We start from the raw sequence: 60,948 nt of genomic DNA on the forward strand, positions 1-60,948 counted from the left end.
TGAATAACGTTTTCAAAGTCTCCCATTCACTTTATCCGGCCAGCGGGGTTGGGGATGGTTTTGCCTCTTCTTATTTTTAAATCTCCGCCCCCCTGACGTCCACCGTCAGCCCGACGCCCGTGCGCTAATGCTTCATTGCCGTGCATTTTCTCCAGCAACGCTCGGTCGATCGGTTGCGCCTGCACTTCGACGCTTTTCGCCGTGGCCGTTGCACTTTTCCTTTTGCATTGTGCTAGGTCGGCAGAGGTCGTTGCCTTTGCGATAGTGCACAAATATTTCCCCACTCCCCATTACATCTGGCGCTCTTTTGCTTGCTCCCTTTCCCTCAAACCGACCCCGTATGGGGTTGCTGTGAGCAATTGCATCTGTTGAATGCTCCCGCTGCATCAGCTGCTCTTATTGCGCGTTTCTGCAAGGCGCAGGGGGGATGTTGGCCGTGTGCATGTGGTCACCTATGCGGGGTAAAAGCCAAGAAAGGGACACCATCTGCCCTCTCTGGGTTGGAGTCGAGGGAACCAAAACAGAAGAGGGACCGTTAGCGTTAGGCGCAAACAAACGAAAACCATAAAAGCGGGAGCAACGAGCGAAACGAAAGTGGGAGGGGAAAGATTAAGATGCAGTGGGCAGGGAGGAGGAAAAATTGAAGAAAGAAAATGCAAGAAAGATCCTAGCGCGGAAGGGCAAACGGGAGACGGAATCGTGCCTTCGCTGATCTTCCCCGGTGAATGTGTTTTACGGAAAGTTCGCCCGACCAGAACTCGCCCATTCAGCTGCCCTCACGTGCTGCTGCTCCGTTTGAGTGGGCGAATCTCCGTGCGAGCTGGTGTGAGTTTGAGTGTGGGACGCTGGAGAAGAAATCTGGAGAAAAGTGCACCATCTTGCAGGAATGCAGTTCGAGGGTTGTTTTTTCTTCTTCGCCCGGCTAAAGTGATCACGATAGGGCTTCGGTTGGCGCCATGACCGTGGCCAAGGCAATGCTCGTTTGATGTATTTCTTTCGCGAGCTATGCTGTCACATGCTGGATGAATTTCGAGGGACATACATCAGATTCGCGTTGCATGTTTGAATTTCCATTTTTTATCCACTGTGATACAGAGACGAAAAATATGTCGCAACTGATGCATTTTCCGAGAGCTGATAATACGCTTCGGAATGCGAATTATTTATTTTTTAATTCAAACGCACACCATACGCCAACGAAATGGACATACTTCTTATGCCATACATACTCCTCGTTTCAGCAGCTCCACGCTTCCGAATCCGTTTCATCCATGCTTCCAACTGACAAACGAGCAATCTGTTTTCCATCCTTTCAAATATCGTACATTAATTGCTTGCCACTTTCCCTCCAAAGTCCTTCGCCGGCCGAAGAAAACGCACACCCCAACACGGCTCCCACTGCCATTTCCGTTCCATGGATGACCATAAATCTGTCAAGCAACACCCCCGCACATGTCCGTAGGAAGCTGGCTAAAACGGGCACGACATGCTTTGAACGCTAGATCGCCTCGCACTCGGAGAGGGCTGGCCTAGATTTGGCAAACACCATTTTGATGCTGACGATGTTTGATCCAATGGTAAAATGCGAAACTTATCGCCGGCGGTTTTTAACACTTTCTTGATGTCAATGTCCAATGTGGGAACGGTACCGTACGACAGGTGAAATAATACTTTTTGCTTTTAGATCAGAAATTCCTTAAAAATGGTTGTCCGAAGTTTTGGGATCACTTTTAGCTGCTGGGTGGTCGAGAGGTTTTTTTCTTAAACTAGAACCTACATGGTACTGTCATAAAGTTTATAACAAATACCGAAAATTAAACGGAAAAGATCAACAGCTCGCTTGTGCTTTATCACTTTTCTTAAAGATTTGTTGCCGTAAAGATTTGCTCCTCTGACGTCTTCGTGGCCTTTGCAATTATACAAATTATGTTTGTCTTTCAAGCGAACCAATGTCTGCTCTTGCTCGCCATTTGTTGATCATCAATTTTTCGGTTGCTAAAATATGACAACCGTGCGTATACCATTTACTCGGCACTGATTAAATTGTACAGCTTTTAGCTAGCAAGATTTCATTCATTTGCCCTTGAGTGCCCAGTTTAATGGGGGTTCAATTTTGCTTCTTGAAGAAGGAACACATTCTTTAAAAAGAATGAAAACAACAGCAAAAAATGTAGAAAATACGTGAACCAACGAAAGCGGGAAGAAAGTAAGAACGTAACGATGAGAACGTTATACACTAACATTGCGCGAAGGCGTGCATAAAAACTTACCACCAACGAGTTATGCAATCCGCAGCAACTCGTTGTCGATGTTTTACGGGTTTTTGCTCGGTTGCATTCTTTCCCGCAGCACTTCATCACCATCATCATGAGCGTGTGGCGATTCGCCATTCCATTCCTTTTTTTTGCAGTTTTCTCTTCATTTTTTCTCTTTTCCTTTCCACGGCGGTTCGTTCCCTACGGCTGATGAACTGTTGCTGTGAACGCAAAGGGGTTTATCGGTCGACGAGATATCAGTTTCCCTCGACTGTGGCTGCTAGCGGTAACTGGGGGAGGGAACTAACAGAGTTTGAGTTAAATGGCAGACAATATTTATACTTTTAGACTCTCATTTTACTGTCTGGTTTGCGAAGGTTGCATATAATTTATGGTTTTTCTCCACTATTTCAAGTTAATGTGTTTATATAGTTTTTACTTAAAAGTTTTCGCAAAATATTTTTTATTTACATTTTTTGGTGTCTCGATCATCTAGTTTTGAAACCGATGAGTTACATACTTTCCATCAATGCCAATTCCTTCTCCCAGGAATACAACACCACCGTTGAAGGTTGTTGACATTCCTCAGCCCAAGAGGGATGCTCTCTAACTCGGTCCGATTTCTCACTCTTGATGTCATTTGAACGAGTTTTCTCCCATGATAAATGAAGGGGCCAGGCACTTTTGCTTACACTTGTCGGATGCGCGATGCCTTGTCCACAGATAACAACACAACATCTTGCAGCGAATAAAACTGCATACATGCAAAGTGTGTTTTTCTACGACGATGGTACACCGTGTTTGTTTACACAACGTTTTCTTAGCGTGTGCTCACGTTCTTAGATTACCTACCAGAGACGTGCGAATAGAAACGGGATCGGTGATCAATCGTTTGTTTGCTGTTTGGCGGATGTTTGACTTTTGCTTATGTTTTGGAGATTACATGCAAAGTCGGTTCGCAATCTTTGATTGATTTTCGGTGTTGATTGGGACGCCACTTTTTCTGATGGAGACGCATGGTATTTTATAATTTGGTACATTTTTCCCGCAGCTTCGACAACGACAACGTTTATCACAAAAGTGAAACATGTAATAACAGTGCTCTCGTTCTTTTCTTTTTCATTTGCAGGTGAGTCACGATCGAAGTAGCGCTTACCAGAAAAGATGGTCGCGTGAGTTGTGTCTTCCGCATAACATTCTAATGTATTCGATTCTTGTGTGCCATAATTGCACGTCCGTATGGAAAGGCAAATAATTTTATTCCACCGCTAGCAAGCATAAGCGTATTTTTTTCCTCGCAAAGTAAGAAAATCAAGTAATGAATTTTGGCAATTACGAATGAAAGGAATGAATCTTCAATTACTCGTGGGAAGTAGCATTATTGCACACTTCGTTTTGCGCGCAGTTCTGCCACGATAAATTGCACTTCCCAGAACCGGTTTTGCCGAGCATCTTGCGTCTGTTGGTTTTCTCTCGGCTCATCTTTCTTCACCGTTGGCTGCAGCCGGCGTCCCGCTGTTTCACTTTCGGTCTTGAAGCGCATCATGCTATTGCCATTTTTTTATCACGTTTCCTCTTTTCCTTCTTTGCCGCAAGTTCGACGGCATTCTTCATTTTCTTTTCCTCGCTGCAATGCAGCAGAGGAGAAAAATTATGCAAGCGTACAGTTACCCAACGTGCATTGTTGCCGATGGAGCATACGGGGGAAAGTGTGCACCAGCCGGGTGCAACGAACGGTGGGTGCATCGGACGAGCCCTCCCGGATCGGATGGCAGCGACCAAAACGGGGCGAAACCAACCCGAGCGCCCGAGCCACCGGTTATGGATCATTTTTCTCTTCACGCTTCATCCATTTCACGGATGATCGGCTCGGCACGGTCGTTTGTGCCGCCGAGACTAATGCGTGACTTCCACTGACCTCGGACAATACGTACTGCCGTGGCCTTATCTAATCGCTGCAATCGCACAGTGCTTGACTTTTTCGTGCGGCTTTCCTTCTGCTGGCCAAGAAACTGCAACATTGTAACAATTTTTTGCTGGCCTTTGCTGTGGCCTTTTATACGCAGCACTAATAAATGATGCGTTTGGAAGAAAGGAACCAAAATCTGTGTACAGATAGAGGCTGCGGAAACATTGGAATGTAAATCAAAGTCGTTTATCAATTATTATGTTCAACGATGTGGCCAGTGATGGTTTTCCCGCATGTCAAACATGCAATTAATTGAAAATATCGCGAAATTTTCTCGTTAATGCATTGCAATTATGAACGAGTCTTTTTTTCAAAACTACAGAATTTTATTTGGAAGAATAAAAAGCATCGTTCAAGACCTCTTATGACAAACATGTTTTAACAATCGTTTTATGTTGCATTTTCTCTGTGATTTTTAATGATGCTTCATCGGCAACAATCGATGAGCACGGTGAATGACCGAATTACATCAATTATTAGCAAAAAAAAAACAAAAAAAAAAATAATCCCCTCCAGTGCATTTCCTGTCCGTGGGAACGATCATTCGAGTGCAGCGATAATAACAACATAAACGCTATCGATACTGACGCACTTGAGCAGCATTTCGGTGGCCATTGACCAGCGGAGTATGCTGCAAAAGTGGAGGGCTGGACAAATTGAACAAAATGAGGAAAAAACAGAAACGGATCGAGAGGAGGTAGGTTTTTTTTCGATTGCTCCGTTAGCTTTTTACCCGTGCATTCGCATTTGCAGCGTGTCAAAGACCGCAACCGCGCCGGCAACGACCGGAGAAAGGTAAAAAGGAAAACAGCATAAAAACGGGCAGAAAAGACGAGGAAAGAGGTAGAAAAAAAAAAATACAACAACTTGTTCCACGCCTCACGCTTCGCGTTTGAGAAATAAAACCGCGAAAGTGAACAAAAATAAAAACAAACCCCTTGCCAGCCGCGCATCTGCAAATCTCCCCACGTTTGGTGTGGAGAGTGCTTTTTTTTGCTTTCTTTCTATTTGATCGTGCTCATATCAGAAGGTAGAAATAAAAAAAAAAGGAATGGCGATCGAAAGAAGAGCGCCCGAAAGGTTGCCGGGAGTTTTGAAATATGTGCGATCGGTTTCGATAAATGCAGCATCTTGATGAGTGCATAAATAAAACACGGATGCAAACAATACAAAACCACACTCATACGTGGTAATTGACGATTCAGAAATGAAGCAAAGTAATGATTGGAACACAGGGAAACCTAATGACGAGCGAGGCACTTGGAGAAAGGTTATACAATAATTTCAAGTTTATTTTGTTCATTAAGTTTTTGTTTTCTCATCTGTACGATCACTGCAACATGTCATTGCAAACGCCGCACAAGCCGTCACGATGGTAGTCGACATTATTGGTGCGCCACCGTTGTTTGCCACCATAGTTTCGCACCTACTTCTAGCCTGTTGAGCGGAGCATAAACCGAGCGATGCAAACGCCTGATCAGCATGCTGAGTAGTTGCGAGAAATGGCGAATGGACGTGAGAAGAAAGTGACGAGATGGAGTGGAACATTCACCTAAAAGTGAAAAGTAAACTAGCGAATTTGTTGCAGAATTTCGCTTTCAATTGCTTGATTTTATTTCGGACTAGTTCATCTATGGTTATTTGATGATCGATAATGTATTTTGATAAATCTGTGGGTCTGGTTATCTTAATGAATAATAGTTTTGAGCTAGATCTGAAAGACATTAGCAGTGAAATAGTAGTTTTTAAAGAGATGTAAAAGATCTTTAAGATTAGTTATTAAGTATATTAATCCGCTGATCGCGAATTATTTTATTAGCTGCAAATGGAGCTTCTAGGGGAAGTAATATTTTTGATAACAAAACACACTAACTTTTTGCTATCTTCCTTTTGGATAAGTTTTGCCTTAAAAGAGTTCTGTATTGTGAAATGGAATATTTCAGCGCGTACGATAAACGTTTCTTGACGTACGATTGCTTTATCTCCGCCGGAACGCACCGGACGCGCGTTTTCGCCGATTTCGGAATCAGCAAAGTATCAAAACCACGCTTTCGGGTTCAAATTACACACTCGAAGCGTAAATACAAACAGCGTTTATCGCACGAACTGTCACCGGGGCGAAGCATGGCCAGCATGGGGGCTCTGGTGCGTGAGCGAGAAAATCACTGCGTTCCTCTTTTCCACTAATCGCACCTGTGGCGGAATGGTGCTTCCCTTCTGCCCTATCAACGGAGTAGGACCGACACACGGCACCAACCGGAACGCACGTCGGAACTGTCAAACTGACGGCAACAAGTGCACCAGAAACGGCCGGTACGTGACTTTTCGGGCTTTGCGATACGGATTCGCACGACCGACAGCCATGCTGAAAGTTGACGAAACAAGTTTTGCGTCCCAAAGTGTTACGCCTGCGAAAAACAACCGCGGATGGGTTGAGTATATTTTCCCGCGCGAGTATTTTGAGGTTTGGTGTGCGATAACTGCTGGCTGCTGTTTTGGAAGCGCATCCAAAGAGTGCTCTCCTTTCCACTCAACATTGGAGTCGGTGCCGGCACACGCACCAAAACAATCGGCATCGGTGCAGGGTTTATTATTTATTTAACCATCACTCCATCGCCGTGGGTTTTCATTTTCCTGACGGACACGCTTAACACTTTCCCTCGCCAACCCAGCGGAGCACGTGTGACCGTCCATTCGGGCCGTAAATGCGCCTTCGTTCGCCTATTCAAAATAGCAACCCGTTGCCCGTGCACGTGAGGAATGTATTTCCCGCGTTCCGTTGTGGTGCGAAACAGAGCAAGCATTGGCTGAAATAAAAATGTCATTTTTCGCACTTGAACCGAACGGGGAGCCACTTATAACACGGTGAAAGAAGCCCGCGATGAACCGATTAGTCGCCACACGGTTTCGTATGCTGTCATAAAACTCGACTTTCCTTTGGAAAGGAAACAGCAAAATGCACCCTGGCCAGAGGTCTGACTGTTCCCTTCTCCTAATGGTGCCCCCTGGGTGGGAGCATGGCGCGAGGGACGATGCGTGCACCATGTGCTGGCCGGTGCACATGTTTCGTCGTCCAAGGTGAAATGTCTATGCCACGGCTAGCGGGTGATAAATGGGATTAGGAGCGTACCCCTCTTGGGCGCGTTTTTACACCTGACCGGTGCACCTGAGAAAAACGTGAGCCCGCGTCGCCGGACTTGGGGAACGGAATTAGCAAAAACCAAACATAACAATCCCTTTTGAGGTGCATCGAAATCACGCGCTCTGTTGAACAAACAAGCGGGTTCATTCGCTCTTCTCGCGGGTGAGCGAGATGAACCGCGCGCGTGGAGCCTGAGTGAGATGAATCTCGAGCTCATCTCAATCGAGCGTGAGTCGCGGTGAGCTTCACCTTCGCGAGGCGCGTAGTGAGATTCGCACGGCTCAATGTAAACAAGTTCCGCCAACCTCCGCGCGCTGGTCGTCGGTGGAAGGGAAGATGGCGGCATCTATCAAGTTCAACGGCGAAGGCAACGCGTGACAGAGAGCGCTTGGATCCGTCGTGCTTTTCGCACGCGCGAGAGTCAAGATCGAGCGCGAATCGTCCCGCGAGGTTATGCATCTCACGGTGTAGGTTTTCCTCTCGACGCGACGTCTAGCTCGCGGGTTTTGTGCTCACATTTCACATCGCACATCGCGCATCCAAGGGCTAGACATTTGCATGCGATGCGATGGCCGCTCCGCCGTCTCCGTCTTTTCTCTCCCTCCTTCCCTTATCGACGCTTTTCTTACTTGCTCTGTTGCTCACTCCTAAGCAACCTCGGCGCGGTATTTACTTGCGGTGACGGTAGGGCTGCCGTATTTATGCGGGAGCATCTTCGACCGCCCCCCCGCGAGGGAGAAATTCACAGTGAGACACCATCCGCCTCCATCGGGGTAGTGTCGCTCACCCACAACGATGTTGGGATAGGTCCGGGTTCGGGTTCGAGGCGTTCGATGTGTTCGCATCCGCGATTCTCCCGAGAATTCCCGCACACAACCACCGTTAAGCTGGCTGTATGGCTCTCTTAACCATCTCGTGACGGTGCGCGGTTGCCTTGGCAGCGGGACCTATGCCAACAACCGGGAATGACAGATCCCCCCCCATCGCCGATCCTCCTCCCGGCCTTTCACTTTCCTCCCCTTTTCCACACTCGGCGTACAAACTAGAAATAGATCAGACAGCGCGAGCCGCGGTTTCTCACACCACCGCAATGCTGGGACGATTCGGGATAGGCCGGGAGAGCAAAGTCGAGTCCCAGAGCCTGCAGTAGATGCCGCCGCCTATTCGAAGAAGTTTTGTTTTATTTTACTGCTTCCCTCTGGCGAGCGCGATGCAAACGTGCCAGGAGATTCCGAACTCGTCATCGGTGTTTTATTTGCCGCACCGTTCCCGAGCCGGGCAATTAGATGACAAGACTTCCATTCGCGTACCGGGAACGGGTTCGCACGGATATGGGTGTGCGTTTTGGCTTATGATTAATTCATCAAATATGGAAAATGGTGATTTGCATGATGGAAATTATGTCATAACAGGGGCTGTGTGTTGCTTTTCCTGTTGACCAATACATATCTATGTGCATTTTAAATATTCAATTGTAATTAGAACTGTAAAACTGGTGATTTTATTTTCGTCCCTTCAATTATTTTCATAATTCAAAGAAGACGAGATTGACTGTGCGCAAATGTCCTTAACGTTACTAAAATGATAACAGATAACAGATTAATGAGATTTGCTACCGAAAAAGAAAGAAAAAAGAAGGAAAGCCATAGTAATCCATGATGTGAACATCATTTTGATTTAAGATCGAGGATCGCTTGAATACGTCTTGGATGGTCATCTCGTTCAGGCACGCCATTTTTAATTCCGCTCTATGACCATTTCTTTAACTGAATACTCTCAGCTGTAAACAAAACAAAAGATAGAACTGGTAAAATATCAAAAAAAAAAAAACTAGCGTTTAACTTACGATACCTCAAAAAACGAAAAGTATTCATATATTGCTTGTAAATGTTGCATACGTAAGTAAAAGATCTTACGATGAACTTTGATCGAGACAGTCAAACCAACGAACTTGGCTTGTGCCGCACCGTCGTCGCGCCGTGGAATTGAACGTACGTTCAGCAATGGACATAATTGGAAAGAATAAACACTCAATGTAAATATAGTAATAATCAGCGTGAGGCACGAAAGGGCTAAACAATTTCAAGGCGATGGCATGAACTTCCACGAGCTGGTCAAATCAGCGATCGCACGCGCACCGCTCGGGACCCGGGGGGATGTGAAGAAGTCCTTGTGACTGTACTTTCTCATCCCCTCACCCGACCGGCGATCGGAAAGGACATAGGACGTACGTGTATGGCGCATCCGACTGTAGGTGTACCTTCATCGAGCGGGGAGGGCCCGGGAGGGGTGCTTTGTAATCGGCTGTCTGTCATAAATCATAAAGTGTCATTCGTGCTGCATGTGTGTGGTCAAGCTGTCGGTGGAGATTGTCTTTTGCTAAAAGGGTGGTGCTGAGCGGGCTTATAAGGAAACATGGGGTTTTTTTCCTCATTTAAGATGTGCAAATGCAGTAGTTTTTGCAGCTTTGTCGAACATACTTCATTATTGTCATTCCTGATTTTCTCAGAAATCAAATCAGCTAGATCGGTTATTCTAATACTAGCACTACAAGCTCGAGTCGAGTCACACACTGGGTGTGAAAATAAATGCTCCGGTCCGACATTGAACCTTCCTCACGAGTAATCTAATCGTCGCCCGGCTGTACTTCCTATATGGACTTTCTACAACTTCACTCCGCAAACACTCATAGTGCGCACGGTGCGGTGCAGTAGTCGCCAAGGGGTTGTCTGGTTTTTTTTTTCAACCAGCTCCATCTCCCTCTGTCCTACGCACTTTTAGAGCATGCAACACACACACATATGCGTGCCAGTTTTGTTAGATCCACTTAAACCCTGCGAAAAGCACATTAGTAATGTCCACCAGCAGTGGCGGTGGTAGTTGTACGGCCATGTCTAAGCCATGGTGTGAGTGTGACGATTAGAGTATCCTTGGACAAATGATTGTTTACGCGATGTGGTGCGAGCACCGACACCGCGAGGAGGTAGTTTAGCGTGCGGTAGAAGAGGCAGAGAATAATGAAAAGAAGAACAAAAAACGTACGTTGCAGTGTGACCGAGCTAGGTCTTAGACGTCTCCGTACCTCTATGGTGGACTCTTGTGCCACTATTTACTTCCTGGATCTGCCATCGCCATTTTCGAGCACGGCGCAGTGTGCAGTCAACAAGCGTCGGAGAGCCGAGTCGGGCGAAGCAATTGGCGATTGGTGGTGGTGATCGATGACGATCGGGGTGGCCCCGGGTGGGAAGGGAAGGACCGACGGCAAGGGAGATCGCCTTACACCGTGCGGTACATTCGCTTGCTTGCTCGCGCGCCATTACCTTGCTTAGAAGCGTGCGTTGCGTTTGTGCTTAGATGGGCGGCCATTTTGAACCGCCAGAACGGACAGCGTATCGTTCGAAAAAGCAGCCGAAAACTGCTGCCGAAAAAGGCTCGCACAGAACACGACGCGCCCGGTGGACGATTTTTTGTTCGACTCTGAAAGCAACAAGACTTGCGTGTGTGTACGAGTATTGTTGTTTTATTTACTAGATGCCTAATGGTAGTAACATCGTTTATGATGTTGACGCCGATCTTCCGATCCGACGCTGGTTGCCATTGACCGGATCGCGTGCCTTGCATTGGCTCGATCAGGGCCAGATACATTGCCAAGGGCAATGGGTAAAGCCTCCGCACCATCCCCGATGTGGTTTCGTGGAGACGAAAGGTTCACCGAGGCATGTCGGCGTTCGATTAGATGACGTTCTTCTCGAACGTGTGCCGCGACGTGGGAAGTCTCGTTCGAATCCTTTTTTTCGCAGTCCAACTGCTCGCGTTTGTGTTTTGTTTTGGTGCGATCTTTTTCTACGCCGAATCCACCGAATGCGATCCGAGCAGGCGAGAAAAATTTGTCACATCATTGACACCACCACCGGGCGGGTTTTTGCGGGGCGGAAAATTTAATCGCACCGTTGAGTAGTAGTCGCACCGCTTGCCTGCTTGTGTGCGTGCGCGTGGTCGTCGTCGTCGGGTGTGAAGGTTCAAGGAAGCTGACCGTCGCCTTGAAAGGGCCCACACCGCTCGCCACTTGAACGGAACCGGAAGCGTGTGCGCGTCGACGGCGCAGCGGCTGCAGCTGACTGCACTTGGGTCGGAAGTTTATTCGATCTCGTCATGGCCGGCTGCGGTTGTTGCGTTCGCTGTGTGTTCACGCATTTGCTACACTAGAGGATGCTGTGCCATTTTGATGACCACTGTTCTAAGCTTCAATTGGTCTTTACGCTGTCCGATAGTACCTTCCTGTTTTGTCAGAACTTTATATCAGGATCAGATAATAGGATATCTGTTTCTTGCACATGTACTAAAAATAAATTAATGTAAAACAGCCATCGTTCCGGATGATAATATTACGTTGCGTTTAAGGAAAGGCTTGTTTCATACAGATAAGCTTGAAAGCTGAAAAAGCATAAAATATGTAGCTTAAAATTTCAAATTTGGAAGTAAATATCAAATTTATATATAAACCTCTATCCAATGAAACGATAAATGCAAAATCTTAAAAAATAATAAACGACTAAAGAAATAGTTTTGTAAATAAGTATCTTTTTGCTACGTTTTAGCAACTATACATGAAGAGCTACTAATACTAGAATTATCGTTAAGTATGCCGTAAATATAGGCTTGAAACAACTTACCATTTAATTAGCGTATGATAAAATCTAGAAGCGAGGTTAGAGCCGAGTGGTTATGTACTGTATTGACTATCCACGTACGCAAAGTACGCTAACAAAGTAAAAGAACATAGATAAAATCTAGTTTAATAATTTTTTATAATTATATTTTTCATTATCTAGTTTAATAATAATTATGAATCTGACGTTTTTTAGAAGAAAATATGTACAGAACGTTAGCACTATAAAGAGTGTTCCTATTATACTAAATACAAATTTCATGTGAAAACGATCAAAATTCAATTCAACTTAGATCAAAGAGAAAGGAAGCATTTGCTAAGAAATTTCATTGGAAAGTTAAGATCCTGCTTTGACATGCAATTTGTGTTAAATTATTCTGGCATTAATTGAAGTAGAACGTATTTACTTTCTAAATGGAACCCTGTTATGGTAGCTCTTCTTGGAAGAATTAAATTTATACAATCATTACTTTCACTAAGACGCTAACAATCGATTCAGTTATGAAATCACTTTCACGCGTTCTAGGAGTAACACACCTAGAACAGATTGTTGAGAAATCCTGTCACTTTGAAACGATCCACTGTGACTAACGCTACGGCAAACACTTTGTCGTCGCTCGTCGTCAACATGGTTAGAGCCAATTATGCTAATGGTCGCCAGAACAAAGCCCTTCCCTCAACCAGCGCAGACCGGTCGGGATGGTCTCTGGTTTGCACAAAAAAAAAAAAACAAAGATGTGCCCAAGTCGTACCGCCTGATTTATTTTCTTCCTTTGGCTGGCAAAAGCAATCTTCCCTCAGGGCCGGTGGCCGATCGACACTTTCTGCGAGTGCTGGCGGTCGGAACGCTCAGCATGGCCGTACGGTTCCTGATCGTTCGCCGGGTCGGTCATCGCCGTCGGAGTCAATGGTGGATCGCGTCATCCTGCGACAAGGACAACCCGCGGACACAAGGGGAGAAGCACGTGGTGAAAGGGTTGGCGAATGCATACGCACATTGCTCGCGAAAAGAAACACACGACCACATACCGGGCCGATGGCGTAACGCATCTAGAATAGAAAACTAGAAACTAACGAGCGGCGTGACAAATCTGCGTTTCGCGCGAATGTAATGCGAACGCAAAGGAAACCCGGGCCCGATCACCGTCCGGATGCAGTTGGGCGTCTGGTCTTGGTGTCGTACAAAAATAAACTACAACACGGAGACGAATGCAGTCGGTGCAAATTGTCGCTGACTCAAATTAAAACATTGTTCTTCGTTCAAAACTTGACGATTTGTGTAGCATGTTCTAGCGGTTCTACAAATCAGACACGCAAGCGAAATCATCACGGTACAATCTGGTAAATGAATCAAAAGCTTAAAATGCCATGAGTTGCGGTAGAGAAGATCTCTGAACGATCGCTAGTCAAACAAGTGTGTGAGTCACAGCATCACTAGCTTATGATCTTTTTCCTTATGAAAAATTCCTTGTTGTGTCAAAGGTGGCGGGTGCGATATTTCACGTGATCACTTGCAAAACGCACCAGTACACTGTAGGTGATCATTTCTCGATCGTATACTGGACCTGCAAAGTAGCAGGAAATAGCATGCACGGTCGCTTCTCATGGTATGAACAGGATATTGGTGGAAAGTACGCCGGTCGTTTGGGGATCCCCATGGACAATAAATTAAGTTGATTCTAATCGTGATACCCGGCAAAGGTTAGAATGCTGTGCTTGTCCGAGTCACTCAAATCGATGCAAATATTAAATAACTACCTGGCACAGTTTTAGCCGGAGTAGTAAAAACGGTGAAACCGAATGCAGAAGGCCAAACCAAACAAACCAAACATCTTACACGGAAAGAACATTCCAAAACCAGTTTTGAGTGTGGGGTTGAAGCCGGAGATTGTCATGTGTTTTTTTTTATGGGCCCTTGTAAAATGATTGACATCCGCTCGCTAGCAGCGACACACCCAGGAAGCCCGCTTTTGGAGTCGGTCACCATAAACTTCACGCCATCGCTTTAGGGAAAGTGACTACGGAGGAGTTGATGCGGAACTGGTGACGGAGTCATGCGGCTACTGTAATCGGTTATCAGTCGTCTTGGCTAACGGTAATACTGAGCTTTGATGACGACCGCTCCAGCTCTTCCGTGTATCACTGTTCAAACATCCTTGAGCCCAACCACCCTGCGTAAAAAACACCACTTCCAATTAACACCGTAAAACCCACGAACAATGCATTAGAACGCCCCATCAGCCATCGAAAACCCATTACACCGCGTGAAGGATCTGGATCGGGCAGTTAAAGGATTTGTTAAATGAAATGATTGGCGAGATCAGCTTTGTGCGCCGCTCGAGATTGCTGGTTTTGATTGCAGGCCCCACCGCCGAATCAATTATCGAACATTACGCGGCGCTGTTATTAGCCCCGGTGTACGCAAAATTATCTTGAGCAGTTTCTCCCTTCTCCAATGCTCCGAAAGCACGCTGTGTGTTGCGCCATTGAGAGGCGGATAATTATCTCAACCGTGGCGGGAGAATAGGAGGGGTTTGGAAAAGAAGCAGTTCCTTTTCTGGCCGTAAGCTTCGCACATCTACTTTGTTGGTTTATGTTTAGTATTTTGTTAGTATTCAATTTGAATCATTAACATGCTTGCATTGCAAATCAGGATATCGTGGGAAAACGATGGAAACAAGGTTTTGTCAATTTGTTCCTTTTATTAAGTTTTAAGCAAAAGTTTTTAAACAAAATTATAAACCGAATCCAACCATAAGTTTTTGTCTGTTACCTATGGATTTCCTGATTTATGTCGGTTTAAACATGACAATTTTCTAGTTAAATGATCTTGTTCCGGTTGATTCTGAGCCAATTTTCAATAAATGAGTGCTGTCTCAATCCAAATTTTCGTTACTTAATACGTCTACTTCCTTTAAAAATTGGTTTGTCTCTTTTGAAGTTGATATCTCCATTGAAAACTCACTAAAATGTTTCAAACTGAAATGGCTTAGAAGCGAAATTGGATTCATTTTATCGGTTGTGATCAAAAACTTTTGCCACAGAGGCAACATTTTACGGACGTGCACAGCATGAGTTTTATCCCTTTTTAAGAGGGGCTATAAAGTGTTTAAAGGTAATAAATAAATCGGTAATGAATTATTCACAACTAGTGACGTTGAAGGAAAAAAATCGATAGAATCGTGCCCAATATTAAAAACAAACTGTTTTAAGCAGAAATGGACAAGACTTACCAAGCTGGTTGAATAGAAACGAAACATGAGAAACAAGTTATTTCCCCTGATACCTAACATCAAATGTTGACATCACTATTTTTAAAATATCTTCCTAACTAAAGTCCTACCATAAATATTAATTTTCCCACCATCGCTCGCGGGTCTAATGGTTGCCAAATTTTGCGCAATCATTTTCGCGATCGATCGCAACCCCTTTACCCTTCGGATCTGGCCTTACGCTAGTGTCGCGTTTACCCCAGGGTGGAAGCGAAGAATTCATCACAAATCAAACTAGAGGGAAATATAAACCGATGGCAGCGATTACGACGACGGCGATGACGGTTGCAATCGATCGTTGTGTCTCCGCGATCGCGACTGCCCACGGCAATTGCAAGGCCGCGCCATGTCTGTGCCTCCAGCGTTCGAGAGGAAAAGACGGCTCACCGTGAGTGAGACCGATGGATGCGGGGGGTCGAAAACTCGGGCCGAGGGGGGATGTTGCCAAAATCTCACCCCGAACATGACGTCATCTGCTCGAAAAGTGACCGAAACATGAACGCGATCGTCACGAGATCATCGCCGGCGTGAGCGAGTAGGCTAATGGAAGCTTTTCGTCACAATCGGATCTCACTCACCCCGCAGCTTCACCATGTCGAGCACGGGGCGCCCCCATCGTGCCCTGAAGTGCGCCACTATAAAACCTTTGGCAGCGTGTCGGTGATCGGTGGGTCGATCGGATCAGATGTGGAGAAGGGGGTGTGACGGTACGGCGGGGTGCGGTGAACATGTTATTCGTCACGATCAAGGTTCCCCCTTGAGGTTGACCGTGAGTGGAACCGTGATGGTGGTGGATGATGTTGATGATGATGATGATGATGACGATAATGATGGAGGAGGTAATGCAAACGGCTTGGCGGTAGAGGTGGGATGGTGTGCCGGTAAGAGGTTGCAGTGTGTCTACTACGTCTCGCGTGAATAGCTTCACCTCGCACCCTTCCCGTCATCCCCGTTCCTACCCACCTCTCGAATGGAGAACCCGATCTCACGCTAGTGGTGGTGGTGGTGGTCTACACACGATCGTCGCGTTTGGCAAAGCTTTAGGGGTGAGCTTCACCTTCGCTCCCCTGCACGCCTCGCGCCCCGCACTTCGGCCGGATTGTGTAGTGGTTGACCTTACGAAAGTTTCGTCGGCCCGGTGGGGGTTTGATCTTGAAAATTTGAGCTGCTCACCGCCGCTCAAACCTCGCTGATGGCCAAACCCGTCCGTCGTGGCCGAGTCGGTCGCTTTCGGTGGCGTAGTAGTAAAACTGCACCACCATCGAACGGGGTGGCTTGAATTGGGAAGGGAGGAAGGGAGGGGAGGAGGTGTGCAACCGAGTATCTTGAGAACGAGCGAAAGGGAAAGCAAAGGAGCAGAAGGAGAGAGTGAGAAAGACAGAGGAAGAGAGGTCACGCAAATCGCAGGGTTGTTTGGTTCTTTTTTGTTGGTTGGGGTAGTTTTCGGTCCAAATTTGGAGCCATTTTGGACGTTCTTTTTTTCTTCTCCTTTCCTGTGTGTATTCTTATTATTCCTCTATTCGTCTTCGCATGCCAGTCTAAAACAAAACGTAAAAAACCGAAACAAGAATCAAAGGGTGCCGATTCTTTTTTCTTGTGTTTAGCAACCTTCATAAAATCGCTATAAAACTCGAGTATTCAAGTTCAACAAGTTGTGGGAACTTCTCGTTTTTGTTGTTCGTTTTTTTAAATTGAGTTGAAAAATCTAAAGAAAGGGAAAACATGAACCGTTTTTTTTAACAACAAGTGTCTCGAATTACGCCTTATTAGAAGCAACAAAGTATGGCTTCCAGCGTGACGTCAAGTCTTTCGTTAGTGAAGCCAATAATAAAATTCCATAACTCACCGAGACAAAAACGGGTTAGTAATCCAGTTAGTACTAGTTTTAAAATTAATAATAACAATGTTAAGACAAGTATGTCTGCGAAGGAATTAAAGCACGATGATCATGATGATGATATCAAACGGTTCTCCTACCAAAACATCATCAAAACGAGTTGGACACACGAATGCGGAAAACGTTCCGTCGTAGATCGATCGCCTAGCAAGCCCTGGCCGACAACAGGTTTACCCCTCCCCCCCTTTCGGTGGAAGGAACTGTGGGGCGCGAAAAATGCCTCCCCCCGCTTGCAAGTCCCCTTCCCACCGCTTGCGGACCGAACCATTCAAGGTCCAATGTCACGGCGATTCATGAGCGTGTACGACGCGGCGAGTTCGTGTGGCTCAAAAACGAATGGTTGGCCATTTTCGAAGGTGTTCCATCGAATCGGCCGTACTTCGCACGGAGGAGTTGCGAGTTTCGTTGCGATTTGACAGTTTACGGTGGCCGGGAGTGGAGTGGAGAATTTATGGAGCAGAATACGGTTCTCCCTTCGACGGGGTTAGCCCGGGACAGCGATTCCCACCGTGACAAACGACCTGTCATAAGCCTACGGGGTCAGCGCGTGTGGCATACGGGTCGGGTAGAAAGAGATACATCCGTAGAAAACATTTGCATAACTTGGCAGACTGACACACGCGTCCCAGTGTGTAACGGGGGAGACGACAACCCATATGCCGGGGACACGCGGACCACTTTAGATAAGCGACTCTCTCGGTGTCCATGGCGATCGGTTTCTGCATAAATCAACCACCCAGTGGCGTCTCGATCCGGCGAGGGTCGATGGGTCGATTAGAATACTAATCGATCGAATTAAGAAAAAGGCACCAACGATGTAATTAACCGGTAACATTGTCGTAAGGCTGTACACCCTCGGGGAGGTTCACTGGCATCTCGCAGGCGCTCCCCGGATGACTGGAGCCGCTGGTCGGGAAAATCTAACGGTCCAGACTGGCTCTGTTTCGCTCCTTTTCTGTCTCCCGGTGCGGGTTCGCTCCCGGCTTCCGGAGTGATCGACTTTGCCCAGTTTTGCACCGCCTTATTGAGGCGTGTGCAGTAGACGCGGTGCGATCGATGGCGCGATCTGGAAATCGAAAGGACCGCAACGAATGACAGGAATGTTAATCATTTTGCTGCGGATTACATCAACGGTTGTCCGGTGGCCGGTTCGTGTATGGACGATGACGTTGGCCGCAGTTCGCACGGGAAGATACCCCGAGATGGGAGTGTTTACTCGCGGGCTAGAGAATGCGCGCTCGGTTGATAATTATTTCATTTATTTCAATTTATCGCTCGTGTGCACGGCACGAAGGAGCGGCCTCGCTAACGGAGATGAAGAGTGAAAGTCGTGCTGTTTCACCGTTGAAGAAAAGATGCTGAATGTTCGCTTCAACCAACGACATATTTTTCGAGGTATAGAACATCGGGGTACACTGGTTTTTTTCTTTTTTGAAATGCCAATATTATAGAATGTGGATTGTCGTATGTGTATCGTTTTCTTGCACAATTCGAAGAAACATGTTTCCAAGTGATTAGGACAAAGACTTAAAACTAATTATGACACACTAACAGATATGAAGATGATAAATCTTGATATATCTTGATAAATAAACTTTTTGATAATATTTCAGGAAATTACTAAATGGATCTCCAGCTATCACATTCAATCTAGTACATTTTCTTTTAGAGAACCATTACCTGCGATGTCACACAATTTATTCTATAGACATCTGTTTTTTTATGTAAAATTTTTACACCACTTGCTTTTTAAAATATATTACGAAATAATAGACCATTAGGTATTAAAAAAGGAGAAAAAATAATTATACTTTTCATATCGCACTACTTATGAGAACGCTTTTCATAACATTGAATCGCTTTATTGGCCCAATCATAAGGTTGTTCATAATAGTTCTTGAAGTGTTGAAACACCTTAAACAACAGCGTTTCTGATTATTAGTATTTTATTCATACTATCAAATTTTATATTTGAAACTGTAGAGTTATTGAAACTTACGTAGTAATTCCTAAGCAATAATTGATGTTGATGCAATTAAATTCCTCGCATCTTTTAAATTGAAGTGAACTGCAAAATTTATTTTTTATTTTAGAAAATTTGCAATTTTGCATGTTCGTTGGCCGGCTTACTAACGGTAAAAAACATCTTAGTGCCAGAAAAAAAACCTTTGAGACAATGTGCCAATCATTACTGTTCATAACGGAAACATTGTTTTTATCACATCGAAAGTTACGTTATGCGAGTGAAAATGATCATATCTTTGTCGCAAGGCTTTGCCTTTCTCGTACAGGAAGTTACACTTCATTTTCCATTCGATCCAACTGATGCAACTCCGTCCTGAAGTCATTGTCCTATGCTGCACTTTTCATTTGGCAGCGCTCTTTGCACTCACTCAATGCAGAAATTGTCCACAATCAAGCGGTTCGGCTGTCGACCGGCTCCGGCATAGAGCTTTCTAATGCCCCTCCGCTCCGTACGCTTTCCATTTTTTCCACCCGCTTCCCCACGAAAGATGCGAATCTGCAGTGCCGATGCTGTCTTGCGCTTATCTTTGACCATGTCTTCCAATGCAACAAACGACCCTCTTTTCTTTTCCAAGCAGCGCGCGCGAGCGCCTTTTATCCTATTATCTATGCTGCCGTTGTTGTATGGGCCGCGCGCGTTTTTTTGTAGTTGTTGTTTCTCATCCTACGATCATCCTCTCGCGTCACATCCGCTCATGCCGTTTCCGCGACGATGCCCGCAAAACGATGACACGCTCACAGTGGGACAGCAGTTTGTTGCACTCCGCTGAACCACGGCGAAGGAAGCGATGGGGGAACACATTATTCCCACCCCACCCCACACATCGTCATCGTCGGGAAGCATCATATAATGTGGCCAATAGCGGGGGGGGAGGTTTGGTATGGATGCACGGCGACGCAGAAGATCGTGATCAAAACAAAACCGGCGAAAGCGAAAGAGAAAAATGACCTTTTCGCCACCACCGGAGGAGGGTGGACGACGGCCCGGGTGGCGGTGTATGGTGCATGGGGGATGCATCGTTCCCTTACCGCGGCTTCCGGCACCGACATGCCGCCATATCCGAATACGGTTGGCGCGTAAATGATGCACCGCACGCAACGGCATCATCATCGTCGCGGACGGTTGCACCTGCAGTTGCACTTGCACATATGCACCGTTCCCTCTATACCGGTTGAGGATGTGCCAATAGACATACCTGTGCTTTAGTGAATGGCTGCAAACGGTCACACGGGGGGGATGGAAACCCGGCATGCTTTACGCTAACGGGAAATCACAAAACACCGCCGCATTACGGCAGTTGGAAAATCTAAACGTTGTTGCAGCATAGCGGAAAATACGCAGGGCAATGAACCAACCACTGTTGGACAATTTTCAGTGAAATCAAAAGTCTTTCTTTTTTTTACGCCTTATGACAACTCGAACATTTTGTTGAAAGCATTTATATATCCATCTGAATATGAGGTTAAGTAAAATTTAAAGTATTGAGGAATTCTAACTAATAAAATTAGATCTCACAGGTAAACCAGAAGACCACAATTTTATTCTTCATTTTGAATTTTAATTTTTAATCGACGTAGGCGGGGTATGGCTGATCAGCTTCAATCGGAATATTATATTTTCAATTATCACGTTATTCAATACAGACCGTTTAGTCAGCTTCGACCCAACCGCATTTGTTGCTTCACGACCTTTGCCATTATGCAAATGGATCCGCAAACTCCCATCTATCCATTCGGTAAAGTGCCCGTGTTGTAAACCGTGACCTTTGCTGGAAGGAAACTCCCATTCCGCTCGAATGCCAAAAATAGCTTCAAATACTGGTTTCGCGGACAAAATCACAAACCGAATAAAATTGAAAAAAAGAACTTCAAAAAGGTTACCAACCATCAGATGGTGTCTTAAATGACGGAAACACTCCGGTGGGAAGAGAGGGGAAAACACTGGTTTTCTACCGTCCAGTAGTTATCATAGTGGCGTCCACCGACCTCTACCAGATGTAATCGCATACCGTCTTCGCGTTAGACCGGGCCGGTGAGATTCACGACGAGGAAGCCAATGCACCGGTTCGGAGGATTGCAACACGCATTACGCGAGGCCGCTGGAGGGAAGTGGGCGCTTTCTTTCTTGCTCTTTCGGTGGAGGAGAGAGAAACAGCACCACCGTAGAGCTGACCGTAATGTTAAAAGTGAAAAGATTTCAACTTTCTCTCCTTCTATCTTGCTTTTATCTTTTCGCACTATTCGCGCAAAAACGGTCCGGATCGCTCCGGGGGTGGGCGAGAGCGTTGGGCTAGGAGGTAAAACATAACTGGGAAATGTACGATAGATTAACGTCGTCGTTGACGCAGGCGAGGGCAATAGACTTTCCGGTCTTGCGGCTTCGCCACTGCACTGCTGGCAAGAGTCATTGACAGTGAGTTCGTGGTAGACCCGGTACCGGATGTCCGCGGGGGTCGGATACTGGTGAAAGTGATTCTTAAGCTCCCGGTACGAACGCGAAGTCAAACGGTATGGGTTATCGTTTTGTACAGATCGATTTATTTTTTCAACTCACCGCTATCAGTCTTTTCCGGTTCCGGTGGTTCGGGGGTGACCAGAACCACCTGTTCACCGAGGATCAGGAGTTGTGGTACCTTGCGGGTACATATCACATACTTTTTACCATCACAACGTGCCTTACTCTGGGGCAAAACTATACCAAGCATACGCAGCCGTTCGGAACAGTCCTGCGCTGGCCCGATAGTTTCCGGTGCCAGTTTGTTCTCGGAATATCGATACTTTCGTCGGCGCCATGTTTCCGATACGTCACTGACGGCCATGTTCCAATGGTGGTCGAAGATTTCTATAAAACCCGAAATGTGCCCTCGAACACCTTTCTGTTTGCGGGTGTAGATGCGTACGCGTGTCCGCTTGTTCATCCATTCCTGTAGCTTTGCTAGGGGACCCTCATAGCCTTTTTCCAGTCGGAGGAATATATTTCTCTGGTGGCGTACCGGTCGTTGCACTTGAACAAGCCCTGAAAAGGAAGAGGTTCACGAGTGTTACAAACTTTTCTTCATGCCATCGTGGGCAAGAACTGCTTACCCTGCTCTGGTGCAAATCGCCTAATCGGTTGCGCGCTTGGTTCCGGCAGTTTTTTCTTCAATGTGTTGGCAGCTCGTATCTGTTTGATCCGTTGCTCGTCGTACGGATGATCAAAACCTCCAAGAATGTTCTGTCTCGATTCCAAAGATTGCACGTTGTCGTGCAGCTTCGCTTTTGCGACCGGCACCTTGATTTTGGTTGAATAAAGCGCTTTAAGGGGATTGAAACGCGTTCCACTGACGTCGAGTTCGGAGGAACTGTCCGAGCTGGAATGGATTTCACCATCGGAATCATTTTCACTCATAATACAACTTTAAAATACTATTTAACCAAGTGTTTTGCTCGTAGAACTTCGCGGAAATTGCTGGGCTTAAAAAATTTATAAACAAACAACATGTCAAAATTTGACAATTTTCAGCCAAGGTTTGTATAGCCAAGGTAACGATATAAAGTTAGTTTGAATCACGTGTTACAAAACCGTTACGAGTAATCTAATTAATGTCGCGGTTTCGCGCCCACCCTTCGTCTGGTGGAAAAGTAATGATGTAATTAACTTGCCACTCAAGATTGGGAAAGGGTTGAGACCAAAGTTCTTTCAACGCGTCGCTATTATTAGATTACAATCGCGAATGCGCTGGCGGCTATCGATTTCAATGCCAATGATCTGACAGAGACGAGTAGAAAGTGAAAGTTACATTGACATTTTCCCGCAGGAAAAGGGCTAGGTGAAGAATGCGACTAATTGAATTGTTTCTAATGCGTTCGATTGGCGTACTATGTTGCACCTTGAACGCCTTGGAGACGTACTCTGTCGAGCATTGAATCTCATTAACGGATGTTCTATGTGTGCTCGTTGGTGCTGAGCACTAACGAGTTTATGTCAGTAATACTGTGTTCAGACGAACAAATTTCGTTCTAAAAATAATTTTACCAAATTATTAGCCATTGTCCTAATGAATTTTCTTCATTTTTTTCTTCCACAGGAATATACACCGAACATACACTAACGGCCTATCATTGATCCCTCATCTGGCTTGCAAAACAAATACGAGCCCAGAAAATGTACCTCGAGCATTCATTTGATCCCAATCTTGCCAACAGTGTTTCGACGAATATAGATGGTACTTTTGCGAGATCGCCACCAACAAAATTAGCTGTGGACGACACGGCAAGGTTTGAAACGAATCAAAAGGGTCAACATAAACGACCCACCGGATTAAGTTACCAGCATCAAGAACCGCATGTTAGCACCAGCATACGTTAACCACGCTTATGAATCAAGTGAATCAGATCAAACTGTGATAAACAATATTTTCGTAGAATGTTTTTAAAGTTATTCGTCTGGCGATGACATCCTTTGCCACATGTCCACGCTAAATGAGTATCAACATATAAGGTAATACGTTTACATGCAACCTTAAGAATGGCAGTTTTGTGAAACGAAGTTTATTTTTTATTTTTTGAAAATTCCATCAGTGAAGTTTAAATCGGTTTCCACAGCTTTGCTTCTAGCAACCGTGTCTTCTACACCTCGGTTGGCAGCACATCTTTCTGCAGCAACCTTGGTCGATTGCCTTAAGTGAAACGGGAAATTAGAGGTCAAATTTTCAACGGGATCTATTCGACAGAGGTCACCGAAACGGTTAAGAGTGATTACTGCTATCGACCTCTAGCGTGGAGCTTTGAAAGCATTGTTTGTTACTGAACCGGTTCATTTAAAGCTCGTGACGGTTTGTGTCTTGAATTGCAAGCACAGTGCGGTTCGTGCCTTTACTAGTAGGTAGTTGCAACGAAGGTGTGCTACGGAGGTTAAGAAAAGGTGCCTTAAGCAAAGGTGTTCCTATGTGTTTGAAATTCAAAAAAAGCTGTTGCATAGATATAACGGTGGTTAATAGTGATCGCGCGGTTTGATCGTCGTAAAGTGAAGTTAAGTGATAGTTTAAGTAGTGATCGTTCGTCGTGTCAGTTCATTTTCCGTGGCACCGCAGATTCAACGCTGGCGTTAGCGAGTCTGCGGGGTGGCTCTGCCATCGTGGCAATGCCATTTATCGACGATGAGCTGCTGTGGTCCCCGGACAACGATGGACGGATGGTGGATCTGCAGGCGTGTCTGCAAACGGTACGTATGAGCCGGGAAACAATTTTGTTTTCGTTTTACGAATAAGGTTTTTCCACCCTTTTTCTCTTCCTCGCACAGGAGAGTAATCAAACGGCAAGCCAAACGGCGGAACTGGCAAACGGTGGCTGTGATTTGAACACGCTCGACGACCAGCTGGACAATGACTCGGATGAGCTGCTGCGGCAGCTGACGGAAAACTCGTTTGAGCTGGAACAGTTTTTCCAAGACTTTCCACCCACCGAAATCAAAGTCGTATGTTGCAACGCACACGTTTTCCCCTTAATGAACTATGAAAATAATCGTGTCGGGTTTACTTTCGTTCACAGGAGGAAAACAACAACGATCTGCAGCTGGACGAGGAAACGAGCGGCCAACTCTTCCTCCAGAGCTGCAATCAGTTCCTCTCGTCCGCTGCCGCCGCCGCCCAGCTCAGTGCCCTTTCCGGCGACCCGAACGAGTCCGACGGAAGTCTCAACCGACTCTGCTCGGGTGGAAACGATCAGCTGCTAGGCTCTAGCGGTCTCACTACCCAGCAGCTGCAAGAACAGTTGCTAATCGCACAGGCACAGGGTTTGCTGCAGCAGAATCGCTTTAACAATTCGCTGCTCGCCGAAAAACTCCTGCAGAACCACCATCAACAACAGCAGCAACAACAGCAGCTCCATCAGCAGCAACAACAGCAGCAGCAGCAGCTCCATCATCAACATGGCAATCTGAATGGCGTTACCAGCTTGGAGGCACTCGGAGTGTCATCCAACAACACCAACAACAATCACCACCATCCCCACAGCAACAACAACAATAGCAGTAGCAGTAGTAGCAGTAATGGTGGAAGGGCCAATAAGCCGCCCGATATCGTCATCAAAGGTAAGCACCGTTTGGTTCTTTAATGATGTTTCGGAAAGAAAATACTCCTGCACTCCAGAAGTAACTCAGTCCGACAGGAGGAAAGCACGTTCCTTTGCTTTGAATTGTTATTTCATTTTGAGTCGAACCACGTTCTATTTTAACCAAAAATCTTCAACGCCAATAGAAGAATGCGATAAGCATGAATGTGGTTTCCTCCCTGTTTGACAAAACTTTGATAATTTCACAAAACGACGTGAGTACTTTTTGCATATACACATTTTAAGTTAGTCTTGAATTGAATTTTACTTCTATATCTGAGCCATCTTACCAACCGAAATGGTACAAAATAAGAAGCATTTACAAGAAAAGCGATACCCAATGCTGTTACTTCCTCTGTTTGATGTAACGGTATATCATTTGGCAGTGTTTGACAAGCACAAGTTAGCAACATCTTTTATGCATTATGCGAAGTAGGCATTTACTGCAAAGTATGCATATCTATGTCCCGTTTTAACCTCACATTTCATACAATCCAAGGGAGAATTATTTAAAACTATTATAGAGTGTTCTTTGGAATTTACTTTTCACAACAAACCATACAAACCTATCATAAAAGCAAAACTCAACCAACGATTCTTATCAATCAATATTCCGAAAAATGACTAAAACTTCAAAAAAATAAAACAAATGGGTTCGATGGATACAGTCATGTGCAACATAAAGCAATACAGGTACGCCAAGCTCGACGCAGCACAATTCTTGCAGGAAGCCACGATTTGGAGTCGGTGAATGGTGCGCATTTTCCTGTGAACATTGCCACCCTTGCCGCCGGCTTCCTTGCATCCCCGTCACCCTGTCTTAGGGGATATAAATTTCGCATTTGGGTCGTCTCCGCTTCATTGCGGGTTAAATCGCCATTAGTCATTTGATTTTTTTTGTGTAACTACGCCATCAACACTAGTTCCTTGTTTCGTGGAGCGACTCATACCGCCCACCAACCCTCTCCCTACCCAGTCGGGTCGGTTTTGGGGCGGTCCAATTTCAGTGGGACTTTGCTGAGCCGCTTGCTATTTTTCATGCGCTTTACTGTTGTGCGCTTCCTCAATGCACCGGCAAACGGAACTGGCCCAACCCGTCCCAGACCGGTGGGCGATCGAATTTAAGCGGCCAAGGGCAGTGGCCGCGCACTTGTGCAAATGTTCCGATGCAGCAGGTTTGTTCCTGTCGGCGGGTTCTTCTTCTTTCGACCTGTAGGCTTGGGTGGCTCGCGACGCACAACGGTACGTGTCCGTGGTGTGTAGACAATTTAATGTTTTTTTTTTCTTTTTATTTCCGCATCCGATTGCGTCCAGCTTTGTTTTGCGGACTTATTTCTTGCTGGACTTGACATGGATCTTCTTGCATTTGCGGTTGTCTTAAGACGGTCCGGAGTTTTGTGTGCAGCTATGCCACTCCCATAGCGAAGACGATTGATTATTCTTTTTATTTTTGATGTTTGTTTTCCGACGGATTTGACAAGTAAACCCCGTCGATGGTCCCGAATTCCTTGAGTGTCCTTTTACGGTCAAGGCCCCTGGTGCAGATCGTCCGGGCGAAATAAAGCGCAAACCTTCGTGTCCGTTACGAAATCGGAAACGCCCGTTTGCATTCCAGGCACCACTTCCTTCCCTGTTCGTACCGTCCGACCGATGAGGGAGTTTTCTTTCCTTCAGTTGACAGACGACACTGGCCGCCGGGTCATCGTTCGCTTCCTGTTGACCGTAACGGCTTCTCAGGGAGGTACAGGTTCGATACTTGCGATGGGTTTGAAAGTTGTTACTGTGGACATTTCTGGATTTAAAATGGGAATTTTGTTTTTGCACTGATTGTTCAATTCAATGATCATCTTATAGTAACATTCACGTTAAACATTCCGGTGAATTTTGAAAATATCTCCATAATAGTTTGATGTATTGGCAGAAATACAGCAGAAAGTTATTTTATAACTATAAGCATTTGATAATCTTTTCAAATGTTTTCAATGACTCGCAGAGAACCTCATATGGTATGCTTAATTTGATTTAATGTAATATTAATGTGATTGAGGAAATTACGAGGAAACTCTTATTGAAAACATATGTGTTGTGTAAAATTGATCACAAACGGTAAGATAAGGTACGCACTCTTGCCGTTATTTTTAGTGTTCATCAAAGTATTTAGAGAAAATAGTCTTTTTTACCAGTTTTACCTAAATCCTTCCACCACGAAGCGAAATGTATTTCGAAAGCCAAACTTCATGCAATTGGTCGGCTTCAACCGTTCAGCGACTCCACGATCGCACGTTAATTGGATCGTCAGCTCGATCTTGCCGAAATTCGGTGGCTAGTCGAAAATTACCACCCCATTACCAACATCCCAAAATTGGTCGGCCCTTTCCGTGGCTTCCGTCGGTTTCCGCGAACTGAGACGGCTTCTTTTTTTATACAATCGAACAATCGGTCAAGAGTTCGCGTTCATCTCGGAGCGTGTTATGTAAGCGAAGCTTTTTCTCGTTCCCAAATCAATGCCGACGGATGCTTCTACTACTGCACGCTGTGGAGAATGTTGACGCAAGGCGAGGGCAAAAAGACACCCCTCGAAAGGCCAGAAAGGAAGCGGTTAAAACACGCTATGTAAGATTCGTTTGGCGTGTTTTGAAAAATGTGTGTCACGATAATGAATTTGTCCCGTGCTGCAGCTTGTGCCGAACATTTTCTTTTGCTTTCTTTTCTAATCTTCTCGTGCTGTCGTCTGTTTTGCTTCCACTTTGTCACCGAACGCGATCGTTTCCGTTGTCGTATCGTTGATATTGATAATTGGGACGGGGTTGTTTCTTTTCTCAAAACTAAAAAGCGGGAGTGAACCTCCGATTCGTTTTGGAACAATTTGTTTCCATCCCATTACACTCCCGATGGTACGATCATATCTTTGCCTTTCTCGCGTGATCTATTACTCTCCCTCTCGGAGAGGCGGAAGAACCGAAAGAAATCGAAAGTAACAAAACTTAAACCGAAGGCTCGAGCTACATGTACCACATGTGTCAGTCCCTGTGGAAGGAGGGAAGGAACATGAGGACAGGCTTGTGTGCGGGAGGAAAGTGAAAAATTAACCATGACATTTTACGATTGCTGATGTTCCTTTTCTTTGGCTCTAACTTGTTCGGGTCGGGTTGTTGTGTTTGCCTCGTGAAGCCAAAACCACCGTGTGCGATTTGTTTGGTTTGCAATTTTTCAGTGTCCTTTTACGGATGTTGGTTAAGCTGGTGTTGATTTTGGGCGTTCTCCTGCTTCGAGGTGGAGGTTATTTTTTTTTTCTTGCCAGAGTTCCTTACGCTTGTCTAACGGGAACATGCACGACGTCGATCGCGATGAAATATGATCCACGGTGATCGATCGACCGAGGAACCGCAGCACGAAAGTGCGTTGTTTTGACAATTGGCCCCGTTTTGAAGCGTTAAGCGTTTGGTGTTTCTTGGATCGCGGGTTTTCTAGAGAAAAATAAAAAAACCCGCTAACGGATGAGAGAAATATTGGAATCTAACGCTCGTGTTCGTTGCCCAATTTTTTGCTGCTCGCAGCACGATCTCCTGCCCGGGATCATTAGCGATTTTTGCACTGGACCATGTCACCCGTGCCACCCGTTCCTTCCGCCACCTTGGGCACCCTTCCCGGTGTCGTGGTTGCATAACTGAGGGTTGGGTTTTTTTATTCTTCTCCGGGGTGTGAAAGAGACGTCGGTTGTCCTCCAGTTGGTTCGGTTCAAAGACCCACCGAAAATGTGCACACGCAGCACTTGGCGTTGGCCAGGAGGGCCTTTCGTTTGAAAATTACACTTCGCCCATACAAGGACTCTGTCGTGATCGTTAACCACGGCGAAGATCATCATCTGCCCAACGGTTGACTGAGGTGAATGGTAAAAGGAATCGATTCGATTGGCGATATGGAATGAGGATTTCAAAATTAAAAGAACCACACCGAGATTGGCTCGGGATGGGACCTTCTCCTCCGAGGCGCCATCTTCGTGTAGTACAAGAAACAACAGAAACTAATGAAATATTTCTTTGCACATCGACGCGGGACGATTCAAGCGCTAACCGCTATTAGGAGGAGTTTGTGACAATCTCCAGCAGCAGAGCCTTCAATAGCTTCATGTCGATTGCGCATCATCGCGCCACATGCTTTTTACCTCCCGCTACCTCCCTCCCACCCACTCCCCGGCGGGGATGCAAAAGGGCGCGAAATGGCTTTTCAAATTCCTCAATCAAGCTGGGCTTTCAGACCCACGGGAGGCGTTAACGTCGTGCCGGTATCGCCGTCGGAATGTGTTTGCAATAATTGGGGTCAACGTTTTATGTCTCCCGCGGGGTCACCTTTCGGGGTCCGCCGGATGATGTCATCATCATGTTGGATGTTCTGCGCAAGTGCCCAGTTTTCATGCGAAGGGTCTGAGGGTCTGAGCCGGGGGCAAATGAAACCTTGCGGTCGTGCCATTTGCAGCGTTATTTGCAACGTATCCTCGAAAAAGGATGAAGAAGGGCTTATTAACAGTTGCGGCTTAGAAGAGATCATGAAATTGTTTTGGTTTCCACGGTTTTGCCGTGGCTTATGATCTCGATGCTACCAAGAATGTGTATCCATTGTTGATGGAGATGCTCACATAGCCAATACAACATGATAAAACTTTTACAAATGGCTGGAAATCAATCTATCTGAAGTTCGTTCATGTCAAAAATAATCGTTAAATTAGAACAATACTGTGGGGTTTCAAACTTTTCAAACAGAACTTATTATCTATGGCAGAATTTTAACAAAAATGAAACAAACAACTTTAACAAAAAAAAGGAACAATAAAAAAACGAGAAACTTTCCATTGTTAGAAACAAGCCCTGTCTCTTGAATAGTAATGTAAAATAGAGACTCAAATGAGTTGGAGAAAACGAACGTGACTTGGTCCATTGCAAATCAAAAGATAATGTTATATGAACACATTTATGTTGTCAGAGTAGTCGTAACAATGTAATATAACGATTGCCTTAAAAAAATTGACAAATTTTTATCAGCGATACGCAAAAAGTTAACCAAGCTAATGAAGTTAATTTTATTGTAAAGTTACATCTTGTTAGTACTTTAAAAAATATACTGACTCTGAAACCCTGACTAAGACAGCAAAATGTATATCAATCTAATAGGGCTATTTATGAACTCTACGTCATCCACACATATGGTCATAAGGATGTAAAAAGGTAGGGGACATTGTTATTGGAATCCAAAACGCTTCCTCCATTACGCAATCCTTCCCTTCTCTTTCGTTTGCTCTCCGGGATCCAACTTCCTACCGAAAGGTGACATTTGGCGCTTTCGGAAGTTCAAACCACGGAGAAGGGTCGAGAAAAGGCCCCACTGCTTCGTTCGTGGCACTTTGTCTCGTGAGATCCACACGACTATTACCCTGCCCCTCCATTTTCCTCGCCAGCAACGGTAACGACTACCTCAACCGGCAGCAGCCACCGCCGTCCAGTAAGACGGTCTCGACTGGGTCATGGCTAACCGGCTGAGCGGATATTTTTATTTTCATCGCCTCCTTTTCCATCGCCCGCCTCGGCGCAGTTTTACCCTTCCTTCCGCCACCGGATCTACTAGCCCCTTTTATCGGTCCGAGAAGGTGACTTTCTTCGGGCCACGACGCGACGGATGCTGCCGTCCGAAAACCGGATTGCAATCCGTTTGAGCCCACAGCCTGGCGCAAGAGTTCGGCGAGAGAGACTTCGACGACGGACAGGACGACAGCGCAACGTCTAGGCCTCCGGTCTGGCCCGGGTGGACAGGTTGATCGCTCCACGACGTTTACGCTCGTCAACCGGTTTTTTGGGATCGCGACGGCGAGATGGAGTCATTTCCGATTAATTAACAAACCTACCTACCCCCTTAACGTTGACTAGCGGCCAACCGGGGACGCCTTGTCCGAAAAGGAGTGCAATACCGGGCCAGTCGATTCGCCGCCGGATCGATTAACCGTGATCGGTATCGATGATCTAATCGAGCGAACGATATCCTACGCTAAATGGTTCCTTATGCATACGTTTATCTTGTGCACTGACATCTGGTGCGTATGAAATTGGCATTTGCATTTTCCGTGAGGCAATTTGTCAGACGCGGGGAGTTTGTGAACCAAGAACTTTCCGTTGACAATCAAGCAAGCTTTGAAAAAGCTAGCACCTGGTTCAAGTAAAGTAAGCGTAATATTATGAAATAAGAAACGATTTAAATCAGTGTCCAAATAAGATTGGTTATGTTTGCCAAGTTTGATCGTGGAATTGGAACGAATATTTTTTTTGTATTATTCAATATTCATTGCTGATGCTTGGAATGATGCCTTGCCATCATTTAAAGGGTAGGAATCATTAGAAGTTTATAGTGTTCAATGTTACTGGAAGTGTGTAGTGTTATCTATCCACCCTAAAATATTTTCAACCTTGTAAACAACAGTTGGAGACTCTTTTTAAAATTATTATGCTTTTTTTTAAATTATGATCAGGTTTTATATGAAACAACATTGATTTGTTTTAAGGTAATATTAGAAGTACTGATTTATTATCATTTACAATTCAAATACTTCAACTACTGAAGATCAAGTGGTATAGATATTGAATTAATTCGGAACTGTTCCGAACAAATGAGCACAACCCACATCCATCTTCCTTGGGTAATTACTCACTCAAAAACATCTACAAACACTCGGCGATCCCTGGCATGACGAAGCGATCCATCTGAAATTAATCCGGTACAATTAACTCATTCGCCCAACTCACTGGCATAATGATCTCCTTGGCTTCCGCTCGCCATACCTTCGGTGCTAGCCACGGCCTAATATAATTTCCCGAAACAGGCCGCTGTTCTGCGCCGCCAACTTCTTTCGTTGACACGAGCGCTGGTAGCTTGCGCAGGGACTGGGCAGCTAACTGGACCGCACACGTATCAAGTTTCGTCTCCGTCAACAAACCGAACGCGCGCACGGGGTTAACGCTGATTTATTCCGCCAAACCGAGAGGGTGGCCGGTCAATTGGCACAAATTAACCGCAACTGACTGGAGATGAAATTTTAATGGAAAATCATAATTGATCGCGTGTGCAGCCGGCCAACTCGCGTGCACGGGGTGTGCGAGGATACGTTAGGTTTCTTTCCTACCTAGTCCTCTGTACTGTCTTAGGGAAGTCGGGTCACACTCTTTTCCACAAGCTGAGTTATTGCGTGGATGAGAATATTTTCCTCCAACGTGTTCTGTGTGGGAGGGCAACAGGAATTCGACATATTTCACCCCCGCATACCTCTGTAAGTCTATGATCCCCGGGAAGACCTGCACCTGGGAAGCCGTTGTGAGGAATTCGTCGATGTTTGCTTCAGCCGCTGACCGGTGAAGTCATGTTGCATTTCGAATTGATTTGTTGGAGTTGCGGTGTCGAATAAGGTTGTCGTACCTGGAGGGCACTGGATGTAGTTCACTGCGGGGGTTGTATTTTTTTGGTTCATGTTTTTTCTTTCTCTCTCTCTCTGTCTTGAGGATAGAGGAAATTTTCGTCTCATCGAGTTGCGCACAGTTATGTAAATGGAGCTCCTCGAGAGCGCTGTGCACGGTGGACGTTTAACTTCCCATGCGACATGCTGTTAACCGCTTTCCGTCACCAGCATTCGTATCACTTCCAGCGAACCCCCATTCGGAGGAAGAAGAAAAAAAGTGATTGTAGAACTCCGCGAGCGTTCGCGAAAGGGTGCGTTCTAAATACCACGCGTGTGTCCATTTGGCGTTTGGGCCGATTCTACGATCAACTCCGGCACGCACTTCACCAGATGGCAGCACTGCAAAACACTGAGGGTTAGATCCAGCACAAAGTTCTAGCCGTTTCGTGTGAGCGCGCAGACCCGGTCCAGTCCGTTTCGTTGTCAGCCGTCGTCGGTTTCCCCCGTAAAGGTCACGTATCCTTTTAGCTTTGGCAACTTTGCCCTACTTCTCCGGCGCTGCAGGTTAAGCCTGCCGGGCCTGGGTCACTACTATCGAGATGTTGAACTTATTTTTGTGCTTCATTTTTCTCATCCACGCGGGGGGCCTTTCGGGGGGGAGAGCCTTTGCTCGAGATGGGAGTGATAGTGAAGCTCACCGTGCCTGTCCTGATGGTAATTGGAATCTCGTTTCAGCTTTTTTTTTGCTTCGCTTGGATTTGTTTGTTTACTCGGTGGCAGGTTGAGGTCGGAGAGGAAAAACACCCGTTTCTCGATTACCGAACGGTCGGTTTTGTTTTAGGCCCCGCGCGGAGGAAGGTTAAATTAAGTCAAACGTTACCATTTTGCAACGAATGGCTAGTGAAGGGACGTCAAATTCCTGATATATTTAATATAGACATTTTAAGCTGGTAGACGTTATTAAAAATTTGGGGAACGATTTGAATAGGTGTTCTATAGAATTAATTTGTTATTTTTGTTTTTATATGGTTTGATAAACTAAATCATTTTGATTCCGATTGTTGTAGTGAAGAACTCAATTAAAGAAAATGAGTTGTACTTATTTTATGTTCTTTCAATCAGCCTGGAATCATTCTAGCATTTAGGCAATATTTGTGCAAGTCATTTTAAGTTTCAATGTAAGTTTTTACATTTGAATTTGATTGAACAACCATCTGATTTGCAATAAGACAAAACAAATGAATTTTGCGTATAAATAGTCGATTGATTTTGCTTAAGTATCTTCTTGGCGTAACGACCTCTTGGTCATGCCTGCCCGTTAGGAGCTTACGAGACTTGTTTCCCTGTTGTACGTGGATAGTCAGTCCTCTCGTACAGGGGAGGGTCCGGTGTCGGTTGGGATTCGAACCCACGCCGTCGATTTGGTGAGCCTCGGCGGCGCTCATGGGCCGATTTGCTAACCGGCGCTACCGCTCGGCTGTCGCGGACCCCCTGCTTAAGTAATTTCATGTTAATTACATGTTTGTTTGTTAAAAAATTTGATAGATTGATATAAGCCTTCGATATCGAGATAAAACCAATTTCTATCCGTTCTGTGTATGATTTCGGTAATTGAGTTTGTTTCGTAAACCTACAAAATAGAAAATAGTAGAGTTAGAAAATTGAAAACGCATTCCATGAACCATCCATTTTCACGTCCAAAACTTTGGTTCCTTTGGTAAAAGTGGTTTTTATTTCGCTGTTGTAACATAATAATGCCCGAAAATAGATCGACTGGTGTCACTTTCGTTTCCCATCATCCGAATGAGAATGCCTTGTTTTCCAGTGTCTCAGGCTTCACTCTCGTCGAATGCCCGTTGTCCCAAAAACAGACAACATGAACGTATCTTTGGGTGGAAAACGAGGGAACGTCATAAAATGGCGGAAAAACTACCTCCGTTGCAGCGAAGCGCATCGAGCGCTGCTCTCATCGTTGTCTGAAACCGATTCGATCTCCTAGCGCCAAGTAAAAAGAACAAGGTGAAAATAAAAGGATACCATCCGGAGGAAAAATTGATGCGCCGTGCTCATGATAACAACACAAACCCACCCCGAACGATGGGCGAAAATCCCGCCGGCAGCCGATTCGGACCGCAGGAAATGGGAAGAAGGCGATGCCAAGCGCCAACCCGTGCACATGACCCCGAAGGACAACTTCAGTGCGGTCCGCCGGATCGAGGTCGATGGAAAGATAGTGAAAGTCTAGTCTCGTCCGGATCGTCCTCGCGGTTTCCCGTGGACGGAAGGGGCAAAATTGAAAATTGTCATGCAATCATCGTCTGGCGTCCTGTCTTCTGGGCGGATTCTTTTTGCCGCAGTGTTGGGTGTCACACTGTCATGTTTTTTGCCCATCAGGAGGAGGACGACGATCGTCTCCGAGGCTTGGGTCATAGCAAACGGCACAGACAGTCTGGCCAGACTCATTCAGAACCATCCGGTTGATTCGGTGGTGCACCGGAAAATGCGCATGCATGCGATGGTGGAAAACGCCATTGCCATCCTCCGAGCCGCTCGTCGTCGCCACGTTTTCTTCCTTCTGGGACAATATGCTCCACACGCACGGGTTTCGGTTGGCGCAATGCAACTCGCATGCAAAATGCGACCCGCCGGGAACGATAAAAAAACCCAAGTTTTCCTCGCAAAAGGCGCAGTTGGGAGGAAGCATAAATTCCCGCTTTGCTGCCTCACGTGCCACGATAAAAAAGGGAAATGCAAATAGTTCCCCTAATGGGTGAAGAAAGGAAAAATAAAAAAGTAAGTTCCTCGCCGTAGGGCATTATGCAAATTATGAACCAGCTCCGGGTGAAAATATCCGAGATCAATATTATCTCCGTTCGATCATTGTTCGGGATGGCAAGAATCTTGGGATTGGATATTTCCCAGCGCTAGATAAACCAAAATTTAGAGACTGGAACGGAACGGAGAGTTATGCCAAAATCCAAAATCATATGCATTTCTTCGTGCACGGGCGGAAAGGGATGGAAATTCTCCGACAAAAAAAAAAGAAAAAGGTTAACTGCCCTTTGGGAAGAAAATTACTCGCTCAAACATCGCACCGCGTCTCGTGCTCGGAAAGGCGACCGCCCAGACGATATTTAGCGCTGGAAGTAGAATAATGACAAGAAGCAGACGAAAGCAATAAACTTTATGATCCACTACCGTGCCACGGGGCGAGGCAGCCCGCGGTAAACCGACCTCCCGAGCGCACCCGTGGCGGGAAAACCTGCTACCGAAAATTGGGCCACAATGACGAAGATGACGCGGCGAAGAAATTTCCGTCCGCAAACGGCATGCGATGGTTGAAAAAGAAAAGAAAAAGTCGGTGGCATTCGTCGCCCGGGAAAACCGGAGAAAATGCATCGGGACCAAAAAAAACCCAGAACAAAACGAAAAAAAGGAAAATCATCAGGGACCAAAACCAGGAGAACGATTTGGGAGCAAGTAGTTGGGCATCCGCTTTTCCGAAAGGGGGAAAACGATGATGCAAAGAACAGAATGAATCGACCGATGCACAACCGGAGTCTGAGTGGCGAATGTTTTGGGTTTCATGGGGCCGAGCGGTCGGGTTGTTCGTTTTTCCTTATCTTCTTCTGCCCCTACGGTTGCTGACACCATTTTCCCGGGATTTCCCGGGGACCGATCAGCGTGCGAGAAGTCTGGGCAGCGACATTTCCATCGTCAGCGTCAGCACGACCGTGCACGGGTGAGTGTCAGTGCCAATGCCATTGTCGTGGTCTTGATTTTGGCGTCAATTGTGCAGACGGCGTGGAAAAGGCGGGCAGCTGAAGCAAAATGCCAAAGGGAAGCCAAATGGAACTCAAATTCGAGAAATTGTGGGTGACGCTCGCGTGTCCAGACAGAGGGACCGCAAAATAGTTGGACGCAATCGAAGCAGAACGGAGCTGCGATAGGCGACTAGAATGTTGCGAAGCTGTCCACTTCTTTCCCCCAAAACCCGCTGGTATCTAATATTTTCCCGTTTTTGAAGCGCTGCCGGGAAAAGGGATGCAAGGCTGCTGCTGAATCGATGGCATTCTGGCGGTTTAATGACCATTGCTTTGCAGCGTCATTTAGCCCACCGGGCACTTGGGTTTTACGACAATCCGTTGACATGGCACTGGGCCGGATTTCCTTCCGCTCACCTCATTTCCATCCCTCCAGACATAGCTCATATTGTGCTCGGAGTGAGGGTAAACCAACCGGACTGATGGTTTGTGGAAACGGTGATTTGAAGTGATTTTTGTTTGTTACAGATTCCTCGGAAACATCTCCCCAAGCACATCCGGTGATTTTATACAAACATTCTCTGTTTTCTGCTTCGACCCGGACAACTTTCCCTACAAACTACGTTCATTTCGGTGGTGGAAAGCCCGTATGGTGCCACTTTAAAATTTTACTACCATCTCTTATCCTTTCAAAAACGCAGTAACAACTCGTCTCTGGGGACGGATTGTGTGGTCCTCTAGCTGAAAAAGGTTGGACTCTGGGATCAGTTTTACGATCGGTTTGTTCTCTTGCAGGACATCGGACATCGATATGAATATTAACTAGCATCAGTGTTGGGTGACACATATACGAAACGAGAATAACAATTGTGTTGTATATTAAAGAATGATAGGGAAATTTTTTGAACTGATGTCAGTTAAATATTGATAATACCAGCATGGTATATCTATGATTTATTTACAATCTAAAAATACATTGAGCAAAACATATTTATATTTGACTTTCTGATTGGACTGTACGTTTTTTAACTAGATTGTAGTCGGTTTTACTACCAAGGGAATATTTTCATAAAAATTCTGATTCCTTGCTAAAATGAAACTTTGAAAAACATTGTTGACGAGCCGTTCTAACCGTTTCTAGTTGTATTTCTATATCTGAGAACAATCAAGTGTGATACTAGATGTTGTTGATGTAGCACTAAAGTTGGATGCTTGTATGGTTATCATTCGATCTATAAATGTTGTGACTCTGTGGCTTGATTTTTAAAGGATCCAATTTCAAGTGTAATTTCGGAAAAGTCCCTTCCACAAGGATGTAAAATGCCTCGTGTGTAAATGGTTTTATATATGACTGGGATCGAGTAACTTTATAAAGCCCCATATACAACAAATCCCCACTTGTCGGAATTAGCCAGAAACCGCCCTTGTCTCATTGATTGATTGATGGACATTCGAAAATCCATCAGGTCCGCCATGATCGCCAGTGGAGCCACTTGTTTCCAACGGGCAACTAAATAAAATCCACACTTCCCATGAGCATGCATTCCGAGTTTACGATCCAAGTAAACGATGCTCAAAATGTGCACGAACTTTGTGTGCTGCGGGCACCGAGAAGCATAAAGTAGCTCGTACGTGTACGTGAACATTTGAAGACGCTACAAAAGATGACAAAAGTGAGTGCGGTGCAACCATGGCGAGAATGGTGGCAGATACACACACATACTGCCCGTCTCGTCATCATAACTTGGAATCGAATTTTTATCATCACTCAGTGCCCCGTTGAAACTTCACGTATCCATCGGAAAACCCGAGGATGCCGCCAGGGAAGGTGCCTCGGGGCGGGACATCCTTATTTTTATCGCCACGTGAAAAGCGTAGATAGAATCGAGGGTAGCCGAAAGAGCCGAGGGCGGGTGAAGGAACTCTCGCAAGAAGCAAGTGCAAGTCAACACAATGTCCCGACGCCATCGTCAGCGTAATCGGCGTAGCCATAAAGTTCGTCCCGGCTGCTTCCGAACGTTCCACCTTGTGTGTGTGTGTGTGTGTATGTGTATGGGAGAAGTTAACTTGCCGAGCTTTCTTCCGGCCTCCAGCAGCTTGAAGGTATGTCTAGCTTCTTATTTTACTTTATAACTTCATCAGTCGCCCGTATCGGTATATGCAACAGAGGCTCATGGTTTTCCAAAGGAACTGGCGTATGTGTGGTGGATCCCACGCCCACTCCGTTTCGGATATCCTTGCCGGTCACGACTGACTGATTTATCGATGCCGGGTTACTCGTAACTGGCCTCCAAGGGTGGCGCGGACAAAACGGAAACCGAAGGACCGAGCGAGTGGATAAAATTTCATATCATCTGCAACATCATCATTTTGTCCATCCGTCAAACTTTCGGTCGTGATTGAAGCGTACGCTGACGACGGCTGAGGTAGGGTTCGTGTGGAGTGTGGATTTTTCGATCGCCACTCAACCCAATTCACAACCCAAGCCGTCAATCAGTTTCTCGTCAGGCGGCTCCCGAGCTCCTGGAAACGAGAAAGTTGTGGGAAAATAAATCACACACTAGTCCATTGACTGGCCACCAACACCACTACAGGGCGGGATGTGGAAGGACTTGCGTTCTTTTATTTTTCTCCCGACTCATCAAATTGTTTGTCTGGATGAAGCGCGCGCGACCAAGAAGGATCAAATGGTCACGTTTTTCCCGTTCCTTTCGGCGAGCGAGAACCGACCCCCCACCATTGCGATTGAGCTGTTATGTGTGATGGATCATCCCACCAAATCGCACCTCGACGGGAAAACGGGACTGCCAGTGTATAACAAATTTACTTTCCTAACCTTCCGTAGCGATTCTGAAGCGAACGAATCAAAGCGAATCTAACGTCATCCAATTAGTAAAACACTAACTCACCGCCGGTCATCGGGTTCGCTTCCCTTTTTCTTTGCGGGATTCAGTTTGGAGGAAAATTACTGGGAACCGCTTCTAAATCATCGACCGGCGAAGTGGCCAGTGAATGAAATTTGATTAACTTTAGCCTCGGACGAAAATGAAGCGAGCCCGGTATCTCGTCTGGAAGCGAGCACGGGAAGTTGGACGCAAAGGTAGCTAAAGGATAAGCGGAAGATAACAGGAGCATCTACCAAGCATAATGCTTAACATCATCCGTTTGGCGAAACGTGGAAAACATACTACAAAAAGTTGCTCGTTGTATTGAGATGGAAAACGGGGGGAGAAAAAATGGTAATCATTATGATGAAAAAAGAGAATTCCCACATAGCAGTAAACCAATATCTCTTTTCAACGGGAGCTTCGGTGGATGCAGGTATTGAAAACATCTACCTTCCATCCCCAGGATACGCCATGGAAAAAACTGTTGGGGAAAGTTAACCGGGAAAAATCTCATTTCCCGAAAGCACATGCACCAGATAGAAACTTTTGCCTTTTCTAAATCAGCCTCGAAGGGAAGATTTTAGCATTTACGTGGGGGAATACGACGAGAAGAAGGGAGTGTGTTTGTTAAAATCCAATGTGGAGAAAATCAAAAACCAAAAACCCCAAGCTTGTTATGTTCTCTAAATAACATACAACATACCGGAGGAAAGTTTGTGTTGTGGTTGCTGTTGTTTCGTCAAGCTTTTCCTATTCTTGTTTTCATCACAACGGATCGGAAAAAATGTGTTACGCATTTGTCGTATTTTTAAACTTATATAATTTGGAAATTTTGTGGAATATTTTGACAACTATATTATAGTTGATATGTGTTCAGTTAGATCAAACACAGGTACGAAAAGCACCACTACAAAATAATCTGCAATTTTCGTGTAAAAATAACCATGTGTTAATGATTGAATTTTTATGTGCTTTGAAAATGTTTTTGATTGTTTCAAGTAATTGTTACCTGAAACTGTAATGCCTTTCCTAACAGATCTTAAGAGCATTTTTTACAAATTTAAATACCAATTTATAAACTTAGAAAAGAGATTTTATGTAAAGAAACATTTCTATGCTCAAATGTTTTCTTTAACTATAATCATACTGAATTGATAAAATAAACCTTTGTCTTTCATTCCACTTCTTCTTCTTCTTCTTCTTGGCGTAACGACCTCTTGGTCATGCCTGCCCGTTAAGGGCTTACGAGACTTGTTTCCCTGTTGTACGTGGATAGTCAGTCCTCTCGTACAGGGGGAGGGTCCGGTCTCGGTTGGGATTCGAACCCACGCCGTCGAGGTGGTGAGCCCCGGCGCTCATGGGTCGATTTTCTAACCGGCGCTACCGCTCGGCTGTCGCGGACCCCCAACCATTCCACTTTCATTCAGCCCATTTTCGATTGATTTTAAAGAGTTCGTGAACGAGAGATTTATTTGTACGAATGATGTTACGAGAATCTCAAGAAACAAGTGTTGTTGGTAGCCTGTTAGCAACCGTGGTCCCTTTCGTGACGGAACCAAGCACTTCGGATGAACCAACTCACATTGACAAACAAAATGCAATTGTTCAAGTGTTTTTTGGTTCTTTTTCAACCCAAAAGAATCCCCTTTAGAATCATAAATTGTACCAATGCATCACTGCATTAACATCCTTTTTCCCGGGTGGTGTTTTCCCGACGTGTTGGATGCAGAGTGTTGGACGAAAAGCGAGTTCACGCTAGGGTACTGCGACTCTGCGACTTCCTTGGAAACCCAGTTCCCGGTTTTCCACTCACTTCGTCCTCGAAAGGGCAAGTGAAAGTTCTTTTCTTTAAGCAACACGATGGTGCTCCATTTTTTTTAAGTCTTGGTCGTCTTTTTTCCACTGCTTTTCGGCCAGGACGTGAACAAGCTCGACTCGACTGAACCTAAGGATGCTCCCGTTCGGGTATAAATCAACCCGACGAAACAAGTGCACCTCTGGGCGATTAGGAAAAGTGTAGAAGTTGAGTTGAGAGAGGTTTGTTCACGTCGTCTTCCTCTTCCCATCCCAAGACGAACATGATTTTTATACATCTTTACAAGGATCTTTCGCTGAGCATGTGGTTTACAGTAAGTTTGTTTTGCTTTGCCGTCTGCTTACTTTAAAACCTTGTTGGTTCGTTTGTGCTGTGAAGTAATTTACTGCGCTTCCATTCCGGCGGCCATCGATCTTTCCGTGCATTCAGGAGTTAATGAACCGCATTCGCAATGGTCGCCCAAGGAAATCAATGCTTGTTGCGAGGAGGGTGCTTTTAGCGCGCAAATGAATTATTTTTATGTGATAACTCTATAAATTTGGGATGACTTCTGCACGGAGGGAACTTTTCACTTAATGCGAGCTAAGGAATTGCAGATCTCTTGTCAGTTTGTTTTTTGCACGGTTTGCAACTGCACCTCGAGGCTCCTTTTTCGTTCTGTATTTGTGGTGTAACATTTCACCGACTCCCTTGGCGCTCTCGGTTTTGCTTTTCACCGAGCCCACGTAATCCTTCCATCCTCGAGCCATTTCTCATGCCCAACAAATCCCTGTGTGACTCGGTTTCGGCCCGAAAAGGAAAGCGAAAGCCCTGCTAATTTATTGCCCTCTATCGCCAACGGCAGAGACACTGGCGGACTTTTTGCCACCGGCCGAGACAGAAGGGGCCGAGTCCCGAGGGTGAGCCAGGTCAGTCCTGGATCCAGCCGGCACAACAAGTGCCATTTGAACTCGTTGAATCCCCTCGGACGCTCGAGTAGGCGTCGAAGAAGTGGGCGCGAACCGGTCGTGAGCGGTATCGGATCGTTTGTCGCACGGCCAATGCGTAATGCGTCGTAAGTTGTAGCGTTAGACGGAGGGCGCCAGGACGCGTCCGTACCGTGACTTTAAAGAAAAGGTACAACGTAGTTGAAGCTGGACCGTGTCGAACGGTTAACCCGTGGTCCCGTAAACCGGCCCGGGCCATAAATGGACAATCACGATCGGCGGGAGCGGCGCCGGGAACTACGGGCGTACGCGCATGTCATCGGTTATGTTCCAGCACCGGGGTCGGCGGGGAAAACCGCTGAACTTTCCGGCCCGCGGTGTCGAAGGTGCCGCATTACGTCGGTTCGCAGGCAGCTGGGGCGTTGTTCCACCTGCGATCGTCAACACGTGATAGCGGCCTGACTTTGCGCCAACGCAACACCCGTCCCGTACTCGCCCGACGATTCATCCTGCGACCGCATCTGGGGCGGGCGTACACCTGGCCTAAAGACCCTCCGTGCTGACCTCCGCTGGTCACTTTGTAGCGGGCGGGTTCGCCTTATCGGACGGGCAGCAACCCATTCGGCCCGACTCGGGTGGTTACACTGTCATAAATGGGTAAAAATGACATTTAAATTAAAGCCTCCCTTGCGGTGAGCGGGCGACGCGGGACTCGTGGTCACGCCGGCAGAGGCAGAGCACAGGCGGAGTGCCACGGATTTCCCCCGGAGTGGGTTGAAGGTTGGTTAGCTACATTGACAAATTCATTGCGATTACGCGAATTACTTACCGAGTCCAAGCTCGTTTGGCGTGAGATTTTCTATCCAACTCCTCCAGCTCGATGTGAACGGACGTTGGGTTGAAAGTGCGATGGAAGCGTGAATTGGGTTGATTTTTCATAAATCGTGAAATGCAACATGATACCTTTAATGAAGCACTTAATAAGCTCACTTTATAATGCACTTTTCTGCAGTGTCTTGTTTGGATGGGATCGAGTTACTTTTAGTTCGAAATGATTCAATCTTAATATGCCTTGCCCGCCTTTGGTTGGAATGACATTCGGTTCACAATTGTGGAATAGTTTTATGAGTTGACAATTTAAAAAAAAACAGTACAGTAATTTTACAGTTAGGGTTTAATATGTTCCCATGAAACATTTGTGAAATAGAAGATAACAAGAATATTAAAGGGTAAAGATAAAAGTAAAGAATTTATATTTTTGTTGTCCTCTCAACTTTTCTTTAATGGCTTTTTTACGAAAAAGATGTTTGTATCAATTAAGAATTTGTAAATATGATAAAATAACTGCTTTTGTTCGAAATACTTTTTGTGTCGTAAAATGAACTAAGGAAAATTAAATTGGCTTAAACCTGTAATTGAAAATATTTGAGTATACCATATTTGCACTGTTTTAACATCTTGTAAATATAATTTTCTTTCGTTGTCACACGCGAGTCATGTAGATCAAAAATTCTTCGATTGAATTGTTTTGTACCCAGAACTTTCGTAAAATGATTCAACTAACTTCTTTTATCGTAAAATCAATCCTTCCTTTCCCAATGTTAAACGAGTGACATCTTATGTTAAAGTATTCTCCATTCTCGGCAGTAAACGTGAACCCAATGTCGGTGCAATGCACTCAATTCTGAACGATTCTTTGTTCTTCTTAGCAAATGGCCGGCTATAATCTAGGTTAGTTAGAGACAAAACACTGTGCGGATTAAAGGGGGACCATCTCGCGCGCCGGGAGGCGTGACTGAGGCGCTACAATCTCGCCCTTTACCCAGATGGGCCATAAAGTGTGTGATGTAAATTACACTTTCAATCTCTCCCCGCCAAGCCGCTCTTCGCGTGGCGAAACGTGCGAACGAGTGTCACCGAAAGGGACGCCAACCGTTTCCGTCCGAAGAAAGGACGCGCGGGTACGGATTTCACAGGAAAGGAATTTCCTGACCTGGGGTTTTTGGATGTTTGTGTGTCACTTGTTTGGGTAAGAGGAAGGAGAGGTAGGGCAGGGCGCTGTTCAAAATGTGACATGTGACACGGCTGGTGGCGGGTTACCGATTCCGAGCGAAGCGAAATTCCCTTCTCTTTCACCCAACCACGATCGGAGGGAGGAGGATCGGTGATCATGTCTTGCCATCGCTGTTGTTCCTCCACGTCGAATGCACGTCGATCGTGGAAGGGGTCCACCACCAGCACCACCTTAATGGCGTCGTGTCAAGCAGCCGAAGTGATTACTCGGTCAAGGATTACTCGACTGGTGCACGCGGAGTTGTTTATGTGCTTTCGAACTCCTCTCACGGATCGCGCCGGTTTGCACACGCACTGGCCCCTGCAAACACAGGCACGAATACATCCACGTACATGACGCACAAAAATCGTAAGTGCGTTCCAAGCACCGAACAGCAGCGTTCGAGTGGTGCGTGTTCGGTTGGCTTCCTTTGGCAGGCCTGTACGCTTCCTTATACCTCGATTGCTTCACACGATCCTCGGCAGATCCTTTTCTGGTTACCGAGCGAACCACCGTTTGTCCTTGGACGCCACTCGAGGGTACATGTTTTCGCTGGCTTTCCGTTTCAGTAGGAAGCAACCACCATGTGCCAGCACAACATTCCTCGATGGTCGCGTTGCGTTGGTGCGTGTTTCAAAGCGTTCGAGTACGCTTTCGGGTGTCGTATCTATCTCGATCTTCATTAGGAATCGTTCGAGAAGCTTAACGAAGTTCACGTCCAAAGATGCGTCAGTGATTTTGAGGAACTATTTTCTGCTATGTACCAGATCGAAGAAAAAGGTCATAAACATAAGTATTTGCTAAACAAAACATTTCCTATTTGACCTAGGTGACCCCAATGCATTTCGATTGTCCGACGCATCGATCTATGGCACCGAATTACGAATCGCATCTAGCCTCTGGAAAACCTTGAAGACGTAGGCACCGTATCGCATCGTGGCACGCAAATCGAATGCAAAATGGCAATGCAGGCTGGCCTGTCGCTTCCGAAATGCGCCATGCGAACGCATGGCGTGGCACGCGGAGGGTGTGTGTTCGCGCTGGGCTTGTTCCAGATTCCACCAGGACGCCCGGGTGAGGAGAAGCGTTTGTGGTGCTATATAGCGTATAGCTGCGTGCTTTGCTTTGCGATCCTAAGCTCCGAAGGGGGGTTGTGTTGCTTATCTACTGATTTATGGCGCGATGAGGTTGCTTGTAACATATGTTACTTGTACCTGTTTTGCATGGCAATTGGAGGAGTCTCCGGGGTTTTGCTGGTAAATTCTTAGGAGTTGTAACAGACCTAAATTACCGCGTCTGATGGTGCATAGCCAATCGGATGGAACCACAATAGATTTATTGAGTTTTTTCCAGCTTTCCAAAATATTGGGAACACAAAGGCAGTAGTAAGATGTCTAGGAAACTTGCTTTAATGAAATATGAAGCAAGAATTTTAACTCAAAGTTTCTTAAGAAATTTGATACATATCTAATTGATACACCTTAACGCAAATTTAGCATTCCATCCTACGTATGGGAGAGGAAATAAATCGTGAAAATGAATAAAAACTTGTTACTGATTCCATAAATGAAATATTTTTTTGTACAGGTTTCTGTGTTTTCATAAAACCTGCTTTATATAGGGTGCTAAAATGCATTCTAGTATAGCTTGCTTAGCAACAGTCAATTTCCTCCTCTGTTCGGTTGAAACAGAAGCGAAAGGTGGATAGTTGAATGAAATGCATGAAAAAGTTGCTACGTTTCAATATTGCACACCAACTCCTGAGTATTATATTTTTCTTAGATTGCATGTTTCTTGAGATGTCGGGTAGTTCCCTCTAGGCAATTGTCATTATTAGTGGAGCAAGTTAAAAAAATTGAGGGATTCCGGGAAAATGCCAAATGTTACAAATAATTCCGATGCGAAATCTATGTAACAAAAATTATAAAATTAAGATTATACAATGTGTGGTTTTTCGATCAACATAAGCTGACAAAATTTAAAAAAAACTCAAAGTATTGTGAAAACCCGATCCAATCATCTGTTTCCTGGGCATTCTTTGCACCGAAAGCCAAAATAACAAGCAATACTCATTAACCCAAAAATTCGAACCCAATTTCCTGCAACATCGCACGGCAAGGTTTCGCAAGCCAGTGTCCCGATCGAAATGCCCCGAAGGGAAACATTCTCTTCATCGGGGCTCGGAACGGGCAACGGAAAATAAAAGTGACTCAGTGGCCACCAGCGCTGGAGAGTCTTCACACGCGAAACGCCCGGCAACGGATTCGATGCCATAACATTGCTGGCGAATCACATGCTGGAGCGGGTTTTGCGTTTTTCGGCTATTGCTTTTGACCTCACGGAGAACGTTTGACAAATGATTCGCTGCTGGATCACAAAAAGTCCGGGGAAAACGGGCCGATCTCTGTGTGTGTGTGTTTCCAGATTGGATGAAGCACTCCATTTCGCAACCGCTCAGGCGCAAGCCTCAGGTCCAGCTCTGGGCCACCGCTATATGGGAGTTGGCTCGTCAATTGGGCAGCTGGAGCAGCTGGAGTCTCCCCGAAAAAATAAAAACCACACCGTACGGACGCTGATGAAGAGTGCCATTTATGGCAGTGCCTTATAGAAGTGGATTGTTGCCGCACTCCCAAGGCTTCTCGAGGCTCTGGCATGGCTTTGTCCTCAACTTTCGTCGCTCCCCACATCGTCGGAGAAGGAGCGTCCTATGAAGCTTATTAACGTACATCACGTTTTGAGTGGTTCGAATCGGACTCCTCTCCAAAGTCGAGGAACTCCAGCGAGGCGAGATCGGTCGAATTTTGGCCGGTTGCCAAAGAAACCCGTTCGGATCGTTTATTTTCGGTGAGTGCAGATTGTTGCGCGTGGAAGGAGCAAAGCGCACGATGGCGGACACCATCAACACCAAAAACGGTACAAGGAATCACCTTGAGCGAGTCGGTGCGCGCCGACATGGCGGCCGGTCCCGGAGCGGAGGCTCGAGATGGCTGTTCCGCTTTCGGAGCTGGTTTCGCGCTCGGGGTGAACCACTCCAACGGAACGGTAGTTTCGTCGCGCGAGCTCCCCCCTTTCCCCGCTGCCCCCTTCGGTCGAGTTCGAGCCGACAGTCCAGTGTGTTACTGTAACATTCGGGGCCTTTGTTGTTTCGCTGCGCAGTGGGGCACTTTTTCGGCTATTTTTACTGCTTCACGGTGGCTCCGGCCATCCGTTCGAACTGGCGTTGCTTGCCCCTGGCTGACCATGGCGGACCTTGGAAGTTTTTCGACCCCACGAAATGCGGCCCACGGCAACCCGCGCCTTCCCTCCCCACGACCACCTACCGGTTTTGACCGGCCTTTTTCGCGGCTTCACGCGCGCGCGATCGACTCCGAAGGTAAAAGTTCAAAGCACTTCGGCACACACACACACACACACACACACACAGAAGCGGGTGCCCTCCGGTCGGTGCTTTCCGTTGCTGTGGTTGTAGTAATTGCCGCTTGTTGTGCTGCTGTGGCATGCTGGAAGATGCGATGCGGTAATGATGGGAAACATTGATCGCCCAAGAGCTGCCGACAGCCGGCCGAAACAATGTGTTACACCGACGATGCACCGAGAAGGCCTTACACTCGCTGATAACAATTGGGTCGTCCCAGAAACTGTGCCAGCTCGGTGTTGGAAGAAGTCGGTTCGATTCGGTTGTACTTTTTAGGGATGAACGCGCGTCAAACATGGCGGATCCACGTGTGACAGCGCGGTATGAAAGGGGGTGTGTTGTGTTTTTTCTCGAAAGTCTTGCTGCAGACGAGCGCTGGCGTCCTTCGTCAGTGCGCACAAATCTCTCGCCCCGATGCAACATAAAACGCCTAATGCGTTCACTTTGCGCACACTGGAGAGCTTTATTGTTTGCCGTTTAGTAGGTCGCGCGCACCAAACATGGATTCGCCACGGAGCCCCCCGTACCCCGGGCGCTCTAATGAAAGCAAAAGGTGTGAGAATTTGATGGGCGGCTAATGGGAGGTCCCCTCCTCTACGGGGTGCGGAACCGAGCTGAAAGGCAACCAAAAGCGGCCGATCGTTTAATGGTAATAAACCGTTCTTGGTTGTGTCTGGCTGTCGGGAGAATTCCACCCTTTTTTTCGTATCGCTCCTATCGATTGCATAACGGCGCCTCTCACAAAGTGTACAGCGTAATGTTCGAAAGTGTACGATATGTTTAGCATGAAATTGACATTAATTTATTTTACCCTTTTTTTATCATTTTGCTGCAACTCGTTCATGGTGTGAAATAGTAAATTTTTAGAAGGACGCCATCTTTCGCGGTATTAATTTCGATTCATTCGTCGATACGTTCATCAATCGCTTCGTATTCACGGCGCACAGCCGCATTTACGAAAGATACCGTTAACGCCGTCCACTCCTCAAGACCGGCAAGGGTGTGCAATCGGGTGTCCGCGAGCATCACGATTCTCAAGGTTGAATCACATTTGCATGCACGGGCAAAAATCCGCGATCGTCTTCGGTCTCGTCACCGGTTTCACCTGCAAAAGAAAAACAACAACCAAAACCAACACCGATCCGGTTTTCAAGTTGATCCTCCTGCGGACAAGTTTGACCATCGCCAACACACAACATGCAGGGGGCGTTTTCTTCGTTTTTTACTACGACATCTTCATCTTTGTTTGTGAAGTTAAATATTTGCATCATTGTTTACTTTACGAAGCAATATGACGTTCTGAAATTCATTTTCGGTTTTATGATCTTCATACACTTCTGTTTTTTCTTTGTTTGTTTTCGTGCTTAGTCTTGGAACAAACAATTTTATTTTTAACCTGTCAACCTTGTTTGTTTATTTAAAAATAGATTTCACACGCTTACCAATTGATAAATGGCGCTGTAAAATTATCCATGAGGCTTTTAATTAATTTTTAATTCTTGAGAAAGGGAAAAATTCAATGTCTGGAATCAAATGGGGGGGGGGGGGGGGGGGGGGGGGGGAAATGTAACACAAGAACCACAGAATGTGAATGAATGTTTTACCTTAAACATAAGAAACTATTTCAACAAGAAATTACTAGAAGTTATTTTATAGATTGCATATCCAAATTCGTTCATCAAGTGTGTTAATTCCAACGCATAACTTAATTCAGGGTTAAATTATTCACCCCTAAAAAACAGTAACGAGTCAACATACACCAACATAATCAAAATATTGTTGTATGCCGGCAAACGACGCACTAGGCAGCACTTTTCATTGCATACTTCGTTGCATGTGTTTCCCCTCTCGAATGCGAATCGCTAAGCAGTCAATTAAAGCCCTCAGGAACGGAGCCTGCTGTACTAAATTAGTAGGTCACCTGACCGGGTCATCGTAGCGTGTACCGGAGTTCGCCCAAGGTTTATCTTTCTTTCGCAAGTAACAAGGCAACGCAAGCAAACAAAAACAAAACAACAACAGCAACATTGCAGACTCCACCGCTTTGCCACCCGCAGAGGAAGCCTGCAATCGCATTTTGATGCCGCCGGTTGGCCCGCGTGTCGATGGCTCGGATGTGCTGCATCTCTCATGCTAATGCCGGGCTCGAAGGCTTCCCACACCCACCGCTACCAACTGGTGGCTGGGTTCAGCGTGGGTTCATTGCCGTTCGCCGGCCTAAGCGTACATACGCATCGACGGTACAATGTAGGTTAGCGAATTTGGCGTTTCCTTCCTCGCCAGCGCCAACCCCCGGAGCATTGACGAGTCGGCGAATCTTCCCAAACATTTCATCGTCGCTCTCTTTCGCCCCATCCCCCGACGACCCGAGGGGCGTTTGGAGGCTGCGGAAAGGTGTCACTGTGTATTGCACCGACCATCCGATCCGAAAACGAAGTCGCGGTACGCAATCGCCGGTTTGGCGGGGATTTTTCCTTCTTTTTCAGTTCGTTTATTCGCGCAGTCGGATGTGATTACTTCGCCATCTTGCGTCATCGCCGACGTCGCTGGCCAACGGCAAACGCGAATCGTCACGCAATAGCGCGGTAAAGGTCGGCTGCCAAAAAGGCACGCAACAAAAAAAAAAAGCAAAAGTTGTCTCGCCGAAATGAAAACGAAACATGAACTGGTAAAAGATCGATCTCGCTGCTCACGAGACTTGTGTGGAACGAGAATAAGGGTAGAAGAAAAAGGTAGTAGTAGTAGAGTAGTTAAGGAAGTTAATTCATCATCTATAAATTCCTAAATTGTGGGGATCAACTCTTTTCAACTTAGTAATTATCATGTTCAAGTGCATTCTTGCACTTGAGCACCAGCATCTTGATACAATATTATCGCATTGCTTATTGACTGATTCACTTAACCCCATTTGTAATTAAAATGCAAAAAACACAAAACATAAACATATGGATTGCCGAAATAAATATATAACATCCTATTTTTAAATGGCAAAACTTGCCTAGTGGGACATTAATCCCACATTAATTTCAAAGTCTTTATTTTTATTTGAAATATTTTCTTTATGAACCCTTTTTTTTTGCCTTGTTGTAGTGGCTATTAACATGTAGTTTCATTAAAATTTCATTATAACTATTGTCTATATTTTACTTGGAACACATTAGATTTCGTCCATGTTTTTATACAAAAAGAAGATTTGTCTTTTTTAAAACGACTCAGTAACGTGCTTGTGTTTAGCTTTAACACATTTTAATGGTTTTTTTTATTTTCTTTTACTTTGTCATCAAGACATTAGTACTTATTGTAGATCAATATTGTAGTATTCTATTCGATTTGTTGAAGTTTATTTTTAGCTGCCATGAGCGATCTTTCACTTCAAAAATTAAAGAGTTTAAATGAAATGCATTACTGAGTTAAAGGCTTTCAGTTATAACGGCACCGCGATTGCAACACATGCAACATATTGCCAACCAGCGTCGCCAACGTCATCGCCGGAGGCGAATTGCGGCAGAATGAGCGGATTTTCGATCCGGGCAAAGATGCGGACGCGGACGGTTGACGGAATCGCGTACGCAACGGACGCGAACTCGCGCGCACGGATTTCGTTCACGGACGTTCATTCACTTTCGTTCGTTCTTTCTTAGCTCCCGCGATTCATCGTCACCTTGCCATGCCTTTCGATCGCAACGGAACGATACGCCATTCGCGGATGCCTTCCCACACCACCCTCTCCAGCGATCGTCCTTCCATCGTCGACCGCTTTTCTTCAAGGTACCGTTGCTTCTGTTTCGGTCAGAATGAAAAAAAAAATACATTTAAATGGCGTCGAAGAAAAATTCACCTCCTCCTCCCTATTTTTCCCATCGGGACGCCCGCGAAAGTACTGTCGCAGCCGTTGGCGATTTGCGCCATGCGGTCGCGCGATGTGCGAGAAACGACGAGTTTTACGCTGGACATATTTCTTTGCACTTTAATGAAGCCATCAGGGAAGCCGCTCTGGGCGAGGTGGGCCTTTTTGTTCGAACTAACGAGGTGCTAAATTTGTCCCATTTAATGGCCCAACAATTTGCTGAAAATTGGTCGAAAATCATAAACCGCAAATCGCGACAACGTTTGACGTTACGGCTGGTACCATAAACGTCGCAGTGTTCGTAGGTTGCATTACGGTGATTTATGCTGGTGCAAATTGCAATTCGAGATTTTATGTTGATTTGAAAACAGCTCTTTTATCTGACTTCTTTTGCATTCGGTAACTTTGAGGTTCGCATGTCGAAGAGCGATGCCTCCCTCAAAGGCAAATGCCAATAATTAGCTCGCTTCGCTACAGGTTGCAATTTATATTCAACTAATGTTCATCCATACTTTGAATGTCTCAATCAGTACCACCTCTTTTGCGCATTGTGTAACGCGATCATTACACCACTATGCTATCCTCCTATTTCATTAGGGTTTTTTTACACTTTTTAGTTTGACTCGTTCACTCCTTTCGCCCGCAGGATGTGTGTCACGATTATTTTCATCACTTTATCCGACACGATCGTCAAACCCACGGGGGGTTGCTTTTAATTTCAATCCAACCGGTACTTACAGGTTGTGCCCGACTTGAGCCCGAGTCGTAGGGCAGCACGAATTTGTACGCACCGATTGACGAACGATGGAAAAATCATTAATTTGCATAATTGTCTCGGCGGAGGTGTTGGTGCAAACGCCCAGGGGAAGGAAAGGATGGCAATTTGTATTTTGCTCCCTTTTTTTTCGAACCGTTGTTTTAATGATCTATTGTTTGGCAGGCCAAGTGTAAGATTCTCATTTAAATTTTAAAATTGGGACCCGAATTCTGTTGAGAACGATCGGAATTTCCCTCATAATCTAGCAGTTTTTTTGTGATGAAGCTGGAAAAATACTATTGAAACCAACAATTTTTTTAAAACAACCCATATATTTTTCGGTGTCGCAAGAAGCATGTTTTGAAACAAACATCCGCCGTTCCTCGCCGAAGAAAGATCTTACATTGTCAATCCTCCGCTCAAGTGGCACACTCATAAGTCACAAAAGCCACACCAGAAAACCATCCTAGATTTAGGTGCCTCGAGTGCCCTCAAAACCGGTTACAGGACCAAAGGATTGCGTTCGCTGCATAACTTCAATTGTTTGTCTTTTTCACGAACCCGACACCAACAGATGAAGTCATCAATAACCCTCGGAACAAGTGACAATTGTCGCTCGTTGGTAAGAGCAGCGAGCAGCACGGTCCGATGCATCTTTCCCAGCGGAAAAATCACGTTCGGCTTTTCCTCCCATTAGCGCATCCTCGAGAGTCCCTGTTTTCTCGCGTTCGAACCATTAAGTGCGTTGGTGCCCTTTGGCCTTCGCGTTTCTTGTTTTCTTGCATCTATTTCGGGCTCGGCAGTTCACATCGCAGAAGAATACGAGGTTCAACAAGTGTGCTGGTTTCAACCGGAAGCCGATTATCGGTTGTGGTAGGACCCAGGAAAATTCAACTGACGTTTCCCTCTTTTCCAGGAACGGTTAAAGCGATCACGATTTGCTGATCGGTACAAAAAGGGGTTAACTCGTGTTGTCACTTGTTTGGGTTTGTTCACAATAACAGATTTTCCCACCAATTCCGGTCTATACGCTAAGGGTGTGGGACTATTTTTCCAAGCTGAACAAATTCTATGTTTTTCTTTTTCTATAAAGTACCTTCAAACGTGTCCTAGTTGTTTCAGCATTGAGTTAAGAGCATAACCGATATTGTATGATCTACGTATGAGTTTATTACAATTTCGTTTCATTCTATTTCTTAAATTAATTTCAATTTTTTAAAAGTCTTTTTCTGGGTTAATTAAAAATGAAAGATTGTCTAGGAATGCCTATTTTATTTTTCTCTGCAAAGCATTTAGTTTTGTTTAACTCTTTCTAAACATATTAAGTCTATTATCATGCATTCAATCCGGATGTTGAAATGATAAACGTATTCGTATTTGGCTATACACAATATCAGTCATTAAACCCACTTTCAAAAAGTATATTTGTGGTAAACTAATCTTTGAGGTAATATGTAATGGTTATCATAATTTAGAATTCGAGCTATTAATAACAGACTAAGACTTAACACGATTGTATAATTAAGATAACTTCTTACATTGCTATGATGTTCAATTACGCAAATCAAATGCTCTAATGTGTCTTTCTTTTATCTTACGTTGCAGGTATGTTCAACAATCTTGCTCCAACTGGTCGGTACAACCGTTCAAAGGAACTCTCCTGAGGCCCATGCACCCGATCCAGCAGCTAACGTGCACGGACAGATGGGCTAGAGTAGGTTGATGATGATTAATCCGTCCGCCCGTGCATGCAGGCGTTGCTTCCGAGGGCAGAAAAATGGTCGGTTTGAAATTTGATCCGCACCGATCGTGTCGCTTGATCTTGAGTCGAGCTCGAGCGTACATTCTGCAGCAATGTAAGCGTTTGCCTGCTGGTCATGTTCCTTCCCCAGTCCTCGGGTTCGCCACCGTCGATGGCTTACTAATGGGACAAATGGTGTGTCTCCGATCGAACGGTGAAAAATCGCGACCCAGGCGAACGGTGGCAGGAACGCAAATCCAGTTGTTTGGCCCCGGAAAAAGGGCGAGCCCAAACGGTCGGGGTACCGCGTCGTACCTTTCAATCATTCAATTTTTGCGATATGGCTATTTGGCTGTTTATTACGACCATTATTGCCCATTAGCGAGACGAGCGGGGTCGGTCCCGGTCCCGCTGCCCCCGGCGCCGTGTTCGTTGTTTATTTATTGCCACCGCGCGGCTCCTGCTCCGTTGCCGTTTTTGGCGTAATGAATTGCGACGCGTGATAAATGTTTGGCCACGGCTGCCGGCTTTGCGTCAGGTCCGGTGGCTTCCCCGCGGGATAACAACAACGCAACCCGGCGTGTGGGAAAAAGGCCAACGCAACGTCCAGCCCTACGGCGGCCCAGTTTGTGTTCGAAGTGACGGGCCGTGCGCTACCGCTGTTGATTTGACCCGAACCCGAACCAGGGTCCGAGTTAATCCTCGCCTTAACCATGTGTGATCGCGCCGCTGGAATTGGGGGTCCGTCCCGTGCCATGTAGGTGGACATAATCGGCGAGCTAATGGTCTGCCAGACAGACTGACACGCGCACTACTCCGTCCGAAGAGTTCTTGAAGGAACACGCTTTGGAAGCTGGCTTCAAAGCTCGGGATTTAGCGACAACTAAACTGTCCCGGGCTTCAAACGGGTCGTTTTGCTCTTTTCCAACGGTATTTGTGTCAATTACCACCGGATGATGGTTGATTGTGACCGTGATTGATTAGTCTCGCCCGTGCGCACCGTTAACGTGAACGTCCGCGCCGCTCGGGTGAGATCGTGAACGGCTAGATTAGTCCAGCTTTAGGTGCAACTTGTTGCACTTTGCAGCACGCTTACATTGTCGGGGCAGTGGATGGATTTAATTGGGCAAACCCGCCGACCACTGGTCGCCACTGGACAGCAGAAGTGCTTATCTGCTTATCGGATGTGATGGAGAGCGACAGGTCTCTCTGACGCTGAAGGATACCCCGCAGGTAGCTTGTTACAATATTTATTCATGTTTTCTTCGGCTGACTTTTCCTTTCCTTTCTGCTATTGGAGAGCTATTCTAGATAAAGCTGATTGCATAACAGCATCTTTTTTACAAATAATATGATTTTAAAGCCTTAGGTTTGGAAGGGTTTGAAAATACGTCGTAACCAAGAATGCCTTCTTAAGTACAAGGAACATTAGCACTTACCGTTATTGGAAATAAACTCTTGAATACGTTGTAGCACTCGGCTCGATCGGATCGATCGGAATAGCACGTTTGACAGCCAGTCGATGAGTCGATGAGTCATGAATCATGCAACATTCACGCGGGTGGAGAATCAATCATCAGGCATTCGGCGAGAGACGGTTTTTGAAGCTCGTGTAGGCGCACACAGACGGTTCTCGATCGATCCTCGGAACGATGTACTAATGGTTGGACATTGAGTAATGACCATTCAGCGCCGAGTGGAGATTGTTGAACCGACATTGCAGAAAATAGCTGTCAAACTGTTGAGCTCGACAAAACGCAAACGATTGTGGCGGTGTGGAATGAATGAGATTTAAGGTAAATATTTGCACCAAACGTATTGGATAATACTTGGCGAGGGAGAGAGAGAGATAGCGATACGAGTGTAGAAAGGCAATTTGCAAACAGAGGATCATGCATCTAATCAGCCGATTCAGCAAGCAGGCGAGATTTCCGATCGACGGTCGGCGTCGGGAGTCCCGTGATTTTCCCGGCGAAAACCAATACCGTAAACAATCGGGGTAAACATTTATCTAATAACACTTATTGGAAAAGACTAACATAAACAACCGTTCAAACGACAGCCGGAGGGGACGCCCAGTGGGGGCGTGGATGCCATGCCCTATTACCACCGAGCGCGGCCACAAGGGCTCGACAGCATAGCTTTGATTTACTACGCGAACCTGGCGTGCGCCCCGAACGGAGAAGTGCACCATGCTGTGCGTAGCGGACATGCGTACACGTACGGTGCGCACGTTTCGTAAGGCGTTTGCCGAGCTTGGTGAAGGCCTGCTCAGCACCTGGAGGGGTACAGCCTTTTGGCCTTTTTTTCGCACCCTCTGGACGGTGCTGTTTCTTTCAGGTACAACACTCCAGCGTGAGCTGCGTCAACAGCTGCGTCGCCAGAGTCACACCAGAGTGTGGCCGGCGTTGCTCAGAATTGGCGGGGATCATAAATTGTTCGGCTGGACTTCCTCGCAAAACAGTCGCGGGTCACTTTCGATGCCAACTGGCCTGCGGCCTACAGCGATTTGGGAAGGGCTTGGGATAGCCTCCCGTAAGCTCTTATCGCACAATCGATATCAGTTACAGATTTATGCGATTTTATTACCCGATTGCTGCGCGCGAGAAGCGCTCCTGGCGAGCTGTTAGAGGGAGGGACCGTTTCGCAATCGATATGACTAAATCGTGGGCCTGGCCGTGGTTGTAATGGAGACACGCAGAAGACAAAATAAGAGAATCTTGATGATCTCAGCGATTGGATGTCGAAGCTGGATAGTTGGATCGTAGGAAACCGAGGTCGAGACACTCCTTAATGTGTGTCCAATTTCGCATAATCACACTGTTCTCTAACACATGCGTTATAATTCTTCTTTTGGAACCTTCTCTAAGAACCTCAATTCCTACAAATGCCCGAAAAAGTGTCTTCAAATAAAGAACCCACCAAGAGTTCACCATCAAATTTCGTTGCATAAGGATCTAGTTGTTGCACATGCTACGTGAGAACACCTAATGTCACCAGCTCGGTCACGATCCGTTTGCTTTTACTGGCGCTCGACGGAGCACGTTCTGTACGATTCCGTACCCAAAAACCAAGCCACAGGAAACATGAAGGAAGTTATGAATTAACGGAAGAGATAGGCAAAAATGTGTTAAGGGAAACCTGAATGGTAGGGCATGTTATAAGGTTAGCTGAAGTACCATAACATCCTCAAACAAAAGCAATGGTATTGAATGTCAAGTATTTTCGGTACGTGACGACCTTCGTAGGGGTTGCTTAGGTTCGTTGGGTTGAAATTCTCACGCACGCAGCGAGCTTACATAATGCTTTTAAAAAAATGTTCCTTGTGTGTATACATTGCATAGTACAGAGTCTAAACGAGATCTTGTACTGTTCTCCAAAATGGAATGGACGACTTATCAACTTAGCATTTAAGAACTACTACGTACGGCTTTCCTCCGCCATACTGCGCCCAGTGACTCCTTCTCACGGCTCCGACGAGTGCCTATGAAACTACAAATCGGCCGCTTTACTTCGACACCACCATGAATCACCCGGGTCGTGGTTCAGATTTGCACAACGCTCCCTCAAATGGACCCGAGTTGTCACTGAGGAAGCTTGAGCCAGAGGGACAACGCCGGCTCCCCCAAGGGGCCCGAACTCGAAACGCCAATTACGCCGGCCAATAAATCCAGCTGTGTGCTTCGGTAGGCGCATAACGCATAGCTGACATTCCAGCAGATCCCTACGAAGGAACCACGAAAAACTACCCACCATTTGAGGGATTAGTAGGCTTTGGTTCGAATCTAGCTAGAGTGGAGGAATATATGAAAAAAATTCCACTAAGCTCAACCCAAAATCTTCGCGGCCAATCATCCGCGCAATATCTCGTGAGTCCAGATTGTGGTCACAAAAAATCCATCACTTTCGGAGTTCCTATTGAGTCAGATCCGAGGAGATCTGAGTAGATCAGCCCGGGTGGTGGGCCGCGCGTTTGACCGACGAAAATCTCGACCGCCAAATCACCAAAAGCGGCCCGAGAGTGAGATTCATGAGGACCCCCTGGTGTCTTCTGTGCCAGATGGAAACCGCCGGGTTGGCTTCGGCCAGATTTCGATTTCTTCCACCGAAGGTTTGTTTTTTATCCAAAAGCCTACCACGCCGCAGTCCGAGAGGAGTGCCACACACCGGTCGGGAGTGGTTGTTTTGCTTCCCGCGTATCAACTATCCGAATCCAAATGGCTACGCAAGTCGGTCCCTCTCACAGTACAACCCCGTTTAGGGGCCAACCTAGGGCCCGCCATAGGATCGCATTGCACTTACGCAGAGATTGTCGCTCCCGATTGCAACCCAGCATAAGGAGCATGAACCGCGGCCGACCATCTGGTGGATTAGTTATCGCACAAGGAGACCCGCATCCATCCCTCGACCAAGGCTCTACAGACAGGGTGGACATTTTTATTTTTTGGTCTCCACCGCGAGTGTGACAAATGCAACGTTGTACGCCCCAACCGTGCTAGAGTGGTAAACGAGATTTGTAAACCCCGCCACCGGTCAACTCCTCCGGGCTTCGGTACTGCGGCTACTGCCATGAGCCAAATGTGGCGGACAGATTGTCAACCGAGCGGTGCGAGGCCAAGGGAAGTTTCCCGCGCGCGAAGGAGATAAGGGACCGGGTGCCGTCCCGGCCATACGAACTGGTACGCCTCGACCAAGAAACGCGTACGCTTGTAATCAATAATACTGTCCTCAATTTAGTTTTCCAATTTATTGTAGTTTGGCTTTTCCTGTCTATGTCTATGTATGCCCTCCCCAAGTTCCTCGTCCGCCTCGCACTGGACCATGTTTGGATGCAGGAGACATGACAAACTACTCCCCACACGTATCCCTCGCGTCCCTCGACAACCTTGGCTTTCCACCTGGACCCCATTGGATGTGTACTTTTGGAACGTCCAGCTTCGTACGCATATACTATATACATGCGAGCCGACGGGGTGTCGAGCCACCCAAAACTGGAATCCGGAGCTCTCGGAAGCCTTCCACTCTCCCTTTCGGTGCTCAATCCAATCGATGGAACACTGATCAAATGCGATCGCAAATGCCCGCTTCGAGTATACCGTCGCGAACTCGATGTCATTCTATGGGGAGCATGCATAAATACCTTTGCCATCGACGATCGCAGCTGCAATGGGCCTCTTCCACCGTGCGATGCATGAGTCGGTTGTAATTAAGCACCAACTTTGTCATTTGGTCGACAGCGTGGACCGGCGCGTAGTACCGAAGGCTGTTCCCGTATTTCTGCCAAAGCTGGGAGCTAAATATGGTGCGTAGCATTTGCCCGCGGTGGTGCCTGACATTTGGTGCGACATAATGCACTTTAGAGACGCTAAGTCCGGGGACTCCGGGGATCGGTTAATCGGTGCAGTGTGTAGAATATATAGTTCCAATAAAATCAATTTTAAGTGCAGTCGTTCACTTACAAAGTGGTTTTTGCTTGGAGAGCGAGTAAATCGCGCAAATCAAGTCACCAGCTGGACGGTGCATGATTATGTATGCGATCGTTAGGCTCGTATAAAGTCGGCATCGACGTAGTACATGACTTTCAACACTTCGCTTTATGGCGTGTTATCCAGCCGACGGCTCGATGACAGTCCGCTAGAATGTCCCGCGATGATGGTCGATCATATATCTTGCGCGCCAGAAGATCCGTTCATAAATAAGCCTCCGATTCAAGGCCACCCGAGTCCATTCTCACCTCATTATGTCGCGAACTCCGGTGGCCAATCAGCAGACCGAAACCACAAATGCTCCTGTCCACCCGGGTCGTCGCTACCCCGGCGCGATCAATGGTCGCACTAACGAGAGTGAGAGTTTAGTCAGCCAACGTGGACAAGGTGCGCTAAGCTACCTTAAGCTGACCTGGCATGAATAATGCACCGGGCCTAAACACAAGTTCGGATCGAGTCTGGTTCGGGTTCGCCAAAGAAAAGGTCGCCAAAGGTCCCCCTTGCCACGCGAGGTCGTGATCTCGAGGATCTCACAGGCAGCCTACTTGGTTGGCGAAAAGGTATTCGTGTTCCTACAAGTGACACACTCTCAAACTCCATTAGAACGGGGTGGCCTGATGTAGATGCAAATGTGGCATGGCCCAAACATCTCCCTTTGCACCGGTCCAAACTCCTGCCAGGTTCGGTTGCTTCGACGTACCTCTGCGAGGGTGCAGAAACAAGGGCATTAATAACTGTATGAATAATAATGTCGCACACTGTCGGGTAGTCTTAGGGAGTCTCGTGGAGTCTCGGGGAGTGCCTCAGTGCACTCTGGTAGCATATACATATCCCTTCTATTTTCCCTCTTTCCCTTCCACGGGAAGGTTTGCCCATCGCCCAACAGTAGGTGAGTAGCTCGTGTAAATGTTTTGTACACCGCGTTCGGTTATTGGTTAAGATAAGTATCGATTTGATTTCATACCGATGTTAACCAGGTCTCCTTTCTGCTTTGGAGTTTTATCTGATCAACCGCTAGCAAGAGTGGAGTTTTTGAGCTGGGCTAATAATCATAAATTATTCTCTCGCATTCCGCTGAAGCAAATCGTGATAGTTTTCACCCGAAAAAAACTTCCTTTTAATCTCTTAAGCCATCCAAATACCGATTCTGAATTCATTTCTTCATGGGGATTTACTGACTACTCCTATCTCAATCGCTTACGAAACTGGAAACAATCGTCCTGTCCTCCGACGTCACACATGACACCACTCTCCAAATCGCGTTGGAGTGTTTTGGGTGATTTAATTATCCGTTAATTGTTACATCGCTCGAAGTTCGTCATAGGTCTTCGCTGCGGGTGCTTCACCGTCCTTAGGAAAGGGCGCCCGTGATGCATCGATTCGGAAACTGCCCTCGGCAGACGAAAAGTTTCGAAAAGACACTATCCCAAGTTCCGTTCGCTTCGATAAAGTTCAATGCAGCTCGCTGCCGCTAGTCATCGGACAGGATAGTAGTAGGTTT

At 46.2% G+C, this 60,948-nt stretch overlaps 2 protein-coding genes across 2 annotated transcripts; one reads left to right on the plus strand and one right to left on the minus strand.

The window, feature by feature from the left end:
• Nucleotides 1-21,750: 21,750 nt before the first annotated feature.
• On the minus strand, nt 21,751-22,667 carry LOC131263041 (U7 snRNA-associated Sm-like protein LSm11). Its single transcript, XM_058265172.1, has 2 exons — nt 22,314-22,667; nt 21,751-22,245 (listed from the first exon to the last, which is right to left on the minus strand). Exons 1-2 carry the CDS (start codon nt 22,615-22,617, stop codon nt 21,767-21,769), a joined length of 783 nt encoding a protein of 260 aa, XP_058121155.1. The 5' UTR covers nt 22,618-22,667; the 3' UTR covers nt 21,751-21,766.
• A 1,684-nt stretch (nt 22,668-24,351) lies between these two features.
• Nucleotides 24,352-53,884, plus strand: LOC131264977 (ecdysone-induced protein 74EF-like). The gene is made up of 5 exons (XM_058267238.1): nt 24,352-24,432; nt 24,511-24,684; nt 24,759-25,087; nt 25,163-25,299; nt 53,826-53,884. Exons 1-5 carry the CDS (start codon nt 24,352-24,354, stop codon nt 53,882-53,884), a joined length of 780 nt encoding a protein of 259 aa, XP_058123221.1.
• The last annotated feature ends 7,064 nt before the right edge of the window (nt 53,885-60,948 follow it).

The sequence above is a fragment of the Anopheles coustani genome, chromosome 2 (genome assembly GCF_943734705.1).
Source record: "Anopheles coustani chromosome 2, idAnoCousDA_361_x.2, whole genome shotgun sequence".
Taxonomy (NCBI): domain Eukaryota; kingdom Metazoa; phylum Arthropoda; class Insecta; order Diptera; family Culicidae; genus Anopheles; species Anopheles coustani.

What these genes read in the sequence shown, in the direction of transcription:
- LOC131263041 (XM_058265172.1), bottom strand. Translation starts at nt 22,617, where the DNA reads ATGAGTGAAAATGATTCCGATGGTGAAATCCATTCCAGCTCGGACAGT. An exon ending in GCGATTTGCACCAGAGCAGG is followed by an intron (nt 22,246 to 22,313) that starts GTAAGCAGTTCT and finishes CTTCCTTTTCAG; the next exon opens with GGCTTGTTCAAGTGCAACGA.
- LOC131264977 (XM_058267238.1), top strand. Translation starts at nt 24,352, where the DNA reads ATGCCATTTATCGACGATGAGCTGCTGTGGTCCCCGGACAACGATGGA. An exon ending in CAACAACAGCAGCAACAACA is followed by an intron (nt 25,088 to 25,162) that starts GCAGCTCCATCA and finishes TGGCGTTACCAG; the next exon opens with CTTGGAGGCACTCGGAGTGT. An exon ending in GCCCGATATCGTCATCAAAG is followed by an intron (nt 25,300 to 53,825) that starts GTAAGCACCGTT and finishes CTTACGTTGCAG; the next exon opens with GTATGTTCAACAATCTTGCT.